Below are 72,089 nucleotides of genomic sequence, written 5' to 3'. Positions count from 1 at the left end.
TGAGCAGGTGGAAACCTTTCAATATCTTGGTAGCCAGACAACGCCTGATGGAGGTACCAAGAAAGATATAGCCATGCGGATCAGGAAGGCCAGGGGTGCATTTGCAGGTCTTCGAAATATCTGGCGCTCAAATCAGATCACTCTGCACACCAAGACCCGGATATATAACTCTAACGTTAAATCTGTGTTGCTATACGCCTGTGAGACGTGGTGCGTATCCACAGAAATAACGCAAAAACTGCAAGTCTTCGTCAACCGCTGCCTGCGATACATCATTCGGGCATGGTGGCCTAACAGTTGGATATCCAACGAGCAACTCCACCGTCGATGCCAGCAGCGACTGATTGAGATTGAAATCCGGGAGCGCAGGTGGAGGTGGATCGGACATACCCTGCGAAGAGGAGCAAACGAGATCTGTAGGGAGGTACTGGACTGGAACCCGCAAGGGCAACGGAGGAGGGGCAGGCCCAGAGGCTCTTGGCGGCGAAGCCTGGCCGACGACATCCGGGCTGCTGACGGAAACCTTTCCTGGCGCCAGGTAAAGGCGATAGCGGGTAACCGTCAGCAGTGGAGAAATTTAACTTCATCCCTATTGTCGCGCCGATAAGACGGCGGACACAGGACCTGTAAGTAAGTAAGTAAGTATCGGTACTAACGATACAATGGCAGGTAACATGAAGCTGTTGTTGTTGAAATGGTTGATATTTTGGTAAGAGCCTGGGATTTTGCCCGGGGCTTACGATATTTTGTGGCAGCGAGCCAAGTGCGAGGTTCTCGAATTTGACGATAAATTCGTACTGGACAAAACATATTATTCTTTTATGTTTTCATTCTGATTGCGTGTATTTTCTTCTGTCTTTGATGGCTTCTTCGATGGACTTTCTCAGATGTGGAGCATATTCTCCAAGGTGAAATAACTCACAGCGCGAAGAATGGGGTTGCTTTCGAGCTTCTGTTCATTAAGACATCGCATCTACTAAGCTTGTATATTCTTACGTGGTCCAACGCATTGGTTCCTGTTGAAGATTTATGCTCCTGATTATCTGGACCTAACTAGATTCTTGGCAGTCGAGTTTCCTACCTTTATGGATTTTTTTACGATCATACGCAGATCATGATCCGAAAGCATGAAATCCAGCAATAACTTAGTAGTGGTAGTCTGTCAAGCGACATTACAGGCTTTAGACGACATCTTAAGCGTTGCGATGTGCGAATGTTTCTGGTAGAATAGTGATCATAATGTTTTAATTCTTTGCTGAACTAATGCCTGGTTTCCACTGAACGGCGCCGTTCACTTAATATCGAGCCCTTGATCGGGTCAGGACCTAATGGGAAGGTTTCATATAGGCCCTTCTTTAACCTTTGTCGAATCTGTATAAATCATGTCGCTTCAACCTTTTTCACCCATAAACGACGCTAACTCTGGGACAAAGAAAATCGTTCAAAGCAAAACTTGTATATTCGTTTGATCGCTACGAAATATGAAAGAAAAACATCTAACAATTAAATCAAAGGGCATTAAGAGCATTTCTCGCAGCTCGACTATGACCCTACAGCCAATATGCTTGAATGGATATTGAAGAAACATGTAGCTCTAGAGATTATTGTATTCCGCTAAAATCTCATCACTGCTGGGGAACGTAATCAATAGGAATCTCTTTATTGAACGTTGGACTTCAAACCAGTGCGTTAACAAACATACAAAGGATCCTGTTATCGCTGGGCGTGCTCTAGCATACAGTCGTCAATGGTCGCTCCAGCAGTGCAGTAATAGATCCTTCAGACATTACCCTTTCGAACAAGTTCTTTTGAAGCCTTTTGAACCCGTTTTCCACTGTTTTCTTTTCTTCCAATGTATCATACTTCAACGTCATGGATTTTTATTCAAAATGTCCTTAAGTTCTGGTGCACTTCTTAAAAGATGCATCAAGGTGCAGCTCAAACTTCGGTCACAGTAGCAAAGTCTGGAGACAACTGGATTTTCAGTGAAACCGCACCCTCTTATCCAGCTCATTCAATGCCATGGAATGGATTCCATGAGTACCGCTCAGGATACGCTTTTGATGGCTGGAAGCTGTTGCGCAGAATGTTGAACAAAATGACGCCGTTGCTTTATGGTCAATTGCAATCTTTATTTATGCTTCACTTTGGTTTGTTTCCAATGGACTTCCGTTTACACTTCTGCCGCTTTTGTTTGTTTGATAAGCCAATACACGGCAAGGGTTTGGTTCAGTGTTGCCGGGCCACAGTTTGTTCCGATTGTTGCGTGCGTGTTTAATTTTCCGTTCTAATTTTCCATCGCTCGTTCGCCGTTCGCCAGCGAGCAGCATCCCCGCGTTTCTTGGCAGGAAAATCTCTTTTCCATAATTCATCTGTCGAATTTATGTTTTTTTAATCGACGGCCGGCGCTTTGTGGGCGATGCTTTTCCCGACCCACGAAACAGACACGTCCCGCTGTGCGGTTGCGGTGTCCAAATGTGCCTTGTGGAACCTGTGTGCACGCTGCTAACCGGATCGGAACCGGAAACTGGACGGGCACCGTTCGTACCGAAGTAGGGCCGAATGTTTGAAATAAAAAGCCTCACTTCTCGCAACGATAAGCCCACGTGGTTTATTTGTTCAGCTTGCGTAGCTCCGGACGCCACACTGCGGCCACCAGCGTTGCTTATGCTGCTGCTGCTCCTGCTCCAGAATGCGCACCGAAAAACAGCGAAACCGATTTCCGCGTGTACAACGACACCTTCCTGCCGGCCGCGAAACAATAGGCGCTCGGCCGCCGAGCGCCGGAAGTTTGGCAAGGAATAAAACTTAATACGAAAACCCCCGCACCGCTAGGGAAAGTCTCGGGGCCCGGGAAACTCGGGAGCGTCGGGTGGTGAAGAAAAATTTACTAAAAGTGAGTAAAACTAAATAACAAGCTTCGAAGAAACAAAACAGTGGAGCATTTTTGTCCGATTTTCATCCAACCCGGTGAGGGGCCCACTGGGTGGATATCCCTTTGCCGGTCTGGGCCGACTCGGACCGGAAAAGTTGGGGCGGAAGATGCCGAGCACGGGCGGCCCTCGAAATTTTCTTCGAGGGCACAAAAAAACCTCCCCCGAACCAAGGCTCCTGTGCGAAGTCGCATACCTATGTGATTCGGTGCCCCGGCCGGGAGTGGGCAGCGGGAGGGTAGAACGGGACTGCACCTGCTGACCTCCTGGCCCCGAGTCCGAACGGAAAGGGACACAACTAAAGGAAACTACTAAACAAATACCTCAGTGACGCTGGCAGCTAGTTGGCTAGCTTGAGGAGCGAAGCCAACCGAAGACCGCCGACACTGAGGCCGCACACACATACATACACACACACACACACAGAGGAGGTACAAAAAATAGGTTATAAAACGGAATATAAAGCGTGGCCAGAGAGAGAGAGAGAGAGAAGGAGAGCAGGAAATGACCAGGGCAGCCCAAAAAGGGGTTTGTGCTAAACCCGTCGGAAAGAATTATATTTCTGGAGAGTTTTCCGCACACAGAAGAAGAGGTCCATAAGTTGGAAAACTCCGTCGGGCCGGGGAGCGGGGCCGCAGGGACACGTGCGCCGGGCAAGGGGCGTCAAGTTTTCCAGGCCGTGAAAGCAGCCAACCCTGGAAGCCGCGGAACTCTCTGGGCCGCTAGGTGGCGCAGCGATCGCTGCTGGCTGCCGGAGGTCAGAGATCAGGACAAACGGTCGGTTTAGCCGGACAGACGGAACTTTTCCGTCCGTCGGGCTGTGTAATGGAATCACGTTTTAAATTTAAAGCAAAGAATTTATTTCGCCGCGGCCGAAGAGAGTGTGCACGAAAAAGGCCGGGAAGCCTTCGGTGTGCGGGTTGCGCTGCCTCGGCTGCCAGTATGACAGGCCAAGTTTATCACTCTGGCTGGCTGGATTCCGTTTTGGGCCGACTTCCGTTCCGGTCCGAACCCCGAAGGCGGGCTGGACTGCGGGTCCACAGTAAATCTTTGTACACCACCTCGGAGCGGGCCGCGTCCGGCGAGCGAAGGGCAAGTCAACCCTTTGGATGATTGGTGATTTATGAGCGCGGGGGATATTATCCGCGCGTACGGACCCCCCGGAAGTGCGGACGGAATGCGAACGACGTGAATCCAGCCGCCATAGCGTATGTGGCTCCGTTCGACGCGAACGGAATGAGCTTTCTTTCGGCCAGGATTGAAATATTTAAATTAATCCGTACTGCGACGGCCGTTTCGACACATGCAGGGCTTGATAAGTTGGGCCTAACGTTGGGCAAGTGCAGCCGGTTTTGGACTTTGTTTCCTTGTTCTGCGTTCTCTTTATAGCGATTAGATGAGGCACTCAATCGACTTGGAGCTCAACGCCCGTTCGATGGTTGTTGACAAAGGCTTCACAAAGACTTGCTTCGCCGATACTGGAAACAGCGAAATATCCCCAACAAAAGCACACAAAACTATTGACAGATCACTTTCACGAAAGACTTGGAAGCATTTAATAACACAAGACTAATGTTAAGGAATCGTTGGTGAAAACATCGTCAGTTTCACGAAATCGGTTATCGAAATGGTCGAATCGGAGTACGAATAGCTTGCTTATTCTTCATATTGACCAACTCGTGCTTCTTATGGCTGTAACCTACAAATCCTCAACGTAAAAAACTTTAAAGAAAAATATGTTAATATTTGAAATACCAAACTACACCACGTCAGTACCACAAAGAAAATATGCCGATTACTGTACTAAATAAAATAAAATGAATTCATTTAAGTTAATAGAACAAGCATAAAGAAAATGTATATCTTCAGCTGATTTTTTAACTGTGATGTGTCAAAGGATTTTTTTTCTTCTGATCTCTTCTCATTGAGTTCTGCTCTTCCAAGATTTTGCCAAGTTCTATGCCCGTTCCGTGTCTTCAGTGAAGATTCATTAAAAGTTTCCATACCACTCAAGTAATTGTAATGCAACTTTTACCTTGAATTCAACTACTCTTCTAGAATCGTTCAACAATTTTCAGTGTTTTGTTGCCAATTTTTACTTAACAACATTTGATTGACAGAAAATGAAATATACTGCTCCAAAAGCCACAAACTCAAAATCATCATCACTAAAATCTGAGAAATGGTTAAAGAAGTTCAATCCACTTGCATTGTGCGGCATCTGCACTCTCAGTCTCAGATGAATCGAGTTGAGGCCATAGTGCTGCCTAAAACTTGGCTTAAGGTCACATGTGAAATTTTGCCAAAATATTTCCCGGGCTTAGTGCAACCTTTATGGAGTTCCTTCCAAAACAAACATGTTGTTCTTAATACATGAAAAGGAGTTGCAGGAGGAGATTGCTTTAACGTTAAATGTTGTTAAACTACCAATAAAAAAGCTAAGAAAGGATAATGTGATCAACAACCAATTCGTCACAACGCGATATCAAAGTTAGCTCTACGTGCAACTCTACGGCCTGTCGTGTAGAAAAGTGATTTAAAATTTCCTGCCGAACTGAACAACCTTGATCTAGATCTGAATGAAAACTGCAAAATCTGTAATTAAATTGTATTTGCTCGAAGCAGATGTAGGGCGAGAAACTTTAAACGATTAATTACCTCAGTACCGGCCCCAAATTGGATCTAAAATTCGAATAACGAATTAAGAACAGGTTAAAACATGATTTAAGCGAACCTACTTGAGGCGGCAAAACGAAACGGCCCTACTGGCACAATGCACAATTAGCTCCAGTTCCTATTATTTCGACACAAATTAAGTAGTCGCTAATGCCGGGCTTTAAATCTAAGGCGTGGCACGTTGCGGGCGCTGCTGCAAATTTAATGAAGTAACCTTTTACAAAATAATCAACAAGTTTGCAGCGTTTGTAACAAGAAAACTTGGCGAAACAATTCCATCAATCATCCGCACCTTTCGACGGAATGGTTCCATTCGGTTGCTTGCGCGCCGTTCCCTTCTCACCAGACCACCTGTTCGCCCGCCAACCTGGAACCCACCCGGGCAGGGTGAAGTGGGCGAAACTTTGGCGAATAATCATTTTTCGCGGCCCGAAAAACGGAAAAAAGTTGCACTCAAACTCAATCGACACTCGTCTTAATTACTTTCTTTTACTTCACCGTGTGGTCCTGTTCCTTAGTTGGGGCGTTGTCTTCGGTGTCCGCCAGTTCGATTGGCTGTTGCTGCCCTCGCGCTAAGAAAGGTGCCGAAAGGTGCCCCGGAATCCCCGGGCCGTGGCTGGTGGCTGGTGAGCTCGGGGAGCCAGAAAACAAGCGTCAATAAATAATCATCCAATGTGATAAAAAATGTAATTAACAGCAACTAATTTACTTTCGCCCCTCTTTTGACATCACCCTTCGCCCGGGCGGCTGCCTGGGATGGTAGTGAGTTTTTCATATTTTCGCCAGCGGAAAGGAAAATGGCGCAGCTCGTTTGGTCGTGAAAATCCGTCAGACACCTTCAGGGAGAAAGCGGCAGAGAAAGAGCGAGAATACGAGATGATGGTGTGAACTTCTTCATCTGTGCCCGACGCCCAGCGAACGTGTGTTGGCCACGTGCGAAGCCTCTTGTAATGTGGAACACACTCTCATCACATCGCGAAGGCTGATCGAGTTTGTCGATTGAACGGATTTGATCAAACTATTAAAAAACTCTTCAATAGATTGTGCACGCATCTCTGATGTCATAATTTTTCGGTTTATTTTACACTAGCCGTTCCCGGCGTGTTTTGTTATACGTTTCATAGTGACATCATAAGAACGTCTAAAAGGTTTTCTATGCCTGCCTTCTGGTTCTAAGCTACCTGCCCACCAATTTTCAGTCAAATCGGTTCAGCCGTTTTTGAGTTATAGATAGTGTAACTAACATTACTTTCTTTTGCATATATAAATTCCCAGTGTGCATATATAAATTGCAGATTGTACTTGTACTCATTGAAACTGTTTTTCTCAGCTAAATGGCACTCTCGCACTGTTATATTAACAACAACAAACAAATCAGACGAGTGATGGTTGCTAAAGGATGCCGAAGTATGCCGCACTGTTCCAAAGAGTCATGCAAATCCAACGTAACCATCTTGCTTTGACTTTGTTTACGGGACTCCATTCCATCTTTATGATCTTTCGTGCAATACCTGGATGAAACGTAATGTTTGGATGTTGTCCTGTCAACTCCACAATGAAACACTGAATCCGAAATAGTATCCTGGACTATCGTTTGGGTGACCTTAACGCGCTCAAATATTAATGCATGTAGCCATGAATTATTTAACAAAATCATCATTTAGTAACGTGATAACGAAAAGAGATGGTGCTGGAAAAGTTAAATCTAATTTGGAGTTAATTTGGAGTGGCCATATTTGGCGAAACAGTTCAACACAAATTGTTGGAAATGTTATTAAAAAACGCTTAACTGATTATCCCTTGCGGATGGTTCATATAGCTCTTCTTTGATTCTCCTATAAACCAGAAAACAGAAGCATCAAGTGTAAATCGAAAAAAGAGCAGAAAATCTTTAAAGTTGCACCCGTTCTGTCCGGGGTCTTGACAAGAAAAGAAAGAACGTTCAAACGTCACTTCCCTCGTTCCTTGGATCCTCTTAATCCTCGTCACGTTGTCACTACTGTCAAACGATCAGGCCAGGCAGCACTAGCGCCCCCTGGCTTCTGAACTACTCTGATGTTGCCGGAGTGACAGCAGCAGCTGACAGCGATGTTTGCAAAACAACTTAAATTTAACACTAATTTTATCCTTAAAGATCCCGTGCAATGTTCTTTAGCCCATCGCTGCCACCGATTCTGGTCGCCATTGCAACCGGTGTCCGTTATCGAGCTCAATAAATAGTACATCGACGGTGCTGGCCGGACTGTAGTGTGTTGCACATTCGACTCCCTGAGCTAGTGTTCCTTTCGCAGCTCTCGTTCGCTACTGACAAGGTCAAACTTTTGCAGTCTCAATAGAGCACCGGGCTGCTTGACCGAGAGGTTGCGGGTTCCGATCGAACGAGGAAGGAAAGAAATTAATAAAACAAACCAATCGCCCACTTCCGGTTCCGCTCCCGATATCCGGTTCCCGTGTTCCCGCAGGCGACACGGGCCCCGAGGATATGCCCCGAGGGTGTGCGAACGAACACTCTGAACCTCGCCAAAGTCGTCCGGTGAGGTGAGCAGACCCGACCGGACCGATGATTAGAATGTTACTCGAACACCACCTCACCTCGAACACCCTCCACCGGCAATGTTCGGCCCAAGATGGCCGCCCACGGGGGGCGTTCCCTCCCGGCCTGTGATTTTGCAAACACAATTATCACTGCCGAACGTTTCGGGTTTCCGGTGTCGAAGCCTCACTTTCCAGGTCCGTGCACCGTGTGCATCGTTGGCCGTTGGTGCATTTGACAGCTCGACCACCCGGTCACCCGGTGTGACACCGTGCTACGAACACACGTACAAACACATGCACGGGCTCGGTTCCGCTTCCGTTTCGTTCGGTCGTGAAAAAATCAGTCCAACGAACGGTGCAAATATTTGCCAGTAATTTCGATCAAAAGTAAATTTGCTTCCTTTCGCTTCGCTTCGCAGACAGTCGGCGCCACCGAACGGAGGAGTTGGAGTTCTCGAGAGGCGAGCCGAGTGTCAAGCGATTTACGCCGTGCCCTGGAGCACTTCCTCCAGGTCGGTGAAGTTGAGGTTTTATTTTGAGTCGAGCGAAGTTTGTCGCTCCGGTAAGCTGACGCGCGCGGTTTTGCGGTACCCGCCGAGTGTGACAGGAGTGTCACGCAGCAGGGCTTCGCAGGCGGGGTTGTTCCTGCGGGCTCCGTTCGTTCTACTTGCCTGCTCCGCGGCTCCGGCTGGTGATCCTGCGGATCCTCTGTCTCGCTCGCGTGGGCGCGCCCTTTGGGTCGCTCTCACCTGGCACGGGAAGACCGCATGGATTGAATGATAAATTTGGTGTGGTGGCCACCCCTCCAAGCCCACCCAACTACCCCTCTTTGGCCCCTTTAATTGGCCCTATGGGACGGTTTTGAGTCGGAGTTTCGAAATGGTAAATTCGGCTGTTCGGCGGATCCCAACGCGCCGGGTGGCTGGAATTTGATTAGAGGCACACGTACACACACACACACACACATACACGTCACATGTGTACGTCGGGGAATTTGTAACGAGTGCCCGGGCCGGCGCGGCTGCATGTGAAAGGTTAAATTGATTGACGCAAATTGATTCTCAGCGGCACTGGGCCACATTAATCGATGGAGCGCAATTGCGGGTTGCGAGTTGTGTTATTTTTTCCGATTATTTCCGTATTTTCACACCCACAGGCTACACAAACACACACACACACACAGGCATACAAACTGTGGGCGACATTAATGTAGCCAGCTGCGGTCCACGCCGTTGCTAAGCTGGAACTTCGCGTCGGTTCCTCACTGGTGGCTGCTTGAGGGAAGGTTAGGCGGAAAATGCGAATCACCCATTATAAACTTCAGCATTCGATCGCTTCGCATGCTGCCCACTGAGGCGTATTTGTTTCGAATGGTCCAAGTGTATTGGCGAATACATTCCGAGGTGGATCATCTGGTAGTTTTGAGCTGACTCGACTTGAGCTTTCGTACTCAATGTTTACATATTTGGCCTCCGGGATTCCGATCGGCTCAAGGATCAAGGATCACGGTTCAAGTTTATTTGCCGTACCTTCTGACGCGCTGTTAGAAAGCCCGGGTATGGAGTGGATACTTTTTCTATTTCGAACCAACATGTAGGATGAAAAGTCCCGGACTTTAGAACGCGCTGTTTTTATATTCCAAACTGGCTTTATTCATCAACGTAAGTTCCATCAAGAGTCACACAATCATTCCAATGCCGCAATAATATTTCAATGGCTCTTTTGTAGAACGGTATTTTGGACGGTATTTTTCCCATCAAGAAGGATTGTAACATCAAAACACGAAATTGTTTATCCTTCGTTTGTGTTTGTCCTGCGTTGTGAAATAACAAAAACAGTGTCACTCTAAAATACAACAACCCCGCAACTTATGAGTAGAATAGCATGGAATTTGTACAGCTTTCTTTTGAAGGTTAGTACAAATTGAAAAGGCGAGGAACGCAATAAAACTAATCCAATCTGTGTGTTAGGCTCGAGACTTTCCAGCCCATTTCTTTCAATAAATTTGGTCATCAAGCCTTTCTTCCGTTTTATCGACTAATCAGATGATAGTCTCGGTTTTAGCCCCAGTCTTTATGTATTCTGTAGTTTTCTCTCGGGTTATTGGGTAATGCCAGAGTAGCAAATCAGAAAAGAATTAATTAGAAAAGGGATTCTTTTGCGTTTCAACCAATTCGTTGTCTTAACTGATCACTGTAACTGATGAACTGAAGGTTGAGACACGACCATCCTAAAGATGCATTAAGATTCGCATGACCAGATTGACAACAGTGAATCATGCTGCTTGAAAACCAAATAACCGAAACGAAAACAAATACGAAAATAACTATTTGAAGCACACTTCGGACTGCTTGATTCGAATGAATTCAACTGAGTTGAACTTTGTTTAATCGTGGGTTTAATATTTCCATTCCCTTGGGCAACGGTTTTATGTTCCGGTGGTTGTCAGCGCAACGATAAAAACGCCTGAAACTATGCACCCGACGACCACCGAAAAGGCCTTTATGCGAGATACCTAAGACGACTATGGGAAAATTGTATTAGACAAGCGGACATATTTTGTTTTTGGAAAAAACTGCGGACTTGTTTAAACATTTTGGCTTTTTTTTGCATGTGTTCAAATATAATAAATAACCCAAGGCCACCTGTTAGCAATAATCAACACCACGAACGTTCAGTATCTTGAAGTCCTTTATTTGTAGAGCAAACGAACGAAGCGACTCAAAATTAGTCCGCCGTTCGCGGCGTTTCGCTTATCACTCCTGGTTCTTACGTAATGCAAAGAGTGTCCCAAAGAGTGTCGACCGATGATCCTACCTCTCTCACTCGTGAGTCGATCGGTGATCATCTCTCTCTCGCTCGTAAGCGGGTCTGCAACTTGCTTGCAGCCTGGCATGCAAGTGGCGGCTAGCTGGCTCTACCGATATCGGCGGCTATCGGTAACACCACCGGTTAATAGAGAAGTTGTATTTATGAAGCGCTTCCAATGCTCCATAATAGAAAAGGCGTAGAGTTCATAAAGGCAGTATGTTTGTTATGGCCATTTTATAGACTACACAGAGATCAGCCGCCTCCTGATGCATCGGGAAGTGTTTTCTCAAAATAAGCCTAGCGGAAACGGACGGATCGAGACGAAGGCAAAACTTACTGGAAATAATTTAAAGTTACCTAGAAGTTAATTGTAATGCCTAGGTTTAGTTGCGCCAGGCTCTGTTATAATTTTGCTGCAGTACCAAAGTTGGTAAACTGAATTTTTCGCAGTGTTATACATTAATTTCCTATCAAAATGTACAAGCAATGCCAAACGTGAATATTTGAATTTTTCATATCATATAGCGTGCTAGCGATCGTGTTAATGTAGCTGATAAATGTTGGTTTTAAAGAGTAATTTTTATCACTCTTCTGACTTTGACATATGAATTACGGGAATCTACGCAACGTGGAAGGTTAAAGATTGCGATCGCCCATAGCTAACTTATCTAACTTATTTTAGGAAAAATTATCCAAAATCCTCCCTTTTTAAATTTAGTTTATGACCGCCGTTTCCCCATAGTGCGTTGCATTGCCGCCCATTATCTATTATCCTCCGGTTCCGGTCAGTAATCCAGCCCCGGGCACTATCAGCATGTTGCCCGTAAATAATTCTCTCCCCAACACGACTAAACATCGAACGAACGGCAATGATTTTAGCATCCATAACTCGATCTTGCGGTGGCATTTATGTGCTGCAGCCACCTGCAGAAGCGTCTTGCATCCTCGTCACAGGACCTCCTCTTGCGCCTCCGGAACCCGCTAGTGATAGTGCCCCCGGTACCCCGATTCAATTTCATTACAGAACCTCAATCAAACGTCAATTTCCTTCGACTGGTCGACCTCAAACGAGGGCCCGGGTTTGTCTGGGTCTGGAGGCCTGGGAAGATTAAGACGCCCGACGCCCGGGAGCAGGTCCCGGAGCCCCGCCCCGAATGTGGGTTAGTTGTATTCGAAATCGCAAAATGCGATATTTGCCGGGAAAATTAGATTTCTTCATTTTACTATCAATCAAAGGCCGGCCCCGGACCTGGGGCGTCGGTGATGGGCGGTCGTGTCTAATGCTTGCACCACTATATAGTGCCCATCGACCGTATCGGAAACATGAGCTCCAGTGCTCCAGTGTTCCACTCCCCGCCAGTGCTGCGGAACGGCAGAAGCCTGCATTTCACTCCCACCCACCGAGCTTTGGCCTTGTAACGGAAGCTTCGGTTCTTTCAGGCAGCCGAGAAGAGCGGGCGGACGGTGACGGGATGAGCCGAGGATGATGCCTCAGCGTGTAGGGGCGCGCCGTCTGTCGTGGGGCTTCACGTGGTCGTAGGAGTTTAATCCTTTTGAAAAATCCGTTTGATGTCGGTGTTTGCAAGTTTTATGCTCCGGTGTAACAACAACAACATCACACATTCTTCGCCTTCCACACAACGCACACCCCCCCACCCCCACCCTTCACGCACAGGCCGAGGGCGGAGGTGACAAGCGCAGAAGCTTCCAAAGATCAAAGTCACAGCCTCTTGCGCCTGACGGTTTCGCCGGAGCAGCTTGGTGCGAATCCGTTGTTTACTGTCACTGGCACCAGACGCCCCTCGGTACACGGTGGGTGGTGGGTGTTCACAATTTCTTGGCTCAACCTGCCAGGTTGCGGCCACCCACCTCACACACACAGCCTGGCATGGCATGCGCGCCGGCGAAGCGGAAGAATGTTCCGTCCGGGGGCCAAAAGTCAAACTCTCCACTTTGATTGTGTTTACTCCCCGCCCCTCCCCCCGAGGGGGTACTCGCGGCTCAGCAGCTTATCAAATTCCAATATTTGAACGATGTCGAAGAAATGGCACCAAACATTGGCACGATCCAATCGGTGGTCTCCGTCCTCGAGCAGAAAAAGCTCCGCGAAACCGGCAAACGGTACGGTACTAACCGCTGGTAACCGGTCTCGTGGTGTCTTATTATTTATTATTATTCGAACGGACACGGAGTCGTGTTGAGCACCATCTTGAAGTTTCGCGCACTCAAGCTAATGCACTGTCAAGGGGGGCTGGAAGGTTCGAACTCACTCACTGTCGAAACCGATTAATGATCTACGGATGAGCCTGCATCTCGAGGTGTCTTTTCGATGCAAAAGGACATGCCAGCTGGGCTGGGGTTTTTTTTTCGGGATAACAGTATAGTTTGTGGTGTATAAATATGCGTCTATAAATATCAGTGAACAGAAAACGCAGCAAAAAAATGAACCGACCATCACCGTGAATGCCGCGGTGAGCGTCTTCAATCACCTTGCTCAAGATGTGGATTGCAGATGGCGCAGCGGCGCCTCGCGATTTTGGCTTTACAAGGCCCCTGCGGTGGCCTTTGGTTGCGTGCATCTTAAAAATAAACTGCGCTTTTTAGTGTGCGATACTGGTTTATGAATATTCGGAACGGCACGAACCGTCACCGGCCCGGGCACTGGGAATCCGGGGAACCTTTCGGATCCGAATCTGACGAACCTTCGAAAGGCCACAACCACATGGCCGGCAGGTGGTGGCTTTTGCCTTGCTCCAAAATTATCACCGGCCCCCAAACGGGTGCTAAGTGGCGTTACATAAAGGCCGGATCGATATTCTTAATCTTTGTGGGTTGTTTGTGGCCAAAACAAAAAACGGCAACTCACCAAGGCACTCAATAGGAGGATGGTCGTTCGCACGAAATGAAGCGTGGTGAAAAATTTGCAATTCGAATTCCAACGCTTTTTGGGAGACGGGTCGCTCGTCAGAAGTACAATCTCTACCACAACGGCTGAACGGTGACTTAATCGGCGGTGGATCGGCGGTGGTGTTAGTAAAATCCTGCTGTTAGCTTCCGACACCGCGAGCTTATCTTTGCCAATTAGCGGCGCTCGAGTCTCGCGCCCCCGACGCTGAAGTGTTGGACGTCTTTCGCACTTCAGTTGAGGTGACCTTGGTGTGATTGTTTTTTTTTTTATTATTGTTATTAGTGTGCTCTATTGCGCCCCCAACTCACTAAAGCAGAACATCGCTCGATCGATCGGTGATGATGATGATGGTTCGATGCGCCGCTTCCTTACTTGCGCCAGCTCTCGGTTCGATCGGGCCCACCACTAGGTTGCGCTGCCTTTCTGTTTCGCGGTTTCGCTCACTAAAACCCGCGTGTGGGTGCTTTTTGGGGGGCAAAACCCACCGGGCAACACAAACACGTTACTGCAAGCAAAGCCGTGCTGTAAGCCGGTGGGTGGTGAAACAGACGGATTGGCAACCGGCGAGACCGATTAGGGTAATGGTAGAAGCCGTTGTTTACTGGGAATAAATCATCAGCGCCGGCAAGATGTTTTGCAAACCATTTCTTCTGCACGGCGCTCCAGGACTTGATTCTGAAATGGTGCTACCAAAAACAAGCCTTTTTCTAGATTAGCACGATCGATGTTGGCCAAGAAGGTGTTCGGGGAGCTTTCAATCGTTTACATTTGCTGATGTGCCTTCGATTAAATGATAACTCTAACCTACCTTCTTTAATCGATGCGAACGGAATAAGTAATACGGTTAAGGAGTTCTACTGGGGTGTTCAAAAAATTCGCATAGTCGGTAACAGAGAGAGCTGCTGGGAGCGTGTTTTTTTGTTATATTGGTACACTCTTCAAATGAACGTATGTGAAGTTTCATTTCAATCACTTAATTTTTGTTTACAAGCCATTTAGCATCGACATGATTTAATTTTTATTTTAGGACGGTTTAAAAGCAAAGAAAATTTAGAAACCACTGTTAAAATTTTTTAAGAACTCTTCACCTTCAATTAGTGGGTTAAAGGGGGGTTTCTGAGTTTAGCGTGACCGCACAAGCCTACAACTTCAAGAAGATTCACGTCAAAAAAATGCCAAAAAACAGACACAGCACCTGAAATGTTAGGATATCGCATTGGACAGGATATCGCATTGGAAAATCATCGACTCATTGACAGAGATTTAGTCTAAGGCCTAGCCTAGGCTCCGAAACGAGTTCGTGTCCAGAAATCGCCCAGAACGTTATTAGCTGGTTAAACAATAAATTTTGATTATTGTTGTAACTTTTTAGACCTACTGAAAGTGAAAATTCGTGAAAAAAGACCCGGTTTGAAGAAGAAAAACATTCTCTTTCATCAGGGCAATGCACAGTGTCACAAGAGCAACTTAAAAATGTCAAAAATCAATGAATTAAAGTTCGAATTTTTGCAGTATCTACCGTATTCACCAGATTTGGCCCCTAGCGACTTCCATCTGTTTTCAGACCAAACAAAATTGTGCATGAAAAGCGTTTTTCATCAAACGATAACGTCATAACAGCAGTGGAAGCGTATTTTGAAGGCTTTCCAGTTTCTCACTTCAGGGATGAAATTTCTAAACTGAAGTCTCCTAGGAACAAGTGTATTGATATTCAGGAAGGCCATACTGAGTATTAAAGTGTATTTCAAACCATAAAAATGTGTTTTTCCTATCGACCATACGAACTTATTGAACAGCCTAGTACATTAAAGATGAATAATCGGTTTTCATTGTAAAGTCTTCAAGATAGATGTTCTTTTGATCCAGTTCTCCTTTGTTAATTTACACGCCGCAAGAAAACACCAGCATCGCTAGATTAAAGCCTTTTTTCACATTGTCTGATCATTAACAGGCGTGTTCGGTTCCTGCGCAACTCGGCTCCGTCGACTGCGGAGTTTTAATTTGCATGTTTAACGGAAACAAAGTTTAACCACCCAAAAACCGGTCGGCTGAAGCTGAGCTCGTAATGGCCGAGAACAATCGATTAAATGGCGAGCAATAAAATGGGCGAAACCATTTCATTGTGTTGCTTTTACAACTTTTACCACCAGACGGGCCGCGAGCAGTGAGCGAAACCACTGGCACTGGCGGTGGGTACCAACCGGTGGTGGTGGGCTCGGGGAACGCCCCCCCCCCCCCTCCCAACACGGCATGATGTTGATGTTTCACCAACGTTCGCTTCCAAGGTTGATCTTTCCAATTGTAATGGGTTAACAACCAGCGCGATTCCTTATTTCACCCTCACCAAGCTGTCACAACCTTAATTGAACGTTGCTTCTTGTAACACTCCTGCGACTGCGGAGAGGCAGACTGCGCCTACCGCAATTACCCGTCGTCCGCGTGGCGTCGCAAACTCCACGGCCAGGAGATTGATCTGCGATTTGGGCCCATTTTTGTTTGGGCCCCTCTCGGTGCTCGATCCATTTTTGGAAACTATTTATCATTCTGGGCCCAAAGTCTCGACTTCGATCGAGCCGTGCGCTGGAGTTTTATGTTTTTATGCAAAACATTGCCCATAGCCGACCAAAGCACGGTATCTGGGACAAACTTGCAGCATAGTAGTTGGGGCGAGCGCGGGAACGAAATTTCGCCATTCGTCGAGGCGTTCCCGGGCGCGAAGGTGCTACTCCACGCCGCTCCACGGGATCCTGTTCATGACTCATCGGCTCCTGGCGGGCGTTTAACCTCGAGTGTGCCGCAAGTCAGTGACTTGCGCCCGTCATTAAAGGCCACGTTTCGTCATTCGAGTGGCTGTGGTGACGGTGACTCAGACTGAACCGCACCGGTCACCGGGCTAGAACTGTGCCGCGAGCGGCTTCTATCGCCTCGGTACGGTAAATTAGAAAGGATTTGCCAACCTAACGGGTCAATTGCAGCCAGAGAACCGCCAAGCTCTCAGTGCGAGGCTTCCGAAGTCAATCAGTCAGTCAACCCGGGGGCGCCCGGCCCGTGGCGTTGAAGCCTGTAATTCACGCATTTCCAGCCTAGAATTTCCAGACGTGGCCAGGTCGACACCGTAACCTCGAAAGAAGAGCGACTCCCAGGGCCACCGAAGCCACTTCGTGGCCTCCCGCAGCCCGGTTCGCTCCAGTTTCAGCCAGCTAACCGGGCGGCTCAATTAATTGTCCAGGCATTCAGCTCTCGGAGGCCCCAGGAGGCAGTCAGGAAGTGTTTACCGGGAAGTGAAACGCTACGTTCTTACCACCGTCGCCGTCGCGGCCAGTCGCTCCAAGGAAAACCAGCTCCATGAGAGCTCCACCGGCGGAGTGGGGCACAGGCAGTCAACCTTGCGGCGCGCCCTCTGCCGGGCACCGACTGCGTCACTCGATAGCGTCACCGTGAGCAGGAAGAGAAGAATAATGGCTCGAGAGCAGCGGCGGCGTGTCGCTGTGACAGGTGGAAGCAGTCACCGCAATTTCTTAGCCGCAGCACGCCGCCACCACCAGCACGGCCCATTTAAGGAAGTCGCCGAGCGCCTTTCAACGCAGACGCCGCGTGGACCGATTGGATGTCCCTCCCGTGGTGCCTGGCTTCTTGGCGGTAACAATTAGCTGCTCTTTAGGTCCCTCGAGAGAGATAGCACGGTGATACCCGGAATAGTCGATAGAACTGGGGGGTGCGCACCGCGAGAAATTAATCAACTCTCGCGAGGTCACGCCGGGTGGTTGAATTATGAAAACCCGCCACCAATCAGTGCCATTGCCAATCTGACCACAAACCTTTAGTGCCCTTAGCGCATCCACTGACGCTTTAGAAAGTGTCCTTCGTCGCGGGCATCGTGATTGAAAACGCAACGCACGGCCAACATACGCATACGCAATTTGCTCGCAACGACCACAGGGGGGTGGCACATAATTGGGCGGACGAAAATAAAACCCAGCAAAACCCATTCTCGGGGCACCACCAAATGATGGTGAACAGAAAAGTAGTGCACGACACAAATAATGACGAGCGGCACGATGTGATCGGGCGTGCCCCGGTCCGTGATGGATATCGGTTTCGCGCGAAAAATTCACAATCGGAAGCAATTTGACGCGTAACGAGCACTCATCGTCCGGGAGCGGATGCATCACGCGGCGCGGTTCCGTTCACGTCCCAGCCTGGCGGGAAAGTGGTCGACCGGGAGCGGGAAACGGGCCCCTCGCGACCGTCCCCGGATCGTCGGATGTTTTGGAGGAACATCTTGCTCTGCGCACCGTCGACGGCGGTGAATTATGGTGAGCAAGCGGCAGAATTTCAAGTACGAAATTATTTCAATTTCCTCGCACAATGAATAACAATTCGTTGTGCGAGGCGCGTTCGAGCATCGATTTTGTTTTGCTCGGCCACCGCCGATGCTGTTATGGCGCTACAGGTGATGTAAGCGGCCAGTGACAAATGCTTCACAAAAAAAACGAAAATCGCCTGAATATGCAAAGTGTCAATGGCTTATGCACTGGCATCAGCGAACTGCAGGAGGGTTGGAAGAGTTGGAGTTTTGCATTGACTATGCTTACACATTGGCAATCTAGCCCAACAACTTCCGCATGGCGATTATGCGTGGATCTGTGGAACTTTGAAACTATCTCCGGTCCGAAACCTGAAATCATCATTTTAGTCATTTTCATCATAGATTTAAAGATATCAATTTTCAATAAACATTTACTTTGTAGCAAACAAAACATGTGCTATCAACCTTATCAACCATGGTTTGTATTGATGTCTTCTATAAGGCTGGCTAAAACGTAATCCATTATTTTCTCGATAGATGGCTTTAGTGATCGATATCTGGTGAAGTACCGATCGTACAGCCAATACTCTAAAAGTAAGTTACGTACAATTGTGCAATTCGTCGACCTGTTTCCCCTTTGCTGTTAAAGATGCACTTCGCACAGGCAGATCCGTTGTTGAAAATATCAAGAAAATTACAAAAATAATCAAAGTTGATCGGAATGTTAGTAATCAGAGCATCGACCAGGAACTAAAGATTAACCATCAAACAGTTAAACCAGGACTAACGGCAAGGAAGGTTCTTCTGGGTATATGGTGGGACATGAAAGGAACCATCTATTATGAGCTGCTTCCGGGAAGGCTAAATTAAGATCTCTACTGTCAATAACTGCACCGTTCGAAGTAACCGATTGACAAGAAACGATCGGAATTGGCCAACAGAAAAAGAAATGTGTTTCATCAGGACAACTCGCCAAAAACTCCGGGAGCTTGGCTAGGAAGTTTTAATGCGTCTACCGTATAGTCCGGAGCTGGCACGAAACGATTACCACCTTTTTCTTGCATTGCAAAACTTCCTGGGTGATAAGAAATTGAGATCAAGAGAAGATTGCAAAAGAGATTGCTAGAGTTTTTCGCCAATAACGATCACAATAGATGCCTTACCTTTAAACCTTTACCTTTTTACCTTTAAAAAGGAAACAAATTTTCCAATAAAACGGCGCATATTTGACGCAAATTCTGTAAACCTGTAAATTGTTAACCTGTTAACCTGTAAACTGCCTCATAAAGAATTCTCGCTCAACTTTGTTGTCCGGTTTGTTTTCCTTTCTCTCTTCTATTTCCTCTCTTCTCCTTAGATTTGTAAGTCTCTCCTGTATAGCTTTAAGCAACCAGGTTGAATAAATATTATATTATATTGTATTATAAATCGGACCATCGGAAACATCTTAAATAAAGTTTTGAATTTCACTGAAAAATAATGGATTACATTTTAGCCAGCCTTAAATGTTCACAAAACGATCGCAACAAACTGTTCATTATTATAAACTTACCACTTAAACATCTGCCAAAACCTGTCCCGTCAACTTATTGAACAATCAATCTTTGTTATCCGTTTATGCGAACAATCTCATGCTCGCACACATTTATTTAAAACTTTAATAAAACTCATAAATTACACACCTCACCTTGGCATACATTATAGACGCTCCATGAAACATAAAACAAGCAACAACCGAAAGAGCAACTAATTTAAACATTCAACTTGGCAGCGCATTGAAAAACATCGCCATCGAATTCCACAAATTTACAAATTCTAGCTTCCCAATCTGCCGGCACTACACCGTGAGTGCAACGCGAGCAAACGCTATTGAGCCCCTGCTCGAAAGTGACTCTAAGTGTGCCGGTAGCGAGCTGCAACTACCGACCGATCAAGCACTGCTCCTGGTCCTCATCATCATCCATCCCCCGCGCAGCGCATAATGCGCCCAAGCCACTAACTGGCTGAATTGAAAGCCATCGCGGTGCGGTGATCTACCAAAAACCACGGCATTATTGATGAATGATTCGCGAGGTTAGCGGCGTGCTCGGGCCGGGGGCAAATTGCAGCCACTTGCGGATCGGTGATCCTTAATTATGGCTTCCGATGGCTACCGCTAGCTGACCGCACGTAATGCCCGTCCAGCGTCCAGCGTGTATTGGCATTGGCGGGCTTAAAAATAGAGAACCCATGAACCTGCGAAAAAAAGCCTCTCCAGCTGCACTTGAAAGGATGGTGAAGACATTAGACTCTTCCTTGCCCTTTCGGAGCGGATGGTCGGAGCGATAGAATGTTGGAGCGAATGGAGCCCGCGCACCGATTTTTTCATCCTTTCCAAACCATTCTCGAAACAGCCGCGAGTACACGCTGCACTCCACGCCATTCACTCTGCCGTCGCCGCGTATTAGTCACTAATTACATTGCCAAAGTGGGAGAATGTGAAGTCAAGTTTTCCATCTACCCGTTGCTAGGTCATTGCCGAACGTCGTTTTGGCGGCGAGCGCATCCATTCGGCGCCAGGCTCGAAATGGAGCCCCGGTTCGGTTCAATATGGGGTCGGCTTATTTATGAGAGGCACCGTCGGCCGTGCAGGTGATGCAGCAGACCTCGCGTGTGTGCGTGTGCATCTATTGCGTTGCTTTATCGCTTTATTTCACTGTGAGTGGCGCACACGGCGGTGCACGGAACGCCGGCTACATGTTTGCATAAACATTTGTACGCTGCCGCTTTTATCTTCCGGCCCGGCGCCATTTGACTTCATTTGACGTTTGGCCGGTGAAAGGGAAGGCACGTGGAACGCCGGACCGGGCCGGGGCACCTGGAAAACAACGGAATAATTTAATTGAATCCCAAATTGGGCAGTCAACCGAGTGAGTGGACAATTACACGGCGAGTGGGCTGGAGCGCTGCTTGGATGCTCCTGGGGTTCTCCGGGGTGGCCGGCGAAACCGGGCCACACCGGTGCACCGGGGCTAAATGGATGGAAAATTCAAAGCACCGATAATGCGCGGCTCACGGGGTTGTAACATAATCAAATTCGATGCTTAGATTGGCATTATTCGATGGGATATTTGCAGCACGGCATGGTGCAATGCTGCGAGCAAGATTATTTACCTTTCCGGTGACCGGTGCGTATCAAACACGCGAAGAATCGTGCTGTGTTGGCGAATTTTACGCCAGGTTCGCATTAATCGTTTTAATTAGACGCCACGCTGGCGCCGGTGCCCAGCGAGTGCAGTTCGGGGACTGTTTCTCCATCAAACGAACGAAAGAGTTCTAATTTGAAAGGATTAAATTGAACCGCTCTTATGCGAGCTTCGATGATATTGGAACCCGGGCATCCGATAGCTCAATCACAGCGCTCTTTTATTTATTTTATTTATTTATTTCGATCAATTTTTAAATTTTTTTTCCACAAAGCCTAGTTGACACTTAAATATAAACTTAAAAATTAAAACATAACAATCAAGAGAGACCAAGATTAAGAGACCAAGAGACCAAGATACCGTAAAATAAGAGGACCAAGCAAAAGACAACGTACATTATAACTAGGAAGATTATTGAAATAGTTCCAACCCTAGCCTAGCTATGGCAACTCTTGTAAATCTTCTCTGCACAGACTCGATAGCGTCAACCGCCAACATTGAGCCTGTGGGTGCCACACCACAAGAGCGTTCTCAAGAATTGGACGGACAGTATAGAGTCTTCAAGCAAATGACATCTGTGAATTCTTTAGACATACGTAATACAAATCCTAACACTCTTTAAGAGCTCTGCTTATTATCTCCTCATAATGGCTCATAAAATTAGGCTTAGAATCTAAAACAACACCTAGGTCTCGCACCGCGTCATCTCTAGGGATAGTAGTACAATTCACCTTATACGAAAATAGAAGAATTTTGCAGTCATGAGTAAAAGACGCCCCAGTTCGTGTCTGGGCAGTGGCAAACATTGTTCTTCATAAAAGCATGACTTCTTCTGCCTGAACCTCGGAGGGTTCTAACGAAGCGCGCCCCAGAAATTAGACGACTAACCACGAGTGTTTTACAATTAACCGTTATGAGGTCACGATCCGTATAAGTCAGCCGTAAGCTACGCTGCAAAAGAGAACAGTACTTTAAATTGCCTACCAACCATAGTCGACGTTGCATGTCCACTGCTTTCTCGGAACTGAACTCTACCCCATTGCACGACTCTCTCTCTCTTGGACTCCAGGAATTGATTTTAGGTGGCGTGCCGGACATGCGGGTCGCCATTTTGCTGTCGGAGAAATTGGAAGGGAACCCTCCACTAACGTCACTGGTGGCGCTCGGAGTGAGTGCCCAAAATCGACGCCGCACGCCAACCGGTGACCGGTGGCCGCTGCTTAATATTCCGGCCCCGTGTGCCAGCGCCGCGCATCGGGCGGGGTGTGCCACTTGCTGCGGCTGATCCTTTCGCTCGCGGAAACGCAGCGCGCGCTAGTTAGTTACAAACGATTATTAGATAAATTGCTTTCCACACCCTGGCCTGGCCGTCCCTCCGATGGTGCAGGTGACGGTTCATTGGTGCGCGACAACTTCCCGACATAACAATCCCGTCCGACCGACCGGGCGCGAGTGGATCGACCGAGTTCGCCCGTAGAAGGGCTAGCGAAAATCCAATTACGCGCTTCCACTGTGTCAGCTAACTGTTTGGCCGCGTTCCGACTACGGCCAACGCGGTCCCCGATTCCAGGTCGCTACAGCTACAGTGACATTTTCCTGCCACACTTTACAGCAAGCGTCTTCACCGACCCAGGGTGTTGCTTTCCTGAGGTGTTCCAGAAATGTCTCGAATGTGGAGCTCAGCAGACGAACACACGCACTCATTCCGACAACTTCCGACAGCGAGAAGAACGTCGCAATGGGCGCAACCGGAAACCACAGGGCCCTCGGAGCTGCGTGGGGGGAGCTATTGCACTCGGAAGGTGCCACGTCCTCGAAAAGACACAGACGCAACAAGTTGCGCCAACTTCTTCGGGGTGCGAAATTGGCATCTGCTCTGTGTGGTCGTGTGTGGGGGACTGAGACTCAGAGATCGCTTTGTGGCACCTTTTCGGTTGGCTGGGCCCTCCCGGACCGTAGGTGACAAAAGCTTATTATGTGGGCTCCGTTCAGAGGGTCCCGGAGGGCGACCTAGAATCCACCCTCCAGGTTCTGGCCGAGGCCCCGGCGTGCAAACTTTCCGAGGTCGGCCCCAAGGTATTCTCGCTCTCCCGGTCACTGGACCGAGTCACCTCAAGACCGAGATCTTCACTCCCGGGCTGCCTTGTCCGCCGCAGCTCGAAGGCAGGGAAATGAAATGTAAATTTATTCTTGGCACCAGCCAAGAGAATCGTGTTTGGCGTGCAGGTTTGATCCATGGTGATTTCTTAAGTTGTTGCGGTCGTTCCCAACAATGCCGAGCACCGGGCACCTATGTGGGCCCCCGGGGAGCGATGCAGCATCAGGACGAATATCATAGCGTCATAATGAAACACCTCGGCCTTAGTTACTGTGGCCCTGTGGCGTGCCTGGACCAAAAGGTGCTTTTTTGCCTCTCTCGTCTGCGTCGACCTGCCGACCGAGACGTTCCCGAGGCCGAGGTGCAGCCCGCCTCCGTCGCAGGACGAAGAATGTTGCGGCTTCTTCTTCAGCCTCTGCGACCTTGATGTGTGTACGGTGCACGACGATGCAGCTCCGTTGGCACGTTGAACTTTGCAATCTCGGCTCGTGTGTGCTGCGAAAGGATTTAGAGGCTTGGAACATCGACCCAGCCAATCGGACGGGCATGTCCCACCTTCACATTCCGATGGCAGAACCACAGCACCAGCCACCAGCCCGAGCTCCAGGAATAGGTCACGTGAATGTGAAATTGCTTGCCATTGTTTTTTGTTTCTTTGACACCCCTCGACGGCGACGGCAAAAATTAAGCCGAGCCGTAAGGGTATTAGGTGGTATGTTGTACGGTAAAATTCGGTTCCGGTTATTACAGTGCGGATGAAATGCGTCAAAATGTCTGAGAACCAGCCGAAGACCGATAGCTCAAAGCTGTCAGTCGTCGAGCGAACAGCAGTACCAAAAAAGGATGCCTAAGTTAGTTTGAAATCTTATAAAAAGTTCCCATCTTATTCGTTTTGTTTGTAATTTATGGATTACGAGACTTCTCTCTCAACTAGTTTGATTTGAACGTTGGAGACCTAACAGAGCAGTGAGGCTAATATTGTTCTTGTAACTCAATTGATTTTACAATTTTGCAGTTTGAACAGTGAACATGGAAACCTGATGCTTATCCGAAAATGGACAAATGATGTTGTGCATGTTGTTGTGATTTGGTGAATTGTCATGCCACAAACCAGTTTGTAAGAACCTAATAACCCAAGCTTACGGTTGACCTGAAAATGGTTCGATCCTGACGTAACACTTTGCTTTAGATCCGTCATCATCATCTTGAAGCGATGCTGGTTTGGTAGAAATAAGTACTGCGGCTTATTCCTACGTAAACCACTTCCAGTGAGCCCACCGATTCTCCTTTAAAACATGTGGGTTTGTAGAGATCTGCCATAGCTTGGACGGTATTGGATTCTTGACAAAAATAGCGAAGCGTTCCGCGTTATTCGGAATACCAAAACATCCTTTAGATAAGCCTGCTCTTGATGGTCTACGTACGTAGTATCAGTGTTCTTGTATAATTCATTAGAACTTAATTCTTTTATTTTCAGGGTCGCTAGCAGAGCTATCCTTAGCTCAATTCTGGTTAGCCCTTGTTTCCTAAAAGTCTTTTCTGAGAGAGTTACCACTCTACACCTTTATAAGGTGAGAAAACTGGTTTTTATTCTCCTTTTGTGGAATTGCAACTTTTTTATTGTTTGATGTTCTAGTTTGTATGTCTAAGTTGATGGATGAAGTTATTCCGAAGTTTTGTTTTTCGTTTAGCTTAAAATATTTGAAAAGTTTGAGCTTTTGTCTGTTGTTCGCTAATCAGGTGGTTTGTTGGTTACAGATGTAGAAATTTTAGCTATACTAAGTTTTATATGTTTAATAGACACGTTTTCGCTCCCAGCAGACCTCTAGAGCTAGGTCTGCTCTTACTGTTGGCAATCTTATTGTGGCCCATTGACTAACATTTGTCCGTGGTTAAAGATAGAGATTTCTTGTTTTTAACTTTAAGTACTTTTTAGATTTAGGGTATGTAGGCCGTACGACCGCAATCACTCAATCAATCTAAAAATATAGGAATAAACAAATAGATGAATAACTGTTTTGCAAGTTGAAAAGATACGATTTAAGATAATGGTTAATGCGAAACGAACCAAACAAAAATTACATAAACCTACTGAGAACAAAACCGTGTTGCATTCCAACCCTTGGATCTTGCGCGACCTGCACAGTTAAGTAGCAACAAATGTAACATTCTTCACCATGTAAGTTAATCCCAGCCACAACAACATTGTTAATCGCAAAACAATAACGTACGGCAGCGAACAACAACATTCGATCCGATTTAGTAGTGGTTATCGCACGGCAGCTCCGTTAAAGAGAGAAGGTAAAAAGACCGAGCGATTATTAATAGCAATTTTCGATTTGACTGGACTTATTGAAACATTTTCCAGTCCATTTACATTTCAATCCTGCCAATGGCGCGCTGGTGGCAGGACCCCGGGGGCTGGGCTCCGCCATTGCGTCCGTATCGTAAAACAATAGAGCACACACAACGAGCACACGTGGGGCCAATTTTTTGCCGTTGGCGTTGGCCGTTGGGTACACAATAATGATCGATATGGCTTCCGGAGGGTTGCCGCGCTAATAAGCTGCGGCGAAAAAGCATCAATCCCGTTTGACCCATTTTATACGCCCGTCCGCACATCACAGTTACCCGGGGGGGCTAGGATGCGCCACGCTGCAACACATCGCCGCCGCATAATAATCGCATTTGTGGATTGCGTTGTTTAGCATGTGTTTTGTGCCGTGCCGTGCCGTGGCCGTGGCCACTTTTTGCCTTAGCTTGGCGCGCCTGGTTGGAACAACTTGTTAATCGATTCGCCGCCGCCAGTTAGCTGGCCGGCTGGGCTGGTGGAGGGTGGTCGAAAAAAATGGTCGGCTTTTTTGGATCGGTTTCGGGCTCAGCCTCCGCGCGGGCTGCTTATGCTTATGCTGGGGTTCGGTTCGGCGAACGTAACCGGCCCGGCTGGCCACGTAACGTTGTTGCGCCGTTGTGCAAACAAAAACGTGGTGCTCCCAAAACTCACGGCGCTGCACGGCCTGCCTGCCTGCCTGCCTGCCTGCCTGCCTGGTGCTGCCGAGCGCAGTGAACCAAAATGCATTGAATGCAATTGGTTAATTATTTGTACGTTGTTGTGGCGCTTGGCGTTGGCCTAGTCCGATTACGGCTGCCCGTGTTCCAGTTGTTTTGCTGCCTGCGCTCTTCTGCCCGATTGTGTGCGAGTTATTTTCGGGGAATGGACGCCTTTCACCCACTAGAAACAAGTGCACGCCCACCACGTGCAAAGAAGGTGCATTAATGGCCGTTGCAGCAACCGTGCAGTGGCTGTTGGCAACTCCATCCATTCGTCCAGAGACCCAGAATCGCTCGACCCGACCCAGAAGAGCAGTCAGAGAGCAGGCTGAGCCTGTGGCCAGTGAAGTGGTCCGTGCATCTTCCGGTACTCGGCAACCGGACGCACTCAAACGCCTGTTTACATTTAATTAGCACGGATCGCGGATGTCCATTTCGGACCCTGTTTACATTTACGGACTGCGGCCTGTTTAACGTTTTATCAGTAACTGCACTCCGCAAGACACAGAACTGCATTTTTTAAGCCCCATCCCATCAATCTTTGGGGGCTAATTTGGGATACACTACTTTTTAATCTGTTTGTGGCCGGCGGCCACCACGTGTCCGGATGTCCGGCCCCCATCGAGGAGCATCAATCGGACCCGGAATGAGCTCCCTCGGGCTTCAATCAGTTCCATATTGCCGACCCGGACCCGTGCGGTGCGGTGCGGTGCGGTGCGGTGCGGTGCGGTGCGGTGCGGTGCGGTTCGGGGTCAACCAAAGCCAGCGCGTCCTGTTTGGTAAGGTGAGCAATAATGGGATAATTTCCGGACCTTTGGCGGAACTCCCAAATGAACCGCAAAATCCATCGGCTTTTTCGGTGCGCCGATGAATGATTGATTGGGTTTCAGCGTATTGCTGTGGCCCGTGATGGGTTTATCCTGCAACTTCCTGCCCTCTTTGTTGGACGACTGACCGACCGACCGTTGCGATTATCGGAATGATGGCTGCCTGCCTGCCGCGTCACTGGCTGGTCCCATCGGTAACATGAAAAATGACACATGAAACTTCATTTCCTTGATGGCTCGCCAACTGACCGTGTGTCTCGCCACCGGCTCCTCCTTCCCCGCCCTTGAACCTGCCGGAATGTTCCCAAAAAGGACGGAAATACGTTGGGCGTTGCCGTTTTTTTTTGTTTCTTCATGTCCTGGGACTCCAAGGCGACTCCATCCGGGCGCTTTTCCTACTGCCAGGAACCCGATTGCTCGCTCTTGTGCTGGCACAATGCTAATCAAGGTGACTTCCGACCGACGGTCGGGACGACTCCCAAAATACACTCGGCCTCGGGGGCGTCCCGGAGCCCGAATGATGGATTCCACGACCCGGCCGGCTGGCTGGAACCAATGGAACACTTCCGCTGGGGATTGTGTGTAATGTTTCTTTCATCGGAATGGCTGCCCATTTTTGGCCGTCGCTGTTGTGACACGTCGCACCGACCCGGCCGGCCGAGCACCTGCACCGACGTTCACCGACGTGACTGATTTACCCTTCCCGGGAGGACATCTTCGGAAACGGTGGGTCCCAGGACGCGTTCCTGGGGAGTACCAAGATACGGTACGACCGTGTTTGATTGATCTGTGCCGTGCTTTGGGCGTCGGTGGAAAAAAATGTTTGACAAGACCCGCCGAACCGCAGCGGAACCGGACGTGCGGACGTGTGGCGCTATTGTACTCTGGTAATTGCTTGTTGTGCGGTTGCCCAAAAGCATTGGTTGGCCGGTGGTTGGTGGCCGGTGGAGGTGGACAGATTATAGCAACTGGTTTTCCGGGGGCCAGTTCCCGGTCTCGAATCACAATCATGGGAATCGGAAATTCACGTTCGCTGGAATTTGGTATTGAGCAAAAATGACACCAACAAAACTGACGCAGCTACCAACGTTACGTAACAAGCAGGAACGGTTGGGGGAAAGGAAAATTGAGTTTACGTACAGTGTGGTTTGATGTTAACTTCGAGTGTTACTTAAGTCGACTTTTGGTCAAACATCGTCAAAATGTCTAAAATCGGTTAAGATAATTTCAAAAAGGAAAGTATAGAAAATGTAAATAAATTAAATTCAACAAACAATTGCAATTGTTCAAACTAATTGAGTCAACAACAGCAATTGTTCAAATTATTTCTGATACCGTTTTCAAATAACAAATCTTCCTGTGTCAGGTAGCTCTTATCGTACACTCTTAATACGTATCAGAAAAATGATTTTGTTAGCTCCTTGTGTTGCCAAACTCAATCCTCAAAAGAAAACCACTCATTTGTAACAGTTCTCGTACTTACGGTGATTATTCGTTGTTTTTGATTTATTCCGTGACCGCTGCTTGCCGAAAAAGTGTCCAAAAAAGAGATCGTTTTATCACGAAACAGTCCTTTTTATACTGTTCCTGGTGAGTGAAAAGGAGCACTCATCAGGAACTCGGCACAACCTAAGCTTATACAATTGTCTAAACACACGCACACTACACGTTCTTTTAAAAGCTTCCGACACCTTTTCCTATTTTTTCTGCTAATTGTCGAAACAGGTATTTGTTTACCAACTCATTTTGAAAGGGCAGGTTTAAAGGCTCACAAATTGAGAAATAGATGAAAATTGATTTCGTTACGTCGTATAAAAAATATGGTCACTCGTCACCAGGAGCCAGATGAAGTGTTTATTTGTGAACTACCATATATACAAATTCGCTTAGAGTAATAGGTTAGCTTAGGAGACATCACTGCATTAGCGTCGATTAACGAAAACATGCTTTGGGAACAGTTTCAACAATCTCTTAGCGACCTGATGATATTTACTGCCGTTGTTGTCAACAAACAACATGGAAAGAATTCTCGCGAATTCGCAAATTTGTTTTGCTTTTACTTATAAACAGATCCATCGACTTCTTGTTGGCGAAATGTCCGGGAACATGAAACACAGTGAAACAACAACCGAAGCCACCCTGCAACGAACGCCCTGCCCTGCCGGTTCCGCATGAATAAATCAAACTGAAAAATGCATTTAGTGAAACAAGTCGAGATTTTCAATCTGTGCCACGGTATTGGAAATGCAAACTTTCTAAACAACGACACGCGGAACGAAACTCCCGACATCCGACGGGAAGCACACCGGAAGTAGGGTCCTGTTTGCCATTTGCATTCCCGGGAGCGCGCGCGCGAAGGCGCGAAAGAAACTCGTCCCAAAACAAATCAAGTGCTGTGTGTGTGTGTGTGTGTGTGTGTGTGTGTGTGGGGCTCAAACTATTCGATGTGCCTTTCGAGGCCGGTCGCAACTCGGTCTCGCGCGCGCGTGGCCCCGAAAATCGGTGAATATTGATGGGAAAAGTTTTTGGCGATCGAAATAAAGCGCAGCAAATTGTGGACCCGCCGTGCCATGCAGCAGCCGGTGCAGGCTGCCCGAGGCTGCACCTCTATCAATGTCGCGTCCCTGCCGTGACAGATGCGAACCGGAACACACGAGCAACAAATAGCGGGCCCAACAGGGCAACGCAGTTACGCGAATGCGAACGAGTGCCGGAAGCGGAAAAAACTAATCAGCGTTCCGGAAAGTCCTTAGCGTCACTTATCGCACCCAAGAATGCACCGCCTTCTATTCCGAGGATCCCGTTCCGACGTTCGGATGTCAGACGTGGGCTCCGGGAACATATCACCGGGATCCGCCAACAAGGACCCCCGACGATCACTGACAGTTTGCGAGTGTGGTCGTTGTGTTCCAACCATTTTTTCGTTTTACGATATTGCTCCTTCCGAGATGGTCCGTTCGTTCGACCGAGCCCGGATCTTAACCTTGCCCTATATTGCGAAAGAAAACAGACGGCGAATCTCTCTCCTTCTCTCTCGTTACTTTCGACGGGTCGCTTGGTCGACTTGGAAGTCTAACGTCCGCCATGTAGTGCTCTTCCGAGCCGGTCGAGCAGGTCGAGCAGATTCAGATCAGCCACGGTGCCACGGGACACCGAATGCACCGGCGGCGCTGAAGCAGAGGAGCCACGACGATCCGCAACTGTCAAGAGGAGATTTTCCAGCTTATTTCAGATGATTTGGAATCGCACCCGAAGCAGCGAACGGAGGGTTTCCGCTTCACTCGTCAGCTGACTAGCGAACTAGCGAGGACGATGCAAAGGAATCCCGCCGAGACAGCGCCACTCGAGGAAGTGCCACGGATACGGCGAAGTGACTCTCGGTGGCAGGTGAATATCTCCACGCTAACAGCGGCTACATCTGCCCGGCTTTCGATGCAAGTGGATTGCTAAGCTTACCGTTTCGTGGGGAAGTGCATCTCACGGGTCCGGTCCGACAGTGGTCAGGGGAAGGTTTGATTGGCTCGTCCCAATCATCTTTCGGGGAACAGTTTGCCCAGCTCCGAAGTCCCCCCGTTCTGACAGCAATTAGTGGTGTTATCAAATATTTAGCTCGAGCAGCCGGAGCTCTGTTCTTGATGGTTTTGGAAAGAAGCGGTCCAGAAGTTTCCTATGTCACAAACGTGGTGTTCACAAACCTAAGCCTTTTAATGGTTCGCTGTAACGCCCGGCCCGTCCCGTCCCGGCTAAGTGGCCAACAGTTCGCCTTGTAAGCCTTATTGGGCCGCTTCAGTGCTTGACCACCGACAGCAGCACTTTATGTCACCGATAGTGAAGCCAGCACGGCACAAGTAGCCAAACTTTCACCGTACAGACATTCACCCACCATTAGGCAAGACAAACAAATACAAACCGCGTCGCGGCCATTAGATAACCCCTCGGTTTGGGGCAGCGAGGGTATGTTACCAGTAAGTTATCTGGCAGCAAAAAGTCCTCCCAGCAATTGCAGCACTACCACTATCAGGCACCAGGCTGGCCATCGGTTCGGTAAGCAGCACGGGGATTAGCGTTGAGTCCAAAATATTGACACTGAAACTTGACACCTCGTGGACGGGGAAGCTACAGCCAAGAAATGACCCCGCAGAAGAGTGCTCCAAGATCCTGGCCACTATCTGGAGCTAGTCGATCGATTATTGGCAAACGCCACTCCGGCGGTGTCGTTAATGATGATGAATAAGGTTAATGTTTGTTTGTGCCGAACCGAGCCAGACACACGCAGTTGAGGGCCAACCTCATAATGGGGGGATTCCACCTCCCACTGGAAGCCATTATGTGGCGGGGCGAGGGCTGGAGCATCCCGGAGGCTGGCTAGCAACAATGGTTGACCAACGGCCGAATGGCGTTATGGGTGCGCTTTTGGGGGGTGTCGAATATTTATCATATCAATAATCGTTATGGGTATTGTTTACACTTCGCCTGTTGTTGTTTTTTTCTCTTCTTGCTTTTCCCGCTCCCTACGCCCGCTACGTCGGGAGATCGTGTCACATAGCGTCCTCCCCACAAATGGCGGAATGGTCCCGGAACCCACGACTCCTCGGACCTCGGACGGACTCGTTGGTGCTCGTTTATGATTACAGACATGCCGCCATGGAGACCGGTCGGTGGGCAGCCCGGTTCGGTGTAAGAGACTCGCACAGGACGCGACGCTGGACGCTGAGCGAACGGCGTGCGATGTAAAATTTATTCATTTAATTTTTACGATTATAACACCCACCGCCGTCCGGATTGAATAATGGAAAAAGAGTGGGAAAAATGGACATCAGGCGCGGGGAGGAGTATTTTGGGTTCCATTTAGTCATCATCAGGTGCCTTCTACTATGTGCGCTCCCCAGCGAGTCGTTGGGTCGAACGATGGTTGACACTTCGGTTATATAATTTGTAGTGGCAATTCATTTATCAATTGGCGTATGGTTCTGCAATCACCGGCACCGCACGGCACCGCTCAGTGCCGTTTACTGTGTCCAGGCAGGCAATCGGGAAGTGCTGTTCGGTGGTGTGCAAACAGTTAAAACTCAGCATTGCATTGATCAACCAAACAAATGAATTAATGTACGCAGAAAAAAGCATAGGAAAACCAGAGGCAAAAACTACAGCAAGTCACCCAGTGTGTGAAAAGGGTGTTTTTTATTTAAATAAACAAACAAAGTAAACTCTAGTGTTTTGGATTGCACAATGCTGAAATGCTGCCCTGCAGTTTAAAACAAAAACTATGGCTAATCCAACCAGAGCACCTCGATCAATATCAATCGGCAGATGCAATCAATATCAACACTTGATGGAAGAATGAAAGCAAATAAATTGCTTAATTCGTATTTTTGCTCCAGTAAATATACAATGTGTAACCATAAAACCAACGAGCAAAACATACGTGTAATTTCAAACGTGTTCAATAAAAATATATACAGCAAATATTCGAACGACACAATTATGAAACACATCGAAACACAGCATCAAATCAGTAATGCGATCTATGAAATCTGTGTCGATGATTTTTACCATAAGAATGACCATTTCTTAACCGGCTCTTCATTTTAGGAATTTCTCATTCTTGACTCCAATAAGATTAGGTCTAGTCAATTAGGCCTTGCGGTTGCGTTGACAATATTTCAATAAATAAATGAATAAATTAGAAAAGGCGTGACTGTTACTTTTATCTACTTTTTTATCTCGTTTCATGTTTGGTTGTAGCTTTTTTTCGCTAGTCATTACACCCACTCGCCAAACCACTCGTTGGAGACAAATGGAAAGCATAAATTAATTCAGCAGCTTGTTTAAGCAAATGAATTTCAGATTAAAAAAGCAATCGCTCGCACACACACCTACTAGAAGCAGCCTTTTAACCGATTCCGAACCGAGGGCCCTAGCGGAGACGTTTGTCCCGAGACAACTGGCGCCGCCGCTGGCTAAAGTCTTCGACATCGGTGACGCACATTGTTGAAGAAGCGGTGGAAGTGACATCGCGTCTTGCTATCGATTTCACGGTGGTCATCGATTAAAAAACGTCAGACATGAGATGTTGTGGGCCGGCCTGGTGTCCTCAAGGTGAGTTGCTATTCTAATTGTGTGGCCCAAGATCCGGGACAAGAATTTCGCAAGTTGCAGCAGCAGCAGCGGCGATGGGTAGGATTGGGTAGGATTTCTTCATACGCCCCAAAAAGGCAAGGCTGTGCTGGAGTGCGGATGCATACATTTGTGCCAAACGGAGCCAGGCTTCGGCCCCTTCGGCTTCGGCCTCGTTTGCCAGCACAACGCGACAGAGCATCTGCTGCATGCCATAAATATTTTACTTCAATCGTTCATCTCTTGCACTGCATCTTCTTTTCTCTTTCTTTCGTTCGACTAATGCCATTTGTTGGGCGCTTAGTTTCGGAATGGTATGGGCGCGTTCCGTATTAAATCATAAATGCTATGTGTGCCAGCGAAGCGCGAAGAGGTGTGTCGGATGATGAGATGATCTGTTGCCATCGTCTCCACCGTCAACTTGGAGCTGTTGTCAGAAATCGCCTCGAAATCGCCGTTTTGCTTATTGTGGTTTTGCTTTACAATGAAGATGAAAGTTTAATCCCCTAACTCATCATTTTAAAATGGTTCCATCGGGGGTACCAATATTATCTGATCTCGTGTATCCAAAGGCACCACAAATTCCATTAGAGGCACACAGGATTCCATTAGAGGCAAAAAGACAACCCTGTCTCATAGCTTTGTCTAAAACACAGAACAGAACCACAGCCGAAGAACTGCCCAAGTGACAGGCAATCAATAGAACTCTTGACTATGTTGAATGTTTTCTTTTATGTTTTATCGTACATCAGTTTCGGTTACTGTCTAAGGTAGCTTACGCATTTCAAAGCATGTCGATAGTAAACTACCATTCTTGTTTTGAATTGGCCTTCGTTAGGTTCAGAATTGTTTTTAAACAAAGCCAGACTTGTCTACATTCCAAAAAACTACCACGAATTACAAGCACGAAAGGGAATTATTTATCTTCCGATATTTTAGGCGCATTGAGAAAGGTTTGTGGAGGAGATATTCACTATACTCGTACATTAACTTTAAAACGGTGTTGATTTCTTGCGCCCATGAGCTTTATTACGATTAATACAAACTTCATTTTCATTACCTTCAGTTATTTCATCGATTGCTTCCTCCTTGTGGTCAAATTTTTGGTCATTTCGAAGTTTTTACCATCTTATAAGCTGAGAAACAATGTAATGTCTTGTGAATTTTTTATCGTGTGCTTCTCAACTCTTTATCGTGTGCGTGTGCAAGCTTATGCATTTTGAATATGTAAAACATTACCGTTATTATGTTCTTTAATCGTCGTAATTGTGCTCTTAGAATCGCAAACATTTCAACATTTCAAAAGAGAAGATATACTCATTTTTCCACATATTATTCAAATATCCAGTAGGTAAACTTCTTTTTGCTTAGCACTGCATGGTCTTTAATTTGGTGTTCTGTTTTCATCGTGGTTTTGTTATTGCTGTTCACCTAAAGCACAAGTGGAAATCGTTTCATCTTGTTTGGTGCTAATTTTTTGCCTTAGGACTTCAAAAATGTAATTGAAATACTGTTTATACCAAAAATGCATTCATGTATTTTTTAAACAAAATGCCGTTGATCCTTTGCAACTTCCGGTATGTGGTCTTATTTCGAGAGATGCCAGCCCGGTACCGTTGCCAACCAGAAGTCGGTGGTACTTCAAAACGGATTGAAACATGCCCACGGTACAAGTTCGAGTTGATTCGAGGTGTAAGGAGCTGTTTCTTCGTGCAATCATGTAGCGATTATTGACCAGCAGTCAGCCAGCTCAGTGTGAAAAATACTTCCAATTCTGATGAAAACAAATTACAACCACGGGGAAGTGGGCCAGGGAAAAGTGATATCCGATTGCTTACACTCGGTGCCCACCATTGCTCGGTACTGCAGTACTCCATCAATCACAATTGGAAATGGGGCTGAGAAAATGTTCACTTCTGCCGCTCGATGCTCGATTGGGGTTTTATTGAAGTTTTGCGGTGAAAAGATAATGGAAAATGCCCACTGGTGTAGTGGGTCGGGGCCTGGTCGACAGCCGGCACACCGGACCACACCAGACGGAACCAGAGCCGGACCGAAAATGTCTGCCGGAACCGGAAGCCGAGATCAGTTGTGTTGTTCCACATTTCATTCCGTTCCGGTCGAAGCAAACCTTCTGCTCCTTGTCGGTGGGGTCGAAGCAAGGCCGCGGGGGGGCTGGCTGGCTGGGCGAGCGGTGAGAAAATATGGTCATGAATGTGAATATGTTGTGTAGATGATTCAATTTGCCGGGCTCCTTTCCGGGGAGGGCTGCTTACTTTACAAGAATCACTAATGAAGTGTAAGGAAGGCCGAGGGGCGGCGGCGTCGGGCAAGGCCGACGTCCCCGAAACCCGAACCGCCCACGGGGCGGACATCCGGGGGAAAATTGAGGGACCATCATTTATTTACACCTTACCGTGCCGAGGTTCGAGGCATGCCTCAGCATCAACGTCAACATCGACCGGATGCTGCCGAGCTGGGCCAGCTCCAGAATTTCAACTCTATTTTGCGCTCCGACGGCAGACTGGACGGCCACTCCGACAGCTAATCCAAAGCAATCGCCCACACACATACACACAAACGGCGGGGCACGAATCCTGGTCCGGTCGAAAGGAGAAAGAATACTTGCGTCCTGCCAGCCGGACGGCGCGCCCGGAGCAAATTGATTTTATGTTTGTGAAATATTGTGATCCTAAATCAGGGAAAATCAAAACAGTACACTCCGAGTTTTGTGACTCCGACTGCGGCCACGGTGCAAGGGAACACATTTTTCACATTTTGCGGACGACTGCAGGGCCCCAGGAACCCGGGGTTTTGTGGGGGTTTCGTCCGGCACCTCGGCAAAGCTCTAGGAAATGGAGCAAATTGTACCAAATTGCTGCCGGCAGTGGGAGCTGGGACCCCGAAATAAGTTCACTCGACAGGAGCACCGGGACAGGAGCACGGGGACGGGGGGCCGTCAAGAGTGTTGTGTGTTTACTGCAGCGCATATTGCACTCTCTCTCTCTCTGCACTCCCCGGGATCGCCATCCGTAATTCAGCAACTCAATTTCTGGGCCAATTCGGAACCGTCGACGTCGATGTGTCTCGCATTTGCCCAAATCGCTCGAACGAAATTGAAAGCGGACCACCACCGCACACCGAGCAGCTTTCCGCCCCTCCCCGGATCGCCTGGACCGAGGCCATATCTCAAAATGCGGAAATTGTTGGCCGCCGGTGTTTTTTTTCGTCGACTAATAATGCAACCGTGACACAGCGCGCAAGGGATGAATGTGTCGGTGACGCCTGACACCACCGCCGAGGGCCTGAGGAAAGCCTCGGCCCGCCGCTGCCTTCCTGGTTGTCCAAACAGGCCACCCCAGCCACACTTGGGTCTGTCATGCGTGTGTGTGTGTGTTTTAACCTCTAACAAATTGTTTTCCGCAATCGTATTCCGGACCGGCCCAGTTATGCTGTGTTGCTGTTGTTGTTGGCTTTATTTCTTATTTACGTGTCCCATTCACCGACCACTGAAAAGTCAGCTGCGGAATGGACGGACGGACCCTTTTACGACCGGCCGGCCGGACGTACCGGACGGCCGGACGGACCGGACGGCCGAGGTGAGCGTCGTCCCTTTTGATGTACTGCCGGTGAGCTGCTCCTGCCCGGAAATGTGCAACTTGCCCGACCCAACGGACGGACGGATCCCGGCCACCGGCCCGGTAGGGCAGGAAGTTGGGCTGGGCTGTCACCACACTCGGCGCACTCGGCGCATAATCCTGGGCAATGTCACGCCTTTTCGATTTTAAAGCAGCGCCAAGCCCCGTGGTAAGGTCTTTCGCTGTTGGCGTCCAGTTGAGAGAAAAAAGTGTTCCAACGCTGTTCAGGCGATTCAATGGTAATCGCAGATCGTTAAGCACCTTCATCCATTGGTGTAAATATTGTGAAGGTACGTTTGTGAGTTACAGTAGAGTCGACCGCTGAGGTAGACTTGTTTGTCGTTCGTTTGGCAACTCGGTTCCGCCTTTTTGTAGTCGTCGCTATTTTTGTACGCTGTTTTATTATACTTAATTCATAGGACTTTCATCCGCGTTTCTGCTACTTACCAGCCTGTTCAGTAAGTGTTGTACATCGATAAGAAAACCCCAATTTTATGGTTCGAAATACTCTTTATTATTCAGTATAGGCTCCCTGAACATTTGTTGAAACGAGATTCGAATTTATGAATTCCATCTCTGAAGTGAGCTTTGGAAACGCTTTCTACGTATGAAATTTTTAAGGTTCGAGAACGAGAACTCGTTTCGAAGCGGAGGAACCAGGTTCACATCACTCTTTAGCTTATTGGTTTAGCTCAGGATCATGATGGTAGACCCAAGTCTTATCCGTAGTGATGAGTCGACGCCCAAAATCCACTTTATCCTTGCGAAAACGCTTTGGAGCGTTGTCGAGAAAGTTGTATTCATTTGTGTTGTCTTCAAAGCGCAACCGACCACGTTTAAACTCAGCAACCCTCTTTTACTATATTATTCGAAGGCGAAGAGTCCTTATATACTTTCAACATTCGTTCATAAATTTCCTTTGCTTTTAAACCATCTATAAAATAAAAATTCAATCATTGCACGATGACACGTTGATACTAAATGGCTTGTAAACAAAGAACGAATAAACAGATTGAATTGAAGCTTCACATACGTTCATATGAAGAGTGTACCAACATAACAAAATAAATTTACGTTAGTAGCAGCGCCCTTTGTTATTCAAGCCCAGTATACCAATGGAGTCTTATAACTTTCTTCTTGCGAATATAGTTTCCGCAAAACTTCCTGTTTCCAAGAATTCCCCAGAAACTCCAGCGCTTTTCACAAATGTTCCTTTTTATATATTCATGCTTGCGAACCTGCGGACAAGCTCGAAGGTGTCGGATTGAACGCACCGCGAACGAAGAAGTCCCGCTGTGTCGTGTAGCTCCAGGCCACCTTCTTGGCGGCCGTCCCAGTTGTTAATTCTTCTCGCCGTCGCACGTGTCAGGTGCTATCTGTCGTGGACGCCGGGACACACAACCGACATCCGAGTTTTGCGCCGGGCCCAGTCTGCAGCCCTATCTGCAATGCACGACGTATGGTGATCCATATCCGTGGCGATGATAAATTAATTTATTCAAGTGACCATCCATTCCGTCGGTCGGCCGGCAGCTTCTCGGGGCAGGGTGATCTCTACGCCATGTGGACCAGTTCCACAAGTGCTTCGCCGGGACTTCGCCGTCCCGGGGCCACCGGAAGGCAAGCCAAATGCCACCGAAGGACTTTCGATGACCCCCACCCCGAGGCGGGGGGCAGTCCACTGTATGTCGGAAGACCAGAGACTGAGAGGCGCAAATTATGCCACATCTATGCCGAAGGCCACCGAAGTAGAATACCGACCGACCGGCCCAAACAACAACAACAGCAGTAGCGCGTCCAGCCATCGAAGCGAGAAGGCCACGCCGCACCTCGGTCAAAAACACGGTCCGCGACCTGATCAGGTATCGATCAGGATGTCGCGCCGCTGCTGCGGGTCAAAGTGGAACTGGAACTCCGCGCGACTGGTGTCAAAACCGGTGAGGGCACTTCGCCCAACGCGAACCAGAATTTGCATCTTTTTTTCTTCGCTCTTCCACTTGCCGGAACTTCCTGGCATTCAGAGAGCAGATCAGTTCTTGTTCCTCGTTTTTTTTTTTCCTCTCTCTCTTGTTGTTGTTGTTGTTGTGGTGCTAGCCGGGATTGCGTTGCAACTGGAACACACCGTGTTCGTGGCCCCGTTCGTGGCCCGAACCGATACGGAAATCACTTATGCTAATAAGTTTTAATGGCTACCGGTGGCCCGGTCCGGAATCGAGCGTGGCGTGTCGGCCCCGGGGTTCCGCGTCGGTCCAGTCGGCAGCCCTCGGGCGACGAGCCCGGTCCAGGTCGGACGCACATCTAGCGAATCGCCGGTTCCACCGACACGTGGCTAATCCGCTGCCAAACTTCAGGCCTTCGGGTGGGGGGGGAGCCGGTTCCGATAACCATCGGAAGGCACTAACCGCACAATGGCCTGGCGTGGCCGTTGCCGGTTAATGGATCAAATGTCATCACTTGAAACAAAACAACCGTCCCGGGTGTGGAGCGCCTATAGCCTGAGGGGCTGCGCCGTGACAAACGGTGGACAAGCTGGCGAAACCTCAGGATTCCGAGCTTTCCGTTTCGGAGTCGCGCGGTCCATTTTTCGCGTCGCGTGGTCCTGCGGCGCGGCGCGGACTCCGAAAACACCGGCGGATGATTGATGATGCCGGCCAACCGGTGGACCGGGCGCTCCGTGCAGCTTCCAGTATTGACGTGTGGTTCGTGGCCGCATTGTGTTTCTGAAGTCTCTGGACGAACCCTCGGGCAGTACAAGTGTTCGATGAGAGCGGCCAGGTTTTTTTTTTCTCAGCCCTCCCCATGTTTGGCCGTTGTTATTACGCTTTTTATTCTCTACCGTTGCTCAAGGGACCGTCGGTCGGCTACACTCGATCAGCATCCGAATTTGTCGTCCGACACCAGAGGCCATCACGCCAGCCACGGTTTGTAGGCCGCTCGCGCGCTAGCGACCCGTCCGGTGGCCGATTTCCTTTGCGTTCACCGTTCCAGATTTAGTGCGATGAAGACATCCGATCGGCTAAATCGCTTTGCCCTACTAGTGCCCCGCGTCGGCCAGCCGTCGGCCGTCAACCTTCGCTGCTTGCGCGAGCGTGAAATTATCGACCGCAGCCCAGCCGTCGGCCCTGTTGTGACGTCGTTCGCGGCATCATCACTGGCCGGGCCGGGCGGTGACGGGCGAAACAGGCTCCGGTTGGCCATAGGCTCTGGTCGAACCGGACACGCGGACTCGCTCGCTCGGACCGGTTCCGACCGCGCTGACGCTGGCGACCAGAAGTGGACCAATTGGCGCGGCCGACTTGACCGAGATTTGCGTTGCGTTTGTGTGTCGTAATGTCTTCCGTGCCCGTCACCGAGGGCCCGCGGGGTGTAATCGAGTGCAGAATGCAGAGGGTAGCGCTCCGTGGGGTTCGATCGACCGGAGAAGAAGTTCAGGGAGACCCGTCATTCCGACGCTGCCGACTTGTGGCTGTCGGAACTGACCTTGCGCTTCACGCGTTGCTCTCGATTTCAAGTAGAAAACCCTCAATTTCGAGACTACTTTCTGTGACGGCGTTTCGAGGTATGAAATTACAACACCACAGCTAGATTGGATTTCTCCAGTTCAGCACGCTCTCAGTGACACGTGACGCACGCACCGCTTTTCCGGCTCCCGGACCGTCCACACATCGGATGCGCTGAATAATCCGGAGTGAGGCCCGGGAGTGACGCTGAGTTTTTTGTTGGGCGAATTGTGAAGTGTAATCATTGCATAAGTGGACCCGGAGCCGTCCTTGGGATCGCCATCGAGCGAATCGAAGGAAATCAAGCGGCCACCGGAAAGTGGGCGAAAGCAATGAAATTTACATTTCTCCACCGGTTTCGGGCGCCGCTGTGATTGCGGCCAGGCCAGATGGAAGGCGGAAGTGTGAAATGGAATCGAACTTTTCCCGATTGGCCCTCCCGGAGTGCCGTCCAGCGAACGCCAACGAGTAGCCTAATCGGCACCAGTTCGTAATCAATTAATGGAGCGCCCGGGAGCTGAGAGTCCTTGGCTATGCTTTCTGGTGGTCAGTCAGTTATTGTTGAGCCGCGTCGAAGTACTGGTGCGCCCGACCTCGGTCGTTACGTTACGGAAGGGCCTCTCGCTGGACGCCTCGGCCGTCTTCGGCTCAACGCCCTGCCAGAGTCGGTGTGAAAGTCTGTCAACCTCGCAGCGACCACGTGCACGCAGCGTGCAGTGTGATCAATAATCAGTGACACCTTTTTTTACGCCTCCCGCCTGACTGCCGGGAATGGCACGCCGGTATGCGGCGCGGTGACTTACAGCTTCCAAGCCGTCCGACTAGAATGGCCGGGTGACCGGGCGAATGAGGAAACTGTAACGCCGAATGGCGGAACGACGGAGAACCAATCAGGGCGTTGAATGTGTGATCGGTTTTAACCATTAACCGATCATACTTACGCTCGAAGTACCGCCAAAGTGCGTCCGGGAAAAATATGCAAAGCGTGAGCGCGAACAATAACTGTTTAATTAAGACAAAGGTACTTAGCTAGTGTCTTTCCGCCTGTCTTTCGAAACGGTTACCTGTGGCTTGTAGCAAACTAATGATTTATGGTTTCTGTAAGTTTTTCAGTTACCTTTTCTGACACTTATTATATTCCGATTATAATCCGATCCTTATTATAGTTATTATCGGCGTTAACTGAATCCCGTTAATCCGAGTTCTATGGTTCAGCGTTTTTTAATTATCTGATGGATTAAGCACTATACAATATTTCTTAAGGGTAAGGGTTTGTTTGCTTCTTTAAAATTGACATAATGAAGGGGCTCCTCTCATCGGATCTCTTGCCAAATACTTAAGCGGTGGCTGGGTCAGAGTGCGAAAGATCCGGCGAAAGCTTCCCGTGCCGACAGTGTAATCGTCTCGCTCTCTCTCTTTCTCTCTCTCTTTTGCTCGCGCATTAATCGGTTTGGCGAACAGGGTGCGGCCACCACAGGAAGAGATCACCTTAATTAATTAAAGAAAGACCCTCGGCCTGTATTTATTTCCAAACATTTCCTATTTAAACCGCAAACACCGTAGTCAGAGTTTTCTTCATTTTCCGCTGGAATTGGAAAGAAATTGGCCACCGAAAGAAATGGGGAAGAAAAGTAAGGTAAGACTCGTAGCAATGCACGAAAGAAAATAAATTTCTATCGAAAGCTTCAGGGAAAACATTTGGGAAAACGCTACTCGCGCTTTTCTTCTCAACCTGACGCAGAGGTTTTCGCATGCTGCCCAACTTATAGGCCATTCCAGTGCCTTGGACATTTTCCGCAACACGCTACCAGTGTCTGGTCATTTTTTTATCGGGGAAATCCGCTCCAAAAATTTGTTAAAACTTCGCCGTCCCGATCGAAACCCAAAAAAAAAATCGGTTTTCTGAAACCGCAAAATCACTGGTGTTTTTGAAGTGGTTCAAATGGTACAATTTGTTCATTATTTGTTCATAATGACCATTTGTTGTCCGAAACGATCTGTATTAACGGTTTCAACAGGTCTTAGGAGCATAGGAGTGATACACCACACCTTTCTGCTCCCATCAGACACACAGCATTGTCTTTTCGAGTCTTTGCAGTCGAAGTTGATGGTTTTCCCGGACTGACCTATGATTTTTCTGTTTAGGATTCTCGAAATGAGTCTCCATTCTTTACCCAATCACGATCTGACGGAGAAATAAGTTTCCGTTTGTACCTGGTGAGAAGAATTTCGCATTTGGTTTTTCGGTTTTCCTGCCGTCTTTCGTTCAGTTCGTGTGGAACCCATTTTCCCAACCACTGCGATCTTGCAAAAACATTATCATATCATAAATTCATAAACTTTAAAACAATCGGATCTCGATTGCAGAAGCAGACCGAACCCCGCAAAATCACAAGTAAACAAGGAAAGAAGCAACCAGTTTCCTGCAGACTATGTTCCCATTGTCACTTTTACGACGGTTTCGATGCGTTCATGACCGGCGCAGCATAGATGATCCGATGCCACCGTTAGCATTTCAGGACTGACCCGACGCTGTCGAATGTCGGCAAACGCAAACAAAGCGCTTTCGAATGTAATAAACCTGCAGCGCTTCGGAACCCCGACGTAAGCCGACATAAGTAGCGCTAACGCTCACCAGAAAGTGGCACCCTTTTCGCCGGTAGATGTTTTTCTGTTTTCGGTAGCCCGGCCACCCCGGGGCTTCTACACCGGCGGAGAACCATGTCGGAGGGTGCCCACGTACGTGCGCCGCGTATTGTATAACATTCGGCCGTCTAATGTGCCAACGGATTCGGTTCACTAGTCGGTCGGTGTACAACATTCTTTCCAAATGATGAAAGCAACTCGCCCCCACCCGCCAGACGACGACGAGCAACGTTCACCTACTTCATCGGCTTCCCTTCATCGAGCATAAATCAGCACGCACGCGGCCCGCGAAAGGAATGTGCTCCACTCTCCTCCTTGCCGCACCGGCGGCGGCGTTACGCTGACAGCTAGACTGCCGGCACTGACATTCTATTCTTGAGGAGCCGAGGCGAGGTTTTATTGGCCACCGATTTATGGCCGACATCCGCGGCCGACGGCGTGAAATTGATGTTTCAATTCACGAACTCTGCCGTAGTCGCCACCGTCCGAGAGGCGAGGCTTCTTGGGCTTGGGGTAATTCGAGAAATGCCGATGCAAATTCGTCTGCGCCGCGTCCGTTCACCTTTGCGGCTGGCGTGCATCGCGCGTGTGCGAGGGGATGAATATCAATGCACCCGAGGCGATCATCGGCACGGAATTGTATAATCGCGCCGTCGTCGTCGTCACGGATGCACCGCTGAACTAGTGCGGGTGTGTGTAACGGAACCACATCCTGTGGTGTGCCGGGGGGTTCGTCGCTTCGTACCCGACCGAGCGTTGCAGTCACCGGGCCCATTTCAGCCGGGAAAGCTCCCCTTAACAATAGGGTGCGCCCAAGTTATCCTCCTAACGGTGCGGGTCTCTGTCCTTCGTAACGCGCGCACAATGTCAACAATCTGGGGCCTGGGACCATAATTGATTGTCGCGATCATTTCACCGCACGATCGTGCGTGTCGTTTGTTTGTGCGGTCGGTGGCCCACTTCCACCGAAAATCCGGTTTATGCGGTTACGCGCCTCGAAAACGGTTCCTTTCGCCCGAAATTTCTCTCGCCGCCACCGCCATCGTTAAGTCATCCGATCTGGGGCGGGTCCCGTTGTCCGGTGGCAGCATAAAACGTGCGACGTGTATACAAAACACAGCCAGACATTGTACTCCTTCGCCGACACTCCGTCCGGGTCGACGTAATCGCTTGCGGCCGGGCGGCTCTACAATTACTTCAATGTCGCTCAAAGCCCACAAAGGGATCGGTCCACGGCCCAGTCTCCGCTGAGAGTCTTATTACCGGCTGCTCCTGCTCCGAGGCCCCCAGGAAACGGGTTTTTCTGGCTCCGCGGGAGACCGGAGCATATTTTCGGGTGGCCGCATTGCTGCATCCGAGTCTGCGGGGCGTACGCACCTTGAAACTGATTATCTAACCGCCCATCATCGTCGTCGTCATCGCCGTCATCTCGGCTAACACACCCCGGCCACCGAGCCACCAGTCTCCTCGTCCGTCATCGGGCGGCGATCGATGAAAGTGAAATTTCGTCGTCGCCCAGCCCAGCGACGCTTATGCTGCATTATGTCAAACAATGTGAACGAACTCCACAGAGCGGGCCCGCAGAGCGCGACGGACCCCCGGGGGGTGGGGGGAGGCCGGGATCGGTTAGCGGCACGCCAACGCCAACGACACGGCACTTGGGTTGCGGTTTCGGTCTGCCTGTGGGAGTCCATTTTGCATAGATTTGATAATTGTGGTCGGCCCCCGTGGTGGGCCACTTCCTGACTGGGTGCTAAATCACTCCTCCCCGAACACTCTCGCCCGGTGGCCCCTTAATGGGGGCCAGAAACGGGAGCAGTTGGGTGGTGGGGAGCAGGCACGTGATCAAAACGAAAGGTACCGCGCGATCCCTTCACTCTCGGTAGGAACACCCTCCCGGTAGAGGATGGATGATCGCGCGATCTCCACGAGTGAGCTACCGGTGCAGTGACGTTGCACCGGGCCAATGACATTACAAAAGCGCACCCCCAGCGCCCAGCCTGGACTCGAGGTGTTACGTCCTATCGAAACGGCCGTCGAACCGTGGCCGGTCGTCGGTCCTTTCGTTGTTTTCGGCTTCGGGAATGGTCCTGGGATTATATCACCCCGTGCCCGAGGCCGTTCCGCCGGGGAGCCAAACAAGTCCATTTCGCGCGAATGATCCTGTTCTGGGCCACGGTGCTTACCTAAATTGGTCCGGTGTCGCGAAGTTCGGCGCTGATCTGAAAGGCGGATCAACCTGCAACGCGTTAACTAAAGAGGACAACTTAATCGGCAACTCTCACAGGAGCGTGTTTGTGGTTTTTTGTAGACCAATTTCCATTACATTCGTTCCTTTTTGGAAATTATTAAACTGTACACAGCTACAGCTTCACACTTTTGTGAAACTCCACTAGGGTTGGCGCCGGCAGACGGTGGAAAGATCATGTGAGAGGGTGATCCATCAAGTGTTTGAATTTTAAACTTTCCATTGCTTGACTTTAAAAACGTCAAACTTCACTCTGGAAATCATATAAACATTTAGTAAAAAACATTTCAAGTGGTGAGTCTTCAACTCAAACTGTACTAAATATTTAAAGCTCATTTCATTTCCTGCTTCTTCGGCGAAATTGAAGCTGAAAACTTGGACGATATTTGGTTTCAATAGGACGGCGCTACGTGCTATACAGCGATAGCCACAATCGATGCCTATCAACGAGATAAAACGAATCCTACGGTATTTTAATATCGTTTTGTATTAATTATTTTACTTAAGGATATAGGATGGACGGAATATGTTATGAACATCGACTTGGGTTCCTTGGTTCCGTTAGGTGGCTGAAGTACGAAAAATTGACTCAGAATAAGTTGATTTTGTCAGCTGACTGTTGTGGAGTTATCTTTGATGACAGCCCAAGATTCGGAGCCCACGTCGATGTTTTCATCGCTGCATGGCAAAGAACTACAGGAGTACCGAGTAGAGTAGACAAGGACCTGTACTTTTGTATTTAAATCAATCATCGCACTTCATTTGTAGATTGGTTTGTTATTTCCTAAACAATAAGACACAAAAAAATACAGGTTTCAAGGAATGGAAGACAGGGAATTGAGAGTAGTGTTGCGTTGTAATCGGCAGACCAAAGCTCGATGCTGCTTCCAGCCTACTAAGCTTCCAATTTACTTCGGCGAAAGAAAAATTGAAGGCTCCTGCCTTCCCCAGCATCTGAATGATCGCATTATAAGTCAGGATTTTCTAGAGTCTCTTTCTGAAACGTATTCAGCGGTGTTACTTAATGCCAAGAGAAATTGTTTGGACAACGTTCAGAAGTTCAAACGGATGGTGTACCTCCACCTTTAAACTAGAATGTCTTCTGTTACGAACTCGCCTACTCGACACTTACTACTATATAGTGCCCGAGAACCTACGGACGACCAGAGAACTAAACGGACATAGAGGATTACAGGGTGAATATAAAAAAATGCAACAAACTTCAGACTGCTGTCATTTCTAAACCTCTCGTCCGACAGCTGTCAGATTTATACCAGTGACAGTTCATTATATTGTTTATGAGCGTGCAAAAGCATTTCGGTGGGAATTTTACAGAAAAAAAGTTATTCGTGATGGAACTCAACCGTAACAATATGATCTCATTATATTTGGCTGGAAAACCACAAGTGGCTATCTTTAGAGCCTTCCAGCATTTAAATGTTAATAAATCTTTTGTGTCTCGTACCATCGCTCGTTACAGTGATACTGGTAGCGTAGCCTGACGTCAAGGAAGCGGACGAAAAAAAACAGCAACATCACCAGAAATGGTTCGAAAAGTGAAGAAGCGACTTCATCGAAATTCGTGTCGCAGTGGCCGAAAAATGGCTCGTGCGCTGAACATATCGCAGTATGCCATTCGGCAAATATTGCAAAATGAGCTTGAACTAAAGGCATTGAAGTTCCAAAAAATGCAAGATCTTACCGATACACCAAAAAAAGTTACACTCGAAAGAGCCAAAGACTTGCTTCGCTTGGCCGCAAGTGGTGAACTGGCAAATTTGGTTTTCTCCGATGAGAAACCATTCGTTATCCAGCAGTTTGTAAACAAATAAAATGATCGTGTTTACTTGCCAGAGAGGTCAGCTGAAAATTTACACCTTCGGTTGGCCACCAGAACTCAAGCGCCAGCCATGGTGGGGGTGTGGGCCGCCAAAACAGCCGATGGTCGCTATCCGCTCGTATTAATCGATCGTGGCGTCAAAATAAATGCCGAATATTATCGCAAAATATTCTGAAGCGTGTATTGGAGCCTAGGGCACGCAAACATTTCGGTCGCAGACCTTGGACATTCCAACAGGACTCAGCACCATCGCACTCAGCACGCGCCACCCAAGAATGGTTAAAAAATGAGGTTCCTCGCTTCTTTTCCACCGCACAATGGCCACCAAAATCTCCGGATGCCAATCCGTTGGACTATTGTGCCTGGGGTATTTTAGAAAGCAAGGTTTGAACTAAAAAATACCAAACTTTCGATCACCTCAAGCAAACGCTTCGCCGAGAATGGGACAAAATACCGCAGAGCCACTTGCGGGCAGCGTGTGACGGTTTCATTGGCCGTTTGAAGGCCATAATTCGTGCCAAAGGTGGCCAATTCGAACAAACCTAATTTGTTCTAAAATGTTATGAAATTTCCGACATTTTTTGCTTTCATTCAATAAAATTTAATCAAAAATGAAAAAAATATGATGTTTTACTTTGTTGCATTTTTTTATATTCACCCTGTATATAAAAAAGGACAGTAAACTCCGGACAGAGGTTCCTTGTGCGTATGGAAATGGCCCGATGACGTCGATGAGTACAATCATGAAGTGTGATCTGGAGAGACCACGAAAGACACCACCAAGACAGAGAGTTATAAATATCACATAGCCACCATTTTGAAACCTATGCTGGGGTTATCGGTGGGTCCCATCGCTTTCATCCTAATTCGCTGACGCCGCTAACACTGCTCGAGCCGATCTCGTATTACCTGTGCCCTCCAACAGTGAATGGCACGGGTCTTGGTCCACGGCCGATTCACACCTCCAAATAATGGGCATCGTGCATCGAGTTGAGAATTGCTCGATCGTCTATTGCAACCTGAGCCAAACCCTGCGATCGGTCCTGTAACGGGACATGCCGCCGCTCGGTGATTTGAATACCCAAGCGCACAGCGGCACACAAGGGCATTAAGCTATTAATTTATGTAACGCAACAGATTGGTGACACCTAGCCGCGTGCTATTGTTTCACAAACTCACACCTCGTGCGTCGAGTGGTGGAACCTCAAGATGTGTGAGAGCAGGTGAGTAATCGATTCCGGGTGTTCCGCGAGAAGGTCACGCGAAGAAAATGCTCTCACCGGGCGGATGAAAAGCTGCCCCAAGATCAACCCCACGTCCATTACGCGGGCGCCGGAAAAGCGGTGAGGCGCATTTTCCCATTTTCCTGCCTAATTTCCAATTATTTTCCTCCGCTTCGGACCCACTCGCCGAGGGAAAGATTGTTCACCTTTCGCGAGCGTCAGACCGCGGCTGAAAGGGGGGGGTCCACCGAGCCGTGCCGTGAGGTGTGTGTTGGTGTGCTGCGACACCGTGCCACAGTGGACAACGATCTTTGTCTTGATCACCACCTCGCGACACACACACACACACCCGGCTGCTCGGTCGCTCGCTCGCTCACTTATGTCTGTTTGTCGTCAAACGATCGTTTTGTAAAACACTGACACGGGCCCATTAGGGGGCCAGGAGATGGCTGGCAGGGTGGTTGGGGGGGGTGGGCCAGTATGCAGGCGTAGGGCTCAACAACCGTTGGCTTCCTTCTTCGCGTCGCGCGTCACCATGTCGCGGACCACCGCGAACCTCGGAGAAGGATCGCGCGCCTAGGCCTAGGACCCTAGAACCGGGTGGGTAGTAGAGCGGCGCGGTGTGGAGCACCTGCTCCCCCCTTCGGTCGATCGTCGTAGCCCGCCCCCTCCGACGGTGGGTGCCGCTGCCTCTTGTGGTGTGCGTGTCTGCGCAAGCGAATCACGGTGTCTCGGTGTCTCGCGCGTCGGTTGGCCGCGAGGGCCGGAGCGAGACGGCAGGCTCGGCACGGCCACGACGAACACCGCAAAGAAGAACGCAGCAAAAGGCAGCGCTCCTCCACCTACCTGGGGTATAAAAACCGATTGTAAAATTGCCTTTTAATACAGTTTTGCTGGAAGTTTCGCTGCGTACAGGCTGCACCTGGGAACTAGTGGAACCTGACCTGACCAAGCGCTCTACATAGATCACTCCTGTGTGACTCTCTCTCTGAAGGACTCTGCGGGATTCGAGAGCCGGTTGTTGTTCGAGGTGCCAAATAGTTTGTGGTTCTGTTGGGAAGTTGTGTGCGATAAGAAGAGAGCGAGTTCTGGTGGCTCTAGTTGACGTAGAGCGTAGATCCTGCGCAGTGCCCAAAGTGTCCGAAGACCCCCCAACCGAGTGCCAAGTGTACCCAATTCCTTGTAGAGTGACGCAGTGCGAACAGTCAGAATGAAGTATAGCATAGTGTTCGTGATCGCCCTCTTCGGAGCTGGTACGTACCATCAAGATAGTCCCCAATACCATAAACGCCTGCCTGCCCCTGTCCATATCTGGGGCCCTTCGGAGTGTGGAGCATCCATCAGAGCACGGAGTGTACGCACTTGCAGAACCCGTTCGGAGTGGTTCCACATCCCAAGTGGTCTGCTGCTGCGACATTCCATTCGCTGCGATTGTGAAACGAATGCTAAAAGTCGGCCACCAGAACGGCCCGGGTGTTGTGTGGGCTGCCTTTAATGCTGCTCCACCACACGAGAGGGAGAGGGACCTTCCCGACCAGCAGCTCCAGCAGCTCGAGTGAAACGGCTACAGGAAGTCGCCGGCGCCGCCGAGTGGGGCTCTAATAGGCGTTCCGCGCTCAAAACCTCAGCTTTCGTTTTCTGTCCGATCGAGTTCTTGGTGGGAGAGCCCGCCGCGAGATCGTAGATTTCGCTTTCGTTTCGAACTGGTTTTTCCCGACCGCGGGCCGACCGACTTTCTTGCCACCCCCCGTGCTGCTCGTCCAAGGCACACGCGCGTCCCAAGAGTGTGGTGGAGAGCTAGCCGACGCCGCCGCTGTTACACTCCGCTGGCATCGCTCGCTTGCGTCTTCTCGAAATATGAGTCGAGGTCAGCCAGTTTCTGTGTGCCGCGCGGAGGGGGAGGGGGGGACCATTCTGGTCGTGTAGGAGATAGGGTGGAATTTATGCACAACGAGCACACGGTTTCGTTGTCCCCAGTGCGAGTTGTGTGTGGAGACTCTGATTTTCTGGTTCTGTCCCACCGTGTTGGGCGTGGCGGCCCCGATTGCGCGGTATCCAAATTGTTGGCGTCCGATCCATAAACCCACGGGCCACCCGTCAATCAGGACCGGATGTCCTTGAAACTACCAAGCCACTTGATTGCCGAGAGCCAGCGGCAGTTATCGATTTCGGAGTGGCGGAGCACTCGGCGGCGGATGTCTTCGGCACTTCTGACTTGCGTCCAATGGGCGACCTCTCGCGATGTCGCGCCCGCGGCCGGTAACAATGGATGAAATTATCTCAGCAATGACATTGTCGACGGACGGGCAGGGGGCTGAATGGACCCCTGTCATTAGCCAAGCGAGCCACGCGGGTGATTGAACCCAGCCGATTGACCCCCAGCCGAGCACGGCAATCTTCCAGCTCCACTCCCCGGACGAAGGAAGATTAATCACCTGCGCGAGGTCGTGGGATACGTTCAATTACACTAATTACACTCCGGCTCCGATCTGTGGCCGGGATTTCACCGGATTTGACGGCGTCGCGTCGCAGTCGCCGACGAAGACATGTCCATCGCCCGGAGTTCCGACGCCTACAGAGGGCGCGCCCTAATTAAATTACACTTGCAAACACCTCCACCGGGCTCGAGGACTTCTCCATAGACCCCGAGCGCTAATTAATCATTGTGCACCACAATCGATGAAAGGGCGCTTCATCCGGATTGTGGGGATTGGTCCGGCGCGTCCGGTGCATACGTGATGCGTTTCTTTGCGGGTCTCATTTTCTCAGGTCCGCGAACCGATCAAGAGTGCGGCGTCCGGACTGAACTCCCGGGAGTAATGAGATTATCGCCTAGTTGGAAGTCAAACCTGGCACCGTCTGATGTCTGCTGTAACCTCGGACACGCCAGCGACGGTGTCATCGTGATGCGTGATGCGCGTGATGTGTTTGTTGGATCGATGCTTTTTACTGTGCACCAGCTCCCCCCGCTGGTCCGCGCTGTTAGATAATCACTCAATTAGTATTCCACCGGCGTACCCTTTGCACTCCGACGATATTAAAATCGTGCGAAGAAATGGTACCGGCCGGTCGGCGGGCGGGGGTCCAGTGGCCCGGAATTAGCGGCCCACCGGCATTCAGCTCACGTCCTCACTGACGCGTATCCATCACGAGTCGCGTACGTAACGGTCAAGAACCATAAAAACCTGGGGCCAAGCAAATTGTGACAAACACGAGACGGATTACCTCTCTCGCTCTGTGGGGTATGGGCTCGACCTATCCGATCGATCGACGTGCGTGCGAACGGCCACGTCACCCGGCCCCCTGCACGTTTCCTCCGAGACACGTGACAGAGCGTGACGAAATTAGTTAATTTTAATGACCCTCCAGTTCTTCGTTGGACGTTGAACGGAATCGCTGCATAAGAGAGAAACGGACGGACCTCTCCAGGCAGAAGGCAGAACAATCGCTTTGGCGTCCTGTCTTCGCCCTCCGCCCCGGGTGACCGGCGGATTGGTTTCGAGGGCTCAGGGGCTTCTCGCTAGGCCCCTCTCTCTTTGACATTGAATCGCAACCCCGGGGCACAGCCGAGGAGCCCAGTGACACCTCAGAAGTACCGCTGACCTTCTTGCCTGTCGAAGAATCGTTGGGCTCGCCTTTCAATTGTGCTCCAGTTTTCAGCCGAGGAAGCCCTCCCCGGGGGCCGACTTGGACTGGGTTCCCTTCCAACGCCGCCGGCAACACGTCACCGAAGAGACCCACCGCGGATGGCGCGGTTGTGAAAGTGGAGCAGCGCGCGCGTACCGATCGAGGACAAACGGTCGGCAATTACCGACCGATTGGTGCCGAGTGTCGGTCCCCCACTCGGCCGGAGCTTGTTGGGATGGGTCCACCAGCGTATCCTGTCACCTGCCTGCCAGATCTAGAGCAGCGTTCGCTCGCGCTCTGTCGTCAAGATTGTCGCCTCACACGCGGACTGACCTTCATTGGCTCGTGACGGATCTTCGGATTAGAAAGTAAGGCCACCCCGGTTGCAATTGAAGTCCGCGGCACCGACGAGTGGCCAACACAAGGGGGTCGGAAGCGGCCACTAATTGCGCAAGTACCCCCGTCGGAGGATGTCCCAGCGGGCAGCGACAATCTTGCGCTACGCTGAACTTGGCCCACAAAAGGTGCAAAAGTTGCTCTAAGCGCCCATCTCGTCGCTCAGTTCATTTGGCCGGTAGAGGGAGCCACCGCTGGACCGCCGCTTTCTAATGTCACAATCCAAGCAGCGAGCGTATTCAAATCCACACCGCCACTCCGCCAGATTCCACATTCCGGCATTTCGTAAGAGACTCGCGTGATGTTTGCTCGCTCGGCCCAACCCGGGAGGCTGCGAAGTCGCTGCGAAGGCCCCCCGGAAAGATGTGTGGTCGATGTGACATAACCGGTGTGTGTGATTGTGTCACCCGGGCCCGGAGTTCGGCCGAGCTACCGTTATCGACGGCGGGTCTGGGACTGGTTTCTGGTTGGGATTGCGCAATCGAATTTCGATCCTCGATCACCACGGAGAGATCGGAGGTGTTCGAATTTTGCAATTCATTAGCAATCCGTTGGCTGAGGGGGTGGGGACTCGGTGTTGGAAACTGGAAATACGGAAGACCGCTCGAAGTGGCGGATCACGCTCGGCCACCACCTACACTCCCTACGCTAGCTACGTCGCCTTGGCGTATTCTTTACACTTCATACCACGTGTGTTTCACTTTCACTTTTCTTGGCTCGGCGGTCCGGAACACCCGGACCCTGGATCGCTGCCGAGGCCACCGACTTGGGGCCGACTGTGGAAAAGGTGAACCAGATCAGCATGTCAGCGGAGTCACCGTGCGGCTTCCTGTATTTGCGTGCAAATGGCGGTCGGTTAGTGAGTTACGGCCACGGTCGGCCTTTCGTTAGCTGCATTCCCCGATCCGAGGACCCTCTCTCATGGGGTCGAAGTCAGAGAGCTTTTGAGGACGACCCGGACCTCTGCCCCGGGTGTTCGCGGTGACAGTGACGTAGGCCTGCTAGTCCAGTGGCCGACCTGGCGACAGAACCCACCAGCGAAGACTGGCTTATTTATGTGTTAATTAAATTCTATTGTCGATGGGCGGCGGCCCATTACACAACCCATTGGCCGGCGGATTGTGGTGTTGATTTCAGCGGAACGTCAACCGTCGACGTCGCAAACAGCGATTGAAATGTCACACATAAATACCAATTCCTCGGGAGCTGCCTGCGCTGTCACCGGATACCTCGCGAGCGCCCTCTCGTGGCGGGTGTTCGTACTAGGCAAATGGAAAAAGAGGCAATCTCGAACCGCAAAGAAGGGGGTTACCAGGGGGGTTGGGCGTTCTGCGAAATACGCATCCCATCCTGCGATGAGGAAAACCGCGACGGGTTCTTTGGGAAAACGAATGATAACATCAAATTTATGCGACTGTTCCGAGAAACGGCCGCAAAGATTCGATACAAAAAAATAGTCCTCGCAGCGGCCTGAACCGCTTTGCGCAGTGCAAACAATCGTTTAAAATCAAATCTTCGTTCACCAAACAAACATCAACAACGGGAGCATCACACACACACACACACACACCAACACACGCACGTAGACTGTTATCTGAACATCTCTCTGCGATCGGGGCGACGGCAAACGATCGTGTGGATAATAAACGGTTATTGGCCAAAGTTGGCTCGGCTCGTTTGTCGCCTGGGCGCCCTTTTGCTGGCTTTTGTGTGTATTGCGCGACTTCCGCGTTCCGTGCCCGTGTGTGTGTGTGTGTGCACACAATTTCCCGCTTAATGTCGCCCGATTGACAACGGCCCAACGAAGGGTTGAAGTTTGAAGCTGCGTTTCGGCATCATAAAAGCCCTTCGGCCCAGAGACAACATTTTCTTACAATCACGCGGCTCATGATGTAATAAAAGAAAAAGAAGTAAAATAAATATAGGCCCGAGTCTCGCCCCCGTCGCATCGTCGTCGGCACGGATAACAATGGAGATAATCAGCGCGCGCGTCAGGACCTTAGGAGGAGACAACCCCTACGTCTTATCATGGCGCGCGCGACGCCTCCTTTTGTTCCGGTGCCTCGGGCGCCATTCGGTGCTGAAAGCAAATGGTATGAGGGGGCACCGGGACCGGGATTCCTGTTCCGCGATCCGTTCTGGGAGCGCGATAATTGCGATTGCTGCTGCGGCACTGCGGACGCCTGCGGAAAGGGTTTGCGATAATAAGATCTAATCAGGCGCGGATTTGTTGCGGACCCTCCGGGGAGCCTGTAGGGGCGGTGGTCGGTGAGTAGGTGGCGGTTGATCGCTTCGCTGTTAGAGCGACCATTACAGCACGGCGCATTGGGCACGCAAATCTCACGGTGTGTCACGGTTACCCGCCCGGAGACAGCCATCTTTGCCATTTCGATTTCACTTTGCCACGCGCGGGGTCGTTCACCCCGCAGAACGGGTGGATGAGGAGGTCTCTCGCGGGTGTACCGACCAAACCGTTGTACCGTTCACGGTCAAAAGTGGTCCGGACGCGAGCAGGAAGCGAGCGCGAAAGGCCTGACCTCGCCGTGGGAAAGCCACTCAGTCCCCTGAACACACTCCGGAAGGCTCCACTCTCTCGGTGCGATCACCACGAGTTGAATGAACCCGGCGCGGATGCCCGATCCGAGCGCACGGCCAATTGGCACGTGAAATTGAGAGCGAAAGTTTATGCTTTTCTCCGGCCCACCCCCGAAGATTGCAACGATCCGGTCGGGGGGGGGGTCCGAGAAAACGAAAGCACACACACAGCAGCAGCCGCATTGTGGCGTTATGCTCGGTGAGGTTTTATGAGGGTCTTGCAAGACGCGGGCTGAGCCGACCGCTTGAGATTGCACGGCAATGGCTGTGGCTAAACTAATTAAGAAACGAGCGCGATTAGTTCAGCCATTTTGCTCAGTTTCTTTTCATGTTTTCGTTTCTTCTTTCCTTCGGAGCCAGCATAAGTGCTCGCGTATGTTGCGCGCTCCGCCTAATGACGCGAGGCTCACTTATGTTCGGCGCGAGCCAAACCGAGCATGAAACGCCCGGCAAAGCATAATGTACGCACGGCGCACGCATTACCAAATATGTCACAAAAGACGCCATAAGACGACGGTCGCGAGCATTCGCAGAGAGAAAAAAAAACGATTATTCAACTTGCGACGCACCGATCCTAATGAGCGATTTTATGTGGAGCGCGATTATGTTTGCCACTCGAAGTTATGTCACGTCGAGCGCGAGTCGGCGGCTTTCTTGCCCGCCGTTTTCCATCGGAGCACCCCTCATTTTCTTAACTCCCAGTTCCGTGCTGGGGGGCCATCCCCGGGTGGCTGGGTGGGTGTAAATTATCGCCAGTTGAAAGGTCACCCGAGAGCATAAATTAAAGATCGTTCCGAAGCGATAAAAATGCACCGACTAATTACGGTGTGTAATTATTATCGGCGACCGAAAATTTATGCGATGTGGCCGAAGATTTATTGAACTCCACCGCCGTGTGTGTGTTGCGCTCGGAAAGGAGAGCGTGCACTATCCCACCGCTGTCATCAAGTGCCGGGTACCGGGATGCCGCGGGCCGGGCGGTCCATATTGTGGTTTGCGGTTTTGTTGGTGGCGTCTGTCAGATCAGAAACCGCCACGTAGCGCCGCCACGTGGGCGGATTAAGGGACTGGGCCGCTTTTATGTGAGTCACAGCAAAAGCGGGCGCGCTGTGATTTCCAAAATCCGGCCGCATAATATCATTAGCATCGCGCCCAGGTGTGCACCCGGCCCGGGCTCATTTGAATCTAAATTTCTTGTCAACTTTTAATCTCCCCAAAAACCCCTGACGCTTCACCGTGTCGGGATGAGTTCATTAATCATGTGACGTTGCCGCCGTCGTCGCGGTCGTCGTCGGCTGACGTGGTGAATAATTTAAAAAGTACGAAAAAAATGGCAACAAATCTCTCGTCAGTAATATTTCACCTCAGACACCGGCACTTTTTGCTGGACACACTGCGAATGGCACAACAAAACGAGTACAAGCCACCGATAGATACCGAGACATAGATCACGTTTTGGCGTGCATTTGGATTAATTTTCACCCTGGACCGACCAGCGAGAGGTCCAAAAACTCTGCACAACAACCAGCAAAACGCGCAAGATGCAGACTACTTGGACCAAAGTGACGAAAGCACCCGGCAGAACGCTCTTGGAAGAAAAAATGCCGACAAATCCGACAGGTCACAAATCATTCACCTGATCACGGGTCCGGGTCGGTGTGCGCGGTGGGTGGCGAACGATCCATCATCTCTCGGGGCCGGCCCGCATCGGGTTCGGCCGGTGTTAGTGTGGTTTTAGGCGCAAGTCTGGCCGGACGGCCGGACCTAAGGATAGGGTACTTTGAAAAATGACACCCAATCATCGCGCTCTGTGGCGGATCCAAGTTTCAATTTTAACTCACCCAACTGTCCGATGCGTCCTGTGCCGCGAGATAACGCCGCGAGGACTCGACTTGTTTGCGGGCTTGCGTTTTTGTCCAACCAATGTCTCACGTACGACCTGCTTCTTAGGCTGCTCTAATCCACTCTCTCTGCGTTGTTTTTCCATTTTTTCAGCTGTGGCCCAGGAGAGCTTCAAGTGTCCGGATGACTTCGGTTTCTACCCGCATCAGAGCTCCTGCGACAAGTACTGGAAGTGCGACAACAACGTGTCCGAGCTGAAGACCTGCGGCAATGGTTTGGCCTTCGACGCGTCAGACTCCAAGTACCTGACGGAGAACTGCGACTACCTGCACAACGTGGACTGTGGCGACCGCACCCAGCTAGGTATGTTGTGCCTGTTTTGCATCCACCGACCCCCACCGAGTCGGCTGGTCGTCCAGTATTTATTTAGGCATCCGCGAATGGGGTTAGCTTCGTGTTGCTGCTCACTCCGGGGTCTCACGTGGAGTTTGGACCGCATCATTTGGACGTCGCCCTTGGCCTAGAACCACCGCGTTCCGGCTGTTGTGGCACGTGGCTTTTCGCGGAAGTAAACCAATGGGCAACCCAGTCCACACCCCAAAAGACCAATAAACCATCCAATCCGGCATGATCCTGGCCGATGGCTTCCTCTCTCTCCCTCTCGAAGCCAGCTGGCTGCGGTGGATGCCCGCGATGAATGCGATAAATTAAATTTCAAAATTATATTAAATTTTCCATCTCCAACCTATTCGAGGGTCGAGTTCCGCAGCACGGCCGAGCGTAGCGCTTAGCGTTCCGTAGCACAACTCGCCAGCGCTGCAATGTGATCCTCTAATAATTAATTAAACGCCTATAAATTTGTCCATTACACGTGATTTAATCGGACGCCAACCTCCCAATCGGGTTGGATTGCCCATTTTCCGAACCCGGAATTGGTCGCCATTGTTTTCGGGTCAGTTTTGTGAACTAACCAACTTTTCGCGCTTTTCCCCAGCTTATTGCCATTCCGACTCACCAGCTCCACACGACCGGAAGCAATAGGAATGTTTTCATTAGTCGCCATTGGGTCGAGTTCCAACCAGCTACGAGTTCTGTCACTAGTTCACTCTCACTCACGCGTTTGATGTAGTGAGCGGGACATCATCTCTGATCGGATTATGAGAACCGAAGCCGTACAAACAGGACATCGGCGCGATTCCGCGGATTGAGCCGATGCCTGATAGATAATGCTAATCACTCTTTTACCGCTAACTGATTGCGACACGCACCGATGATGAGTTAAGCTGGAGGCCGCGTTGAAGTTATCGTTTCCAACGCTACAGCAACAATGGTTGCCGTGGATTAGCCGATCCAACCACCGGGTGGGCAGGTGTCGATAATTGGCATACTTGTCACCTGTGCCACCTGGGGGGAACTGCGACTCGGTCCAATGTGTAGCAAACGATTCCAGTAGCTTTTTCTTCTTATCCGGCCACAACCAATCTTATTTGCTTTCTGTAACGATGTGTTTTTAACGATGTGTGTTGTAAAATTTCTAACGCTCCCTTGATACCGTTTTGTAGAACCTCCGATCTCCACGTCCCACTGCGAGCGTCTGTACGGTATCTTCCCGGATGCGGGCAAGTGTGACGTCTTCTGGAACTGCTGGAACGGTGAGGCCTCGCGCTACCAGTGCTCGCCCGGACTGGCCTACGATCGTGATGCGCGTGTGTGCATGTGGGCCGATCAGGTGCCGGAGTGCAGAAACGAAGGTAGGTCCCCGGTCTTGAGAGTTCCAGTTGGCCGTGTCACTAACGCTGCTCGATTCGATTATGTCTTGACTTTACAGAGGTAGCCAACGGATTCTCCTGCCCCGCTGCCGGTGAGATCGCCAACGCTGGGTCGTTCTCGCGACATGCCCATCTGGAGGATTGCCGCAAGTACTACATCTGCCTGGAGGGAGTCGCCCGCGAGTACGGCTGCCCGATCGGAACGGTCTTCAAGATTGGCGAAGCTGACGGTACCGGCAACTGCGAGGACCCGGAGGACGTTCCCGGATGGTAAGCGCTAACACACAGGCCCCCCCTTTGGAGCTTGTGCCCTTTCTCTGACGCTTTCGAATGCTTTCGAGCTCTTTGTTTGTGTGTGTGTGTGTGTGGTTTTTGGCTTAATTTGGTTCCGTTACTTTCTACTCTACTGAACTCCGGGGAACCGCCCTAGAGACGGGCCCTACCGATGGGTTCCTTCAAGTCTAATCCGACCTATCGCGCATCATGGACTCTCTCGACTTTCTGAGCTTCCTGAAATCATCCAAACCCTTTCTTCCAAATCGACCTACTAGCGTCGTTACACCACACAGCACGCTCCAAAACTCCGGAAACTGAAACTGTAGAAGTCTAGCCAATTGAGTCGCCCACTTCCCTCGCTTACGCATACGCATATGCCTTGCCTTCGCCGCCCGCCGTTTCATGTTGAGTGAATAATTCTTAATTCTTTTCTCTAACCATTCATCTAATCTCCCACCTCAACCTACAGCGAAGATTACTACGGTGATTTGGACTTGAAGAGCATCCGCAAGGGTGAGCTCCTTGCCGGTCTGGCCGGCCAGTCCGGTGGTGCGCCCACTCCCACCAAAGCTAACGTTAAGTCCAACCGTCCGGCACCGTCCAAGGACAGTAACTAGAGGATGCGCGAGCGGGGATAGACCGTCACAAGAGCCCGCGGGGGGCGGGAAGGGAACGCTAGAGATATACAGCATACCGATAGGAATCCACACAAACACACAGAAAAAGGACGAGTGAACGACGAGTGGCAGGAACCAACGTTACAAACTGACAGCAACCGTGAGATGCAGAGAGAGAACGAGATAGATCAAAAGATAAATAGAAAGCAAAAGAGAGAGGGAGTGAGCGATAAGGGAGAACAACAGCGAAGGGTGGCGATGCGAAGCGGAGAGTAGTTCGCGCTGAAGAAGGGCCAAGAAAATACTTTTAAAATTGCTACTTTACAACCATCGTCGAGGTCCGGGACGTGGCGAGACCCCGGGGCGGGCAGGCAGGAGGAAAAATCAAACAAATAGCCCTCAGAATACGCGCCTTCCGGCACACAGGAGTAGCCGACGCCTAATCAATGGTCCGCCCGGCCCGACCCGGCCACCTCCCGGGAGCCGGAGATTGACGTCTACGACCGGGTTGGCTAACGGGTTGGGTCGGGATCCCTTACGATAAGGGACGCCTTGTGCGGGAGTGCGGGAGGAATGCGTTATTGGCTTACGCGAACGTATCACTTCTTTCTTCTGAGGCCCCAGGCCGCCCCTCACTTCAGCCACCCACCCAGCCAGCCAACGGCATCGGAGCACAGGATTCTAAACGAACCCTTTAAGTGATAAGCATTCAGCAAGTGGAGCTGTAAACCGTCCGGCCGCAAGGCATCCTTTGCCCGTCTGAGCCACCTACTCTGATTACATCCCCCCCACCGACCTCGTACCTCCACACCAGCCCCGCACGGAGCCATTACAATCGACATGAGGGGGGTTGTTCTGTGCGCTGTTCGTCCGCGAAACTCACACTCACAGCCAAACTCAAGCCGTACGCTGAGTATGGCTCGTGGTACCGTGTGCCGTGTGTTTGTACGTGCGCCTAGTGTCCTCTGCGGGACAGCGCAGGACACCCCCCGTAATCCGCCCAACCGCCCGCCAGATTGACGATGTCTCATTTTAACTTATTTATTGCGAAGCTCGTACTCTGTACCACCGCGCGGGGGTTGATTTCCGCTGTCGGCCCTTTGCCTTCTCCCGAAACCCCCGCCTAATAATTAGGCGATGTCCCTTTCCTTGCCCCCGCCAGCAGAAGAATACTCAACTAAGTTTTGGTAGAGCCCGGAACTCAGTCGGACCCCCTAGCTGGTGAAAGGTCCTTGGAACTTGGAATTGGAAAACTCGCGACTACGACGACGACGACGCCACGCCACAGAACAGTTTTGTTTTCATCAACAGTTTTGCTACAGTAGTCTGATTAGTAGGTTTACGAAACTGCGACTAGACCAGAGAGATAAAGAGAGAGACACGTAAAGAGAGGAACAGTGAGAGAGAACGGGGGCCACTCGGCCACAGCCGGAGAGACCCGGGGAGTTTAAAGTCTAAAGAAAATGAAATAATAAAAAAAATCTTTAAAACCGTTACACATTTCTCGCTCCTATTTCGCCATCCACACCTACTCAACCCTTCATCACCATCATTCATCCTTTCTGGGGCCTGGGTCTGGACTGTGGGTTGGTCCCCATCGTGGTCATCTGGTCACCGTTTCTGGGCGCCTACCTTCCCTAACTGCCGATACTAACCGTTTCTGGAGAAGTTCCGAGCGGCCGAGGAACTTTCGTTTGTGTTTCTTAAACTGACTTCACTTACGCACTTACTACGGACACGTTGGTTCAGAACACTGAACACCGGTTCACAGCAGACAGCAGCACCACAATGATATATCCGAAAGCAGTGCGTCTTGTTTTGTGTCATAAAAGGGTTTCTGGTAACGTTGACCAAACTTTCTCTCGATCTTTACTGACTCCGGTGGTAACTTCCTTAAACTGGGACCGGGCCGGGTTTGTTGCGTTACGTTGCACTACCATCAACAGTTCCGCCAGTCTAACCCATCTTTCCTTCCCCCTTTTCAGCGAGGACTATTACGGCGACCAGGACATCAAGGCCCTTCAGAAGAAGGGCTTCTAAGTTTAGTCATTTAGCGTAAGCGCAATCGGACGTAAGTTATTGCTGCGTGGAGCCAGTGGTACCTTTTTTTTAATTACAATAAAAAGAGAAAACCGCAACCTTTGCATGCGTGTATTTTGTCTGTGTGTGTGTTTTTGTGTGTGTGGTGTTAGAAGTTTGACATGTTTCTACCGGGTCATCAATTTCGTCAGGGTTTCAAAAACAAACTTTAAATATAACACATGAAAATTTAAGCTTCTAATTATTATTTTTATCTTAAAGTATGTACTTTGCCATTATGCTTGTAAAATATTATCGTCCAGTGGGAAACTGACATCACCAAAACGCGAAATTATACGCTCATCAAAGTCTCGTGTGTTCCTTCTATGTCGATATTTACAATTGTAAACCAAAAAAACAATTGTTATCTTCTGGCGGTATTGCTCGGAGTTGACGGTAGTGGTCTTCCCTTTGTCGTTGTTGAAAAAGTTGAGTCCTATGAACCTTTTTGCGATGTAATGGCCTCTCTTCAATCAATTGAAGATTTTCAGTGCCCCAGATGTTGTAATTTTGCTTGCTTTAGTAGCGGCCAAGTGAAAAATGTTCTGAAGTCGCTGAAGAAAGTGTTGATGGAAAAATGAGCGTCTTCGAATCCACACTTTTGTATAAGGTTTTAATAATTGTAACACGTTTTTCTGTTGCTAAACGATTTATTTTCTTTTCTAATACAACAAAGTTTTGCTCTAAAATATTTTCTGCAAACCAATTTGGTGTCCAATCGTTCATTTAATTAGTGATGGCTTCATTTCAACTTTTTCCTACTGGGTAATGAGTAAAATGTTACACATAGCAAAATATTTCTCCAGCAGCTGTTATTAAAACAGCTGATATGTTTGCATAAGTTAAATATGGTATGTTTTAGACAGAAATACATCACATATTGCAACAGTAGACCGATGCTCCGGTCGCAGAATCAGATGTTGGCCACTTTAGGTTGTTCTGATACACATTTGCCTCATCTACCACGCGTGGTTAGTCCTCCAAGCGAGTTCTTGGCCAAGTGTTTCTGGTGGTCCCTCCGTTTGCCGAGAAATGTACTGTAGTGTGATCGAGGGGTGCAGATCTTGGGTTCGAGAAGCACTCCCATTAGCTGGTGGCTGGTCTGTTTGGACCGTGTTGGAGTTGTCAGGTAGCCCATGTAATGGATGGCATTCCTCAGGCATCGATAGTTTGACAGTGGAAGGCTTGCGTGGAATGCCACATGATGCAACGTGCACTGTTAGGTGGCCTTATTGTTTCATATGTTTGAGAAAAATGAGTGCTTGGTGGATGCCTTTTTCAGAACTAGCTTAGCCTAATGCCAGACCAATGCTTTCAACACATCATTTCAATCAAATGATCGTTGACACTTGTGTCTTTAACCGTATGTAAAGCTTTCGAATTGTTACACACATTTTGAGGAGGCTCTAGTGAACTAATGAAAAACGTTTATCAATGTAACATTTTTCCTGGTGGCTCACAACTACCAACCGACGTGATTAGATTGCGTGCTGCGGCCGTCCATCATATTGCATGTTTTGATTTCTCCACAAACACCAGCTCCGTCGTTGGCCAAAATATTCGGTTCCACCAGAACGACTGTTGAGCAAATTGTCTCGCGCGACCGTCGTGACTTGACATGCCGAAGGTGTTCCGAGAAATGCGTGCATTGAAGTGGAAAACGAAAAATTCTTTCTTTATTGCGCTTATAGCCAAAGCAAAGACAACACGGGGGCTTTCACACGGCGGAAAAATCGATCAGACATATCTCGTCAAATATTTCGGCCGTCTTTTACGTGCCAAGTATCGTCAAGTTGACGGAAAGATTCGCCCGCCAGCGCGCGCATACCGTTCGTGGTAAATCAACGCAGAACACACCGGCAGCTGTCGAACGCAGGTGAAATCTTTCCCCTTACTCCCCAATAAAGGAGCACCGTTTTCGCGGAAACCCCGCCAACCCCGGGTGCCGGAGGGTTATACAGAAAAACCGGAAAAACCCGGAACCCAAGCAGGAACGGCATCGAAAAAGAAATCATTCCTCGAAACCGAACGTTTTGGGCGAACAACAATGTGTTGAAGGAGGTGAAACCCTCGCACGCACGCACGGCTCCATCCATCACTCAAAGGTCGCTCAGTTTATGGACCACTCAGGGGGCGGCCGTGGCCGGGGGCGGCCAGAAATCTTATTATTAAATTTCATAAGCAGCATATTTTATTGCCAAATACCTGTTGAAAGCACGCGGTGCGTCCCGCTCGCCGCGGGGCTACGGGGGCAACAGGCGGGAAGGTGCACTGGCGCCGGGGCAGCACTTTTAATGGCCCCGCTCAGCCGGCCGTGCGTGTCACCGGTCCGGCTTTTGGGGTGGCATTTAACTGGAAACGAAAAATCGTGGAAAACGGAAAGTGGCCCGGGCACGGAAGGTCCGATCAACACCAAAACGACGGCGGCCCCGATCTGGCTGTTTGGCCGATGGCAGATAAGCGTGGTGCCGTTCCCCAGGCCGTTACTGTTCGAACGTCTGTCACCCCGTGCCCGTGGTTGGCCACGGGAACGAATAATTTGTCCCCGGTGACCGATTTGTGACGGATCGTTCCGGCCACCACGTCGTCACGGCCTGTGGCATGCTCATGGGGTCCGGCCTCCGGTGGGATGTTTGATTGTCGCCGCTGCTGTTAGCATGGGTCGAACTTTATCATAAATCGTAATTGAAATCGTTGCCTTCTTAAACGGTTCATGGGAAACTACTCGCACGGCGTATGACAACCTTATCTCATTATTCATTAAACGGTTCATAATGTTTTTATAGTCGCTCAGTCTCCACGCTACCGTTTACGGTCGAAGCGATCGTAATGTTTCTCGAGGGCAATTTGCGCATTACGGTATGGTTGGGAAAATTGAAAAATTTTGTACAGCTTCAATTATCGAATTAGTAGTGGCGTGAGGGGTTTACGAAACTTAAAGAGCTTAATCTTTCGATTATAAAAAAACGTAGCGATATCAAGCGATGGACGATGACAACATGTGGCGATAAAGTTGATGTGTACACAAACAAAACCTGCTTCTAATCAGTTACAGTTTCCGGTTGCTATTCTACAACTTTCGACATATTTAGAAGTGTTCATCCGTCTGCACTGCACCGAGCAATCGGTTTCTATGCGACAGGCGTCAGTTCGAGTCCTGGCAGTATATCAACTTTGAGTTGGTGCTTGGTACGGCTCTGTCCGTTCTAATAATAAAAAAAAATAATTTTTTAATTAATAATAGAAGTTTAATATTCAGTACTATCTAACGGTTGTTTTTCCACAGTCTTTCCACAATTTTCAAGTCGTGTGTTGTTTGTAACTTAGTATCGAATGTATCGGAATCTGGATAATCAGTATTTTTGAAACAAGTTTACATTCTGACCGTCAGTTTGGATTTTGAAAGAAACTAAGAACAATAACCGGCAATCAAATTTTATATACGTCAAATGTCACTGACATGAGTAAATATTGAAAAGAGGTTAATTTGTATAAGTTTTTCTCATTGAGTTGAGTTGAGTTTTGAAATCCTAAAAAGTAACAACTACAGTGAGACACAATAATGACCAGGTAGCTCACTTAAGTATGAAAAGGAAAAAGAATTCAAGTGCAGGGTGTTAGTGTCACTGAATACGGAGGAAATCGTATTGCTTTACCTTTCCCGATTAGTTGCCTCTCATGGAGCAATGCCAACAGTCATATTTTCTTTCGATTTACTTTATTGACTTTTACTTTTTACTTTACTTTCTTATTTTTTACGATTTACTGTCGTATTTGATGAAGTTTACTTGCAGTATAGTATACCAAAACTCGCAAAGCAATATTTAAAATTTATTATGGATATGCCAAGTCAAAAATATCAACGAGACTCCTATTGACTTAATTGATACAGTAAAAATAAGTCGCTGCATCCCTAGTGCAAAAAAAAACTTAAACCTTACCGCGAAGCGTAAAATTAAAAATTCGCCACCAGAGCCCGGTCGCCAAGTCGTGCTCAGTCGAGAGGGATACATTAATCAGCTGACAGCAGACATAACCGTCAACCGTGAAATGGTTCGCGAATAAAGCGCCTTCAATAAACTTGACAAATCGATGACAACCCACCAACACGGCCAACCGACACAAATCCGGCCTGTAATTTGTTCCGAAGTCCAAAGCTCATAAGACTGTCCCCGGGGAAAAAAGGGGTTCAGACGCGCGGTTCACTGCAGTACCGGCGCCCGGCCAAAGTTTGTCCGCCCCCTCTCCGATACCACAAAACTGCCACCGCCACAGTTGCCGCTGGCCAATGCCACGGTTCCGCCGATTTTTCCAATGTTTTCCCATTTCCATTACCGTTTGACCGGGACCGCGAGCGTAAGCGAGCCCCACCGAAAGTCTTAGCAGCAAACCGTAAAACAGGCGATTAGAGCCTTCATTTAGCTTACCGGCTTTCTTCCCCCGCCGGGCCCATAAGGGCTGGCCCGCTGGTTGGCCGTGGCCATTTGGTTTGACTGTTGATGGGTTTCCATTTCACATTTAAAATCCTCCGACCAAGCCATCGCCGATGGCTCACAATCTCCGGACCCCGTCCGGTCCGCCCGGGTTTGAGTCGGGATGTCCCGGTCCCGGGAATGGGACGGGGAAGGCCATAAAAATCAGTCTCCCATAATGACCGGGAAATAAACAGAATGTTTCCAACGGGAGGGGTCTCGAGGAGAGTGATGTCCGTTTGGGATGGTCAGCGTCAGCGAATCCGTGTCGGAACGGCGGGATGCGAAGAAATGATTGTAATAAAAAAAACGGCCACCCTCCCAAGATCCGGATCCCGAATTACGCTACCCCAATCCGTCAGCGCGAGTAAATGCCCGCCGAGCGCTTCAAAACGTGACGTTAGTCAATTAAATCCGCTTGTTCCCGGACCCATCCTAATGGCCCGTCCAGCGCAAGGATACCGATTTCTTTTGGCTTCTCTGTCGTTGCGAAAATCCCCACCCAGCCAGTGGTAGCCGAGCCGAGCGATCGTTTATTGGCTAATGCGAAGAATTCGTCCGGGTGTCGGTTTCCGGTGGTCCTGCCGCCGCCGCCGCTGCTGCTGCTGCTGCTCGTGCTGGTGATAAACGGACTGAATTGAGGCATAATCATCGTTAATAAACCACCCGAGCAAATTGTCCGCCTTTTTATTTTATATTTCAGCTTCGGATTTCATTTCCAGTGCCGTTTGTTTCGGGCCCTTGTGAAGGGCCTCCTTCTTGATGGCTCTTCCGGGCTGTTTGGGGCCCGGCTTATTTGAAGTTTGCGGGTTTTGTGGTTTGCTCGATTGGCAAACAACCGGCCACCGCCGGGACGGTGGTGGCGGCGGAGGGAAAGCTTGATGGCTGGCGGTGGGCGTGGGGTGTCGAACCACCGCCCCCCCCACCGGTCTCGGTGAGTGAAAACCGTATTGTCAGTGAATAAAACGAAATGGCCGAAATTTGGAAACGGCGCTAAGCAACGGTGGCCGAGTGGCCCATCAGGCGCCCGGCCGTCCTTAAGAGCGGTCCAGTGACCGGGGGGAATGGCAAGCTGCGGTTTGCGCATCACGCCAAGTGTCCGAAACGGACGGAAAACACCGGGAAACATCGTGAAGCGCTCCGCTGATCCGGCGGCCACGCTCTTCCGGTTTGCTGAAGTATTAAGATTATAATCACTTATAAATATCGACCGTAAAATATAAAAGCGCCGCTCGGCAAAGGGACGGGCCAGTAAACGATCAAAAGGGATGGAAATGGAATGGATTAGACTTGGGAAAAAAAGAAAGCGAGAAGAAGAATCCACCCAAACGGGCCGCACGGGACCGCGCGCCAAATCATTTACAGTCTTGATTTTTATGCGCTGTCCCGCGGTCCCGGGGATTGGCTTAGGAATGTTTCTCGTGATGGCTTTAAACGGTCGCCGGGAACCATCGCCGATCCTCGATCGGCACGCACTGATTATTATTGGCCGCAACAGGCGCCCGCGCGCGCGTTATTTGCGTGGCGCATTTTTTACGTTTCCGGGGCTTTCCGGGGTTTTCGAGGTTTTTTCTTCCCCCCCACACAGTATCAGACTTTACTAATCCAATTCCGTGAAACATTCGTTCCGGCCGTCGCTGCCGCTGCCGGGGCCCAACATGCCGACCGAAACACACCTCTTTCCACCAGTCGGTGGTCCTGCTGTACGGGTCCGGGGCGCACAAATACGCCTGTAAAAGCTGGGCAATAAAATGAAATGGGTAATGAAAAACAAAACTCCCCAAAGGTCCTTAATCCTTGGGCTCGATCCAGACCAACGAATGGGCCGGGGCAGCGATTCATCTGTCTGAGGTCTTCGTCGTCGTCGTCGTCGACGTTGTGTTAGGTTTTTATGAAATAAAACACTTTCGATTCGATGGAGAAATACTTACAGTTTTGATGTAGAAGCCGTAATAGCTGTAAATGGTAGGATCTAGGATTAAGTGTTACTTAGAGCTGCGTTATGTCTATTGAACTAAGAAAAACGTGGCGATGGGTGAGCCACATTTGAGCAGATTTCAAGAAAAGGGTCTCCAAAAGCATAGAAGTTCCAATCCAATAAGTCTTGGAATTAGTGCTTCATAGCTTTATAAATGACTCCATAGCAGAAAATAACCACCAATAAGGTAGTGTGATGCGTTTGATAGTATTTAAATGAAGTGGTGCCAATACAGATACTTCATTTGAAGGCCTGGTGGTAATTTTAGCAGTGATTAGAGTAAACAAATAAATTTTACGAACAAAACCGATGTTGTTTTTCAACAGTTACTGTGGCTGTAAAATTGCGATACGTTCATCATGTAGCTCGGAACTTGAGCAGTCTAGCTTTCGCTTGTTTTAACTTTACCCTTGTAATAAACAAGCTGGTTAAATCACTAACTGGCCAGTTAGTGATTAAAAGATGCATTCCTAGAGCATAAAACCTTTTATGCTCTTACCTCCGACGCAATTAGGCCCCATTAAGGCTACAAATTCAACTTCTCATAGCTACAGTTGAGTCATGCCATCTGTCCTGAGCACGTTTGCTCACAATCAATTAGGTTTCAAATGATTTTTTTTTAATCTTAGAAGAACGGACCGGGCCGTATTTATAGATTTCAAATAATGATGATGCCGATGAAAAAAATCATTCGGTTTATTAATTGTGTAACTTTGCTTTTCTACGATTAACACAATTTCCATGTGAATAGTCTTAATTATTTTCCCCACTGCTGCTTCGCTTTTGTCGAATATTTTTACCATATCCTTGTCACTTTTACTATTAAAACACACATTTATAGCCATTCGACGATCTTCATTGACTAGTTTACAATACTTCAAGCATTTGGCCATCTTACAAGCTGGGAAACAAAACAATATCTTGTGAATTTTGCTGCATTTGAATATCAGAAATTATTCAAAAGCGTGTTACTACTAATTATTGACTAAATCTGCTCTGGTTCAATTGATGTTTTCACGTATTATTCCAATATTCGGATGATGAACTGTATTTCGTTAGGTAGTTGTTGTAGTTGTAGTTGTATACATAGTTGTAGTTAATTGTTATTACAGTTAACATGAATTTTTGATCAAACTAAACATCGAGAAAGTAAAGCACAGATTCTTTTCACATGTAAATACTAGCAGAGCGTTTCGATTGTTACAGTTAATGCCACTTTCACGCTCTTCTAAAACCTCGTAATATCTTGTGTGCGAATAGCTGCACTGGATTGTTACAAGCCGCGTACCCTAACCCTCGGCCAGGTGCACATCTTACGTAAGGATAACAGCGCGTGTAGCCAGCATTCACAACCACAGAATTCTCGTTCGGCATTCCGACGGAGGATTAAACATTCCACCAACTGTTGGTTCCTCCGGGAAGCCAATCCACAGCGGCAATCACCACAATTAGCGGGAGAATCGTGCAGATGCAACACGCCGCCATCGTTCGCGGATGCTGTGTGGTGTCAAAATGTAACACCATCAATTTGTCACATTCCGACGAAACACCAGCGCGCCTAGCGCGCCAGGACAACGTGATTGCCGAGGCATGTAACGGGCCGCGTTCGGTCGTTCTTGTCTCTGAGAACGCGTCACCAACTTCGAAGAAGTTGTGCGGCTTTTTTTCGCCCGGCTTCCGTTCCGTCTCATATCACTCAGAAACCGCGGCACGATGGTGATGACGATCAAAGTGTCAAAACTGTGCTTTAAAAACAATTAACCAACTCAAACACACCGTGTCCCCGGCGGGTGGCAGCGAATTGATGCCCATCAGCGATCTGCGAGGCGCGCGCGTGGGTCGCGTCGGTGAAAAATTGTTTCTCGGCTCTCGGTACGCACTGTCACCAGCTCTGGAAGGTCCTTCGCGTGGTGGTTCCCGGCACATGCGACACGGCTGCGCCACGGTTCGATGGAATATGATGGCCGCATATAAGCCCTCAAACGGGAAAAAAAGAGCACACAGACACATACGTACCAGGAAAAGGAAAACGTTTTTCTTTCCTCGCCCTCCTCGAAGAGGCCCCGTTTCCGGTTCGCTCTCCGCAACAATGGAGGAACAGCCTTCCCTCGCGGAATCACTTCGGCCGACCGACCGGAGGTAGTTTATGCCATCGGTTGGCGAAGGAATGACAAAAGAATTTCCTTTTCCGCGCGGTGTGCCAAGGGAATTTTATAATAAAACCATTTTTCCCGGCACACCTTCCTGCGACCTGCGGTGTCGGCGGACCGCCTAGGACGAGAAAATGGAGTGGAACGTCTTTCTGCGGTTGGCCGAGTGACACAGTGGGCCGAAGAGTGGCTCAGCTGCTGGCCAAAAATATTTACAAAATAAAACAGAATATTTAGTTATCCCCATAAAGGGGATAACTTTGAAGCGTTTTATTAACAATTATTCCCCTCAAGCGTTTCAAGGGTTTTAAACAAGACAGCTGTTGTAGAAAATAACACTTTAAAAGAGTAAGTAGGGACAGTTGCTCCCCAAAACCGGCCTAGTGTCAGGGAGCGGTACGTTTAATTAAATTCAAGTGTTTTAAGCGCTCTAACCACGGAAGCGTTTCTTATGTTTTCAATTATTTCTAGCGTTTTATAAACCGACCAGGCAGAAAATAACTTTTTAAGACAGTAAGTGAATCCCCGAAACACCCTGGTGTCAGTTTTCGTTGGTTTCCTTATGTTTCCGACATCTTCGTTGAAGCACAACTGTCACAATTTCCAATTTTGAGCGATGAATCAATCCGTGTGTGTGTGTGTTGTGAAAAGGAGGCCACATATCACATTGAGGCCCATATACTTGCCGTGCCGCCACCGCCACTAGAAGTGCCGTTACGTTCCGCAAAGTAACGCCTTCGCCGGTAACGGTCGTGTTGTCGGTCTGCAGGTCCGTACTTATGTAACCGCACACCGCACCGGAAACAGGATTTCGTCTTCCGCAATGTGGCCCCAACTGACACCCCCGGGCACCACCCACCCGCACATCGCCCATCCATCAGCCCAATTTCCCACTCTTGCACAATTGTTTATTGTTTCTGGTGTCGGTGAGTGTATGTGTGCTATTTCACCAAACATGCTCCGGAAATGTGTTTCAAATTGAGTTTAAAATTGCGTTCCCCGGCACCGGCGGCCATGGTGTTCCCTGATCGGCCCGAAAACCGCTACAAGGCACGGCACCACCATCACCACGGAGAGAGCAGATATCTGGGAGATTGAATCCCGCAAGGTGCCCGGTGCTCCGACTTTACACACCCGAGAAAAACTGGCCCAATCGAGGGCGGAAACTTTGCCGTGCAAGTTCTTCCCGGGAACGCTCGCTGTGTGTGTGTGTGTGAAAACGTAAAATTTATGACTTTTCATAAACTGAAGCCACCGGTTGATTTTTTATGCTCCTTTTACCGTTTTCTTCCAAACGGCGCCACGGTGGACGGGCGCACTAGGTGAAGGCTGCTGATGATGATGGGTCTGGCCAAGCCACATTCGGCCTTATTCGACAACCGTCCGACCGACCGACCGACTCCAGGAACAAATGATCTCCTGGCCGCCGCCCCCCACACGGTGTGTTCCGAGCGGAAGTAAACGACCCAACTATTAGCCGCACCGGACCGGATGCGACAGGATGCGGTGAAGGATTTCGGGTCGTTTCAGCAAATTTCGAAAGGGCCGCCGTCGTCGCCGCCGCAGCGGGGTGGTGGCCAACTGCGTCGCGTCGCGTTCAATTTCTTCCTCTCGCTCCCAGGAGGAGATGCAGTGAAGAAGTTTACTTTCGAGAGAAAACATATTTTCCGTTTAACCAGTCCACTGAAGGTGAATTGCTGTGAAGTGACTTTTGTTAGTTCTTCGCCCGCCCGGGCGATCGGA

At 49.4% G+C, this 72,089-nt stretch overlaps 1 protein-coding gene across 2 annotated transcripts; it reads left to right on the top strand.

Annotated features, from left to right (window-relative positions):
- The first annotated feature begins 49,446 nt into the window (after window positions 1-49,446).
- LOC128274603 (protein obstructor-E) lies at window positions 49,447-61,799 on the top strand. 2 transcript variants are annotated; one of them, XM_053012842.1, is made up of 5 exons: window positions 49,447-49,798; window positions 57,159-57,368; window positions 58,568-58,756; window positions 58,834-59,044; window positions 61,653-61,799. In XM_053012842.1, exons 1-5 carry the CDS (start codon window positions 49,756-49,758, stop codon window positions 61,705-61,707), a joined length of 708 nt encoding a protein of 235 aa, XP_052868802.1. In that variant the 5' UTR covers window positions 49,447-49,755; the 3' UTR covers window positions 61,708-61,799. The 2 variants fall into 2 exon arrangements, with proteins under 2 accessions (XP_052868802.1, XP_052868801.1); XM_053012841.1 differs by lacking the exon at window positions 61,653-61,799 and adding an exon at window positions 59,520-61,107.
- The last annotated feature ends 10,290 nt before the right edge of the window (window positions 61,800-72,089 follow it).

This window comes from Anopheles cruzii, chromosome 3 (genome assembly GCF_943734635.1).
Source record: "Anopheles cruzii chromosome 3, idAnoCruzAS_RS32_06, whole genome shotgun sequence".
NCBI classification, from domain to species: Eukaryota; Metazoa; Arthropoda; class Insecta; order Diptera; family Culicidae; genus Anopheles; species Anopheles cruzii.
The sequence above is the reverse complement of the archived record's forward strand: the minus strand, read 5'-3'. Positions and strand labels throughout refer to the sequence as shown.

Coding starts and splice junctions, on each gene's coding strand:
- LOC128274603 (XM_053012841.1), top strand. CDS start 49,756: ATGAAGTATAGCATAGTGTTCGTGATCGCCCTCTTCGGAGCTG. Junction 49,799..57,158: donor GATCGCCCTCTTCGGAGCTG/GTACGTACCATC, acceptor CCATTTTTTCAG/CTGTGGCCCAGGAGAGCTTC. Junction 58,757..58,833: donor GCCGGAGTGCAGAAACGAAG/GTAGGTCCCCGG, acceptor TTGACTTTACAG/AGGTAGCCAACGGATTCTCC.